Source organism: Macaca fascicularis, chromosome 7, assembly GCF_037993035.2.
Source record: "Macaca fascicularis isolate 582-1 chromosome 7, T2T-MFA8v1.1".
In the NCBI taxonomy this organism is placed as follows: Eukaryota; Metazoa; Chordata; class Mammalia; order Primates; family Cercopithecidae; genus Macaca; species Macaca fascicularis.
Window position 1 is genome coordinate 5,512,892 of NC_088381.1, and position 72,089 is coordinate 5,584,980.

Consider the following 72,089-nt stretch of genomic DNA (forward strand, 5'->3'; position numbering starts at 1 on the left):
GTCCGAGATTGTCAGACATCAATAACAAACAATAACTAGAAAATTATTCTTACATTTGACATTTAAATCTCAATATGCATATTTCTATATTAATAACAGTTCAAAGAAAAAATAAAAAATGTAATAAATATTTTGATTTGTTTTTTCTTGTTTATTTTTCTTTTCTTTTCTTTTTTTTTTTTTTTTGAGAGGGGTTCTCACTCTGTTGCCCAGGCTGGAGTGCAATGGCTCAATCTCGGCTCACTGCAACCTCCACCTCCTGGCTTCAAGCAATTCTCATGCCTCAGCCTCCTGGGTAGCTGGGGTTACAGGCACTCGCCACCATGCCTGGCTAATTTTTGTATTTTAGTGGAGATGGGGTTTCACCATGTTGGCCAGGCTTGTCTGGAACTCCTGACCTCAAGTGAACCTCCTGCCTTGGCCTCCCAAAGTGCTAAGATTACAGGCATGAGCCAACGTGCCCAGCCAATATTTTGATTTGTTAATGAAAATTTCTAGTTAAAAACTTTTGTGTGCCAGGCATGATGGCTTGTGCCTGTAATTGCAACACTTTGGGAGGCCAAGATGGGAGGGTCACTTACAGCCAGGAGTTTGAAACCAGCCTGGGCAACAAAGTGAGACTCCGTTTCTACAAAAATTAAAATTGAAATCCTCAGGCATGGTGGTGCACACCTGTAGTCCCAGCTACTCGGGAGGCTGAGGTGGGAGGATCACTTGAGCTGAGGAGTTGGAGGCTGCAGGGAGTCGTTATTGCACACCACTGCACTCCAGCCCAGGTGACAAAGAGAGACCTTGTCTCAAACAAATAAATAAACAAAAAACAAACTTCTGTGGTTTTGCAGGACATCAGCCAGATGACACAGTGAGAAACATCAGCATTTTTCCCCTGCAAAAATAAAAATCAGACAACTATCTGCAAATAAACATAGCCCGGGGAGGGCTCAAAAGTCCAATTAAGAAAGGGGAGCCATACATCTAACAATAAAAGGAAAATAACTGCGTACAAAATATTATTGGAGAGGTCTACAAACTTGAGCTGTCTGGAGACAGCTAGGAACAAGAAGAGGGAGGCTATCAATATCAGACAGACAGTGGGTACCACCTTGATCCTGAATGGTCTGCCCTACAGAAGAATCTGGCAGCCTTTTCTACTGAAGATCTTAATGGCCCAGTGGCAGCTGAAGACTCCCTGCATCTTTCACACAGAGGACTCCCTAGAGTTTATTAGCACAAACCCAGTGGCTTGCCCCACAGAGAATTCCAGGCATTTTGCTACCGAGCTAAACCAACGGCCATTGCTGCCACAGGAACCCTGGAGAGGAAAGCACTGCATATCATCCCCCTACAAAGAAGGAGAAACTGTTGTGCTGCCACAGAAATGGGGCTGTCACACCACCCAAACCCATGCAGGCCCTGTACCCTTGCACTGCATTCAATTTGTGTATGCCTGCACCCTGGACTTCACTCAGCTCTGCAACCATTCTATGTGTATCTGTGCATCGACCAATGGAGTTACTACCATGGATGGCTAGCCCACATTCCAGACCCCAGAGTCACTGCAGCTCTGTACATGCCCAAGTTCCAAACCCAGCTCCCTGCCTGCTACATGGTACCCACTCCTCTCACACCAATACCAATGCTGCAGCTGAGTGCCTGTGCTCCAAGCACTGGTGCCAACACTGCCCAGGACCCTGGAGTCAAAGTCCTCCATCCATGCCAATGCTTCAGGCCCCATCTCTGTGGCTGATCCATGGGTAATATGCATCCGACACCAGCAGCACCACCATTACAAGTGTGCTTGCAAGCCAGACCCAGTACCAAGAGACACACCCTTGGCCATGCTTCCATCATGGGAAAAAAAGAGTTTAGGAGGACTCCAGAATCACTTGCCACTGAATACCCCAACAATTCTTGCTGCCACTATGGACATCTGCAGCCTCAGCCATTGAGGACGTTTGCCATCTTTACTCATGCTGACCTCAGCTTATCATGCTGCATAGAAACTATACACCTGTGCCCTCACTGGAATGAGAACTAATGCACCCCACACAGCCGGTGCACTCACATCTCCTGTAGGTGTCTCACCCCACTGAAACCAGTCCTCAAAACCTAGAGGTAGTAACTGCACTATGAAATGAGAAGACATCAACTCTTTTTTCCATGGCTGATTTTACTCTGTATCCTTTCACTGGGACAAATTTTAACTATGAACATAACAGCTTTTCTGAGTTCTGTGAGTTCTTGTAGCAATCATTTAACCTGAGGGTGGTCTTGGGGACCCTTAAATACAGGTAGTTTTCTTGTACATGTGTCCTCAGATGAATACTTGGTGGGAACCTTCTGGAAATTTCTGGCTTTGTCTTCTGTGCAGCTGTCTCCTTTCTGATACTCTCCCACATGAGTTATAGTCCTCTTAGTCTCCTAAGACTAAGTTCCATATCCCCAAATCTGGTAGTCTGCCATCCTACACTTGGGTTACCCCTGCCTGCACCATGGTTTGGGAACTCAAGCAGTAAAAGAGGAAAATTATAGGGATTATAGCATTTGTTTCTTGTCGCTCAGGGAATCATAGTTATTCAGTGCCTGTTACAGGATATATTTTTGTCTGCTCAAAAAAGTTTGTCATTCTAACTCCCAGAATGTAATCTTATTTAGAGATCTATCTTTACAGAGTTAATCAAGATACAATGAGGGTAGGCTCTACTGCATTATGACTGATGTCCTTATAAAAAAGAAAAATTTGGATACAGAGACAGACACACATAGAAGAAAGATTATTTAAATAGACAGAGGAGAAGAAGACAACCATCTAAAAGCCAAGGAGAGAGATTGAGAACAAATGCTTCCCTCACAGGTGCCATCGACACTGCCAGGATCTAGATTTTAGACTTCTAGCATCTGCACCTGGGAGATAATACATGTATGATGTTTAAGGCACCCAATTTGTGTTCCTTTGTTATGGCAGCCCTAGCAAACTAATACAGTGCCTGAGGTCCAGTGTCTGAAACCATTATTTTATATTTTTCTCTGCTTATTTTCTTGTTTAACATGAGAGGGTCCTATTGTCCACACGTTTGTGCCTCCCAAAATTTGTATGTTGAAACATAATCAACATATGAATGTGATAGCATTGGGAGGTGGGGCCTTTGAGAGGTGACTAGGTCATGAGAGAAGAGCCCTCAGGACTAGTGCTTTTTAAAAAGAGGCCCCAGAGAGCTGCCTTGCCCCTTCCACCATGTGTGGACACAGCTAGATGGCACCTGTGGACCAGAAAGCTGGCCCTCATCAGTCACCCAGATGAAACTGGTAAGAAACATGATGGTATCAATAAAAGTTTATCAGAAAATAGTATGTCATTCTAGAGGAATATACCATCATTTTAGACTTCAAGTTATTAATAAAAATAATTTGCCAGTTACGATTAATAGCACACAATGACGGTTAGTCAGAAAAGAAAATACAATATCAGCAATAGAATACAAGTAGTTGTGGAAGCCTAAGGTGACTTTTACTAATCCTCTTTTCTATAAACACCTTAAAAGCTAGATAAAAATTTACACAGCATCAATTTAAATAAACCGAGGATGCCTGCTTCTGGCCAAGGTGGAGTAATGTGGGCAGAATTTACCCCTTCTTTTGTTACATTCTGGCTGTTATAGCAAAACATCATAAATCAGGAAACATAAATAGCAGAAATTTATTTCTCATAGTTATGAAGGCTGGGAAGTCCAAGATCAATGTGCTAGCAGATTGGGTGTCTGATGGAAGTTTGTAGACAGGCATGTTGAAAACACTTCTGGTTTGTCTGTTCAGCGAAGTGTAGGCATTGATGGCTCCAGTTCAGCTCTGCGTACCATTTCAGCATTTTCCATATTTACCAGTCCCTGGGATTTGATATTTGTCCATCTGTAGTGGTACTTCCATAAGATAGCAAGTAGCTACATATGACTATGTAACATTAAAATAAAATTATTTAAACTTAAATACAATAAAAATTTTGTTCTTCAGTCATACTTTCCACATTCCAAACTGTCACAGTATACATCATCACAGAAAGTTTGGTTGGACTGCACTGCTCTAGATTCTCAATAACGCCAAAGTAACTTGATATGAGTTACATTTTACAAGTATTACTCTGACTCTTCTGACAGAGCGGCAAGGAAGGGAGAAAGATAATAAAAGACAAGAGACTACTGTGATGATCCAAATTGGAGATGATAATAATTTCACACCTGAGTTGTGGCAATGAAGATGATTTTTAAAAAGTCAGATAAAGGATATATTTCTGATAAACAGCTAATGGACTTGCTGAGACTTTGCATGAAAACTCACGAGGATTCCAAAGTTTTTGTTTGAGCAAATAAAACAATGACGTTACCATTTAGTAAGATGGGAAAGAAGGTGGCAGGAGTAAATTTGAGACAATGAAGCAGATTATGAGTTAAGTTTAAAATGAGATGACAGAAAGGCAATTGGATACGACTCTGAGATTCAGGGATAAGACTTCCTTGGAGATTAGAAGTTGACAGTCATCAATTTATTGACTTGAGAAGAGTGACATAAGCAACATGGAAGACCAGGATGCTCCCAGTCCATACCACCCACAGATGTATTGAAAAAAAAAAAAAACTGAAACTGGCTAAAATAACTTGAGAGGAGTTCTGGAAAATAGACCAATGTCTTCAGTAACCAAGTAAATGTAAATGATCCATCTTCTATATTCTTTCTAATTTTTTTTGTTACTCATTAACCATCCCTACATACCATTCACCCTCTCACTATCCTTGCCAGCCTCTGATAACCATCTTTCTGCTCTCTGTCTCTATTAGTTCACTGTTTTGATTTGTAGATCTCACAAATAAGTGAGAACATGTGAAGTTTGTCTTACTGTGTCTGGTGTATTAGTCCATTTTCACACTGCTAAAAAGAACTACCTGAGATCAGGTAGTTTATAAAGAAAACAGGTTTAATTGACTCACAGTTCCACATGGCTGGGCAGGCGACTGGAAACTTACAATCACGGTGGAAAATGAAGGGGAAGCAAGGAACATCTTACATGGAGGCAGGAGAGAAAGGGAATGAGGGGGAAAGTCCTATATTTTTAAACTATCAGATCTCATGAGAACTCACTCACTATCACAAGAACAGCATGGAGGAAATCTGCCGTCATGATCCAATCACCTCCCACCAGGTCTGTCCCTCGACACATGAGCATTACAATTTGACGTGAGATTTGGGTGGGGACACAGAGCCAAACCATATCACCTGGCTTATTTCACTTACCATAGTGCCCTCCAATTCCATCCTTGTTGTTGCAAAACACAGGATTGCATTTTTTTAATGGTTGAATAGTACTCCATTGTGATAAGTACCACATTTTCTTTATTCATTTCTCTGTTGATGGACCCTTATGTTGCTTCCAAATCTTAGCTATTGTGAACAGTGCTGTAACAAACATGAGAGTAAAAATATCTCTTAGATATACTGGTTTCTTTTCTTTTAGGCATATACCTAAAAGTAGAATTGCTGGATCATATGGTAGCTCTGTTGTAAATTTTTCTGAGGAAACTCCAAACTGTTCTCCATAGTGGTTGTATAATTTACATTCCCACCAATAGTGTATGGGGGTTCCTTTTTCTCCATATCCTCTCCAGCATGTGTTAATGCCTGTCTTTTGAGTAAAAGCCATTCTAACTGGGGTGAGATAATATCTCATTGTAGTTTTCATTTACATTTCTCTGATGATCAATAATGTTGAGCATCTTTTCACATGCCTGTTGCTGATTTGTATGTCTTCTTTTGAAAAATGCCTATTCAAATATTTTCCCCATTTTTAATCAGATTATTAGATTTTTTCCTATAGAGTTATTAGAGCTCCTTACATGTTTTGGTCATTAATCCCTTGTCATATGGGTAGTTTGAAAATATTTTCTCCCATTCTGTGGTTGTCCCTTCACTTTGTAATTTGTTTCCTTTGTTGTACAGGAGTTTTTTTTAACTTGATGTGATCCCATTTTTTCCATTTTGTTTTGGTTGTCTGTGCTCGTGGGGTATTACTTAAGAAATATTTGCCCAGACCAATGTCCTGGATAGTTTCCCTAATGTTTTCTAGCAGTAGTTGCACAGTTTGATATATTAAAGTCTTTAATTGATTTTAATTTGATTTTTGTATATGGCAGGAGATAGGGGTCTAGTTTTATTCTTCTACATACGGATAGCCACTTTTCCTAGCACCATTTACTGAAGAAACTGTATTTTCCCCAGTGTGTGATCTTCGCACTTTTGTCAAAAATGAATTCACTGTAGGTGTTTACATTTGTTTCTGGGTTCTCTATTCTGTTCCATTGGTCTGTGTGTCTGTTTTTATACGAGTACCATGCTGTTTTGGTTACTATAGCTCTCTTTGTAATATAATTTGAAGTCAGGTAATGTGATTCCTCCACTGTTGTTCTTGTTGCTGAAATAACTGGCTATTTTGAGTCTTTTGTGGTTCCATATAAATTTTAAGAATTTTTTCCCATTTATGTGAAGAATGTCATTGGTATTTTGGTAAGAATTGCATTGAATTTTTAGATTGCTTTGGGTAGTATTGATATTTAACAATATGGATTCTGCCAGTCTATTAACATGGAATATATTTCCATTTCTTTGTTGTCCTCTTCAATTTCTTTCATCAGTATTTTATAGTTTTCACTGTAGATATCTTTCACTTCTTTGGTTAAGTTAATTCCTAGGTGTTCAACATTTTTATGGCTATTGTAAGTGGAATTACTTTTTAAAATTTCTTTCTCAGATTGTTCACTGTTGGTATATAGAAATGCTACTGATTTTTGTATGTTGATTTTTTAAAGATTATATTCTATATAATTCTATGTATATGAAATACAAAACCAGGCAAAACTAATCTATGGCGTAGGACTCAGGAGAGTGGTCAGTATAGGGGAGGGAATCATGGTAGAGGTCATGAGGAGCTCGGAGGGTGCCGTCATGCTCAGTTTCCTAATCTAGGTACAGGTTACAATGGTGTGTTTCAGGTTTTTATTATTATTATTATACTTTAAGTTCTAGGGTACATGTGCACAATGTGCAGGTTTGTTACATATGTATACATGTGCCATGTTGGTGTGCTGCACCCAATAACTCGTCATTTACATTAGGTATATTTCCTAATGCTATCCCTTCCCCCTCCCCCCTTCCCCCACCCCATGACAGGCCCCAGTGTGTGATATTCCGCTTCCTGTGTCCAAGTGTTCTCATTGTTCAATTTCCACCTATGAGTGAGAACATGTGGTGTTTGGTTTTTTGTCTTTGTGAAAGAGTTTGCTGAGAATTATGGTTTCCAGCTGCATTCATGTCCCTACAAAGGACAGGAACTCATCCTTTTTTATGGCTGCATAGTATTCCATGGTGTTTATGTGCCACATTTTCTTAATCCAGTCTGTCACTGATGGACATTTGGGTTGGTTCCAAGTCTTTGTTATTGTGAATAGTGCTGCAATAAACATACATGTGCATGTGTCTTTATAGCAGCACAATTTATAATCCTTTGGGTATATACCCAGTAATGGGATGGCTGGGTCAAATGGTATTTCTAGTTCTAGATCCTTGAGGAATCACCACACTGTCTTCCACAATGCTTGAACTAGTTTACAGTCCCATCAACAGTGTAAAAGTGTTCCTATTTCTCCACATCCTCTCTAGCACCTGTTGTTTCCTGACTTTTTAATGATTACCATTCTAACTGGTGTGAGATGGTATCCCATTGTGGTTTTGATTTGCATTTCTCTGATGGCCAGTGATGATGAGCATTTTTTAATGTGTCTGTTGGCTGCATAAATGTCTTCTTTTGAGAGGTGTCTGTTCATATCCTTCACCCACTTTTTGATGGGGTTGTTTGTTTTTTTCTTGTAAATTTGATTGAGTTCTTTATAGGTTCTGGATATTAGCCCTTTGTCACATGAGTAGATTGCAAAAATTTTCTCCCATTCTGTAGGTTTCCTGTTCACTCTGATGGTAGTTTCTTTTGACGTGCAGAAGCTCTTTAGTTTAATTAAATCCCATTTGTCAATTTTGGCTTTTGTTGCCATTGCTTTTGGTGTTTTACACATGAAGTCCTTGCCCATGCCTATGTCGTGAATGGTATTACCTAGGTTTTCTTCCAGGGTTTTTATGGTTTTAGGTCTAACATTTAAGTCTCTAATCCATCTTGAATTAATTTTCGTATAAGGAGTAAGGAAAGGATCCAGTTTCAGCTTTCTACTTATGGCTAGCCAATTTTCCCAGCACCATTTATTAAATAGGGAATTCTTTCCCCATTTCTTGTTGTTGTCAGGTTTGTCAAAGATCAGATGGCTGTAGATGTGTGGTAATATGTCTGAGGGCTCTGTTCTGTTCCATTGGTCTATATCTCTGTTTTGGTACCAGTACCATGCTGTTTTGGTTGCTGTAGCCTTGTAGTATAGTTTGAAGTCAGGTAGCGTGATGCCTCCAGCTTTGTTCTTTTGGCTTAGGATTGTCTTGGCAATGGGGGGTCTTTTTTGGTTCCATATGAACTTTAAAGCAGTTTTTTCCAATTCTGTGAAGAAAGTCATTGGTAGCTTAATGGGGATGGCATTGAATCTATAAATTACCTTGGGCAGTATGGCCATTTTCACAATATTGATTCTTCCTATCCATGAGCATGGTATGCTCTTCCATTTGTTTGTGTCCTCTTTTATTTCACTGAGCAGTGGTTTGTAGTTCTCCTTGAAGAGGTCCTTTACATCCCTTGTAAGTTGGATTCCTAGGTATTTTATTCTCTTTGAAGCTATGGTGAATGGGAGTTCATTTATGATTTGGCTCTCTGTTTGTTTGTTACTGGTGTATAAAAACGCTTGATTTTTGCACATTGATTTTGTATCCTGAGACTTTGCTGAAGTTGCTTATCAGCTTAAGGAGATTTTGGGCTGAGATGATGGGCTTTTCTAAATATACAATCATGTCATCTGCAAACAGGGACAATTTGACCTCTTCTTTTCCTAACTGAATACCCTTTATTTCTTTCTCTTGTCTGATCGCCTTAGCCAGAACTTCCAACACTATGTTGAATAGGAGTGGTGAGAGAGGGTATCCCTGTCTTGTGCCCGTTTTCAAAGGGAATGCTTCCAATTTTTGCCCATTCAGTATGATATTGACTGTGGGTTTGTCATAAATAGCTCTTATTATTTTGAGATACGTTCCATCAATACCGAATTAGCATGAAGGGCTGTTGAATTTTGTCAAAGGCCTTTTCTGCATCTGTTGAGATAATCATGTGGTTTTTTCTTTGGTTCTGTTTATATGCTGGATTACATTTATTGATTTGTGTATGTTGAACCAGCCTTGCATCCCAGGGATGAAGCCCACTTGATCATGGTGGATAAGCTTTTTGATATGTTGCTGGATTTAGTTTGCCAGTATTTTATTGAGGATTTTTGCATCGATGTTCATCAGGGATATTGGTCTAAAATTCTCTTTTTTTTGTTGTATCTCTTTCAGGCTTTGGTATCAGGATGATGCTGGCCTCACAAAATGAGTTAGGGAGGATTCCCTCTTTTTCTATTGATTGAAATAGTTTCAGAAAGAATGGTACCAGCTCCTCCTTGTACCTCTGGGTAGAATTAGGCTGTGAATCCATCTGGTCCTGGACTTTTTTTGGTTGGTAGGCTATTAATTATTGCCTCAATTTCAGAGCCTGCTATTGGTCTATTCAGGGATTCAACTTCTTCCTGGTTTAGTCTTGGGAGAGTGTAAGTGTCCAGGAAATTATCCATTTCTTCTAGGTTTTCTAGTTTATTTGCGTAGAGGTGTTTATAGTATTCTCTGATGGTAGTTTGTATTTCTGTGGGGTCAGTAGTGATATCCCCTTTATCATTTTTTATTGCGCCTATTTGATTCTTCTCTCTTTTCTTCTTTATTAGTCTTGCTAGTGGTCTATCAATTTTGTTGATCTTTTCAAAAAACCAGCTCCTGGATTCATTGATTTTTTTTGGGAGGGTTTTTTGTGTCTCTATCTCCTTCAGTTCTGCTCTGATCTTAGTTATTTCTTGCCTTCTGCTAGCTTTTAAATGTGTTTGCTCTTGCTTCTCTAGTTCTTTTAATTGTGATGTTAGGGTGTCAATTTTAGATCTTTCCTGCTTTCTCTTGTGGGAATTTAGTGCTATAAATTTCCCTCTACACACTGCTTTAAATGTGTCCCAGAGATTCTGGTATATCCTATCTTTGTTCTCATTGATTTCAAAGAACATCTTTATTTCTGCCTTCATTTCATTATGTACCCAGTAGTCATTCAGGATCAGGTTGTTCAGTTTCCATGTAGTTGAGTGGTCTTGATTGAGTTTCTTAGTCCTGAGTTCTAGTTTGATTGCACTGTGGTCTGAGAGACAGTTTGTTAAAATTTCTATTCTTTTACATTTGCTGAAGAGTGCTTTACTTCCAGCTATGTGGTCAATTTTGGAATAAGTGCGATGTGGTGCTGAGAAGAATGTATATTCTGTTGATTTGGGGTGGAGAGTTCTGTAGATGTCTATTAGGTCCACTTGGTGCAGAGTTGAGTTCAATTCCTGGATATCCTTGTTAACTTACTGTCTCGTTGATCTGTCTAATGTTGACAGTGGGGTGTTAAAGTCTCCCATTATTATTGTATGTGAGTTTAAGTCTCTTTGTAAGTCTCTAAGGACTTGCTTTATGAATCTAGGTGCTCCTGCATTGGGTGCATATATATTTAGTATAGTTAGCTCTTCTTGTTGAATTGATCCCTTTACCATTATGTAATGGCTTTCTTTGTCTCTTTTGATCTTTGTTGGTTTAAAGTCTGTTTTATCAGAGACTAGGATTGCAACCCCTGCCTTTTTTTGTTTTCCATTTGCTCGGTAGATCTTCCTCCATCCCTTTATTTTGAGCCTATGTGTGTCTCTGCAGGTGAGATGGGTCTCCTGAATATAGCAAACTGATGGGTCTTGACTCTATCCAATTTGCTAGTCTGTGTCTTTTAATTGGACCATTTATTCCATTTACATTTATGGTTAATATTGTTATGTGTGAACTTGATCCTGTCATTATGATATTAGCTGGTTATTTTGCTCACTAGTTGATGCAGTTCCTTCCTAGCATCGATGGTCTTTACATTTTGGCATGTTTTTGCAATGGCTGGTACCTGTTGTTCCTTTCCACGTTTAGTGCTTCCTTCAGGATCTCTTGTAGTAGGCCTGGTGGTGACAAAATCTCTAAGCATTTGCTTGTCTGTAAAGGATTTTATTTCTCCTTCACTTATGAAACTTATTTTGGCTGGATATGAAATTCTGGTTTGAAAATTCTTTTCTTTACAAATGTTGACTATTAGCCCTCACACTCTTCTGGCTTGTAGAGTTTCTGCTGAGAGATCTGTTGTTAGTCTGATGGGCTTCCCTTTGTGTGTAACCTGAGCTTTCTCTCTGGCTGCCCTTAACAGTTTTTCCTTCATTTCAACTTTGGTGACTCTGACTATTATGTGTCTTGGAGTTGCTCTTCTTAAGGAATATCTTTGTGGCGTTCTCTGTATTTCCTGAATTTGAATGTTGGCCTGCCTTGCTAGGTGGGGGAAGTTCTCCTGGATAATATCCTGCAGAGTGTTTTCCAACTTGGTTCCATTCTCCCCATCACTTTCAGGCACACCAATCAGATGTAGATTTGGTCTTTTCACATAATCCCATATTTCTTGGAGGGTTTGTTCATTTCTTTTTACTGTTTTTTCCCTAAACTTCTTTTCTCACTTCATTTCATTCATTTGATCTTCAATCACTGATAATCTTTCTTCCAGTTGATTGAGTTGGTTACTGAAGCTTGTGCATTTGTCACATAGTTCTTGTGTCATGGTTTTCATCGCTATCAGTTCATTTGTGGAATTCTCTGCATTGGTTATTCTAGTTATCCATTCTTCCATTCTTTTATCAAGGTTTTTAGTTTCTTTACACTGGGTACATAGTTCCTCCTTTAGCTCTGAGAAGTTTGATCGATTGAAGCCTTCTTCTCTCAACTCATCAAAGTCATTCTCCATCCAGCTTTGTTCCGTTGCTGGTGATGAGCTGCGTTCCTTTGGAGGCAATGACGCACTCTGATTTTTTGAATTTCTAGCTTTTCTGCCCTGCTTTTTCCCTATCTTTGTGGTTTTATCTGACTTTGGTCTTTGATGATGGTGATGTACTGATGGGGTTTTGGTGCGGGTGTCCTTTCTGTTTGTTAGTTTTCCTTCTAACAGTCAACCCTCAGCTGCAGGTCTGCTGGAGTTTGCTTGAGATCCACTCCAGACCCTGTTTGGCTGGGTATCAGCAGTGGAGGCTGCAGAAGATAAAATATTGCTGAATAGCAAGTGTTGCTGCGTGATTCTTACTCTGGAAGCTTTGTCTCACAGGTGTACCCAGCCGTGTGAAGTGTGAGGTGTCAGTCTGTGCACCTAGTGGGGGATGTCTCCTAGTTAGGCTACTCAGGGGTCAGGGACCCACTTGAGCAGGCAGTCTGTCTGTTCTCAGATCTCAACCTCCATGCTGGGAGAACCAATGCTCTCTTCAAAGCTGTCAGACAGGGACATTTACATCTGCAGAAGTTTCTGCTGCTTTTTGTTAAGCTATGCCCTGTCCCCAGAGGTGGAGTCTATACAGGCAGGCAGGCCTCCTTGAGCTGTGGTGGGCTCCAACCAGTTCGAGCTTCCTGGTGGCTTTGTTTACCTACTTAAGCCTCAGCAATGGTGGGAGCCCCTCCCCCAGCCTTGCTGCCACCTTGCAGTTAGATCTCAGACTGCTGTGCTAGCAATGAGGGAGGCTCTGTGGGCATGGGACCTTCCGGGCCAGGAGTGGGATAAAATCTCCTGGTGTGCTGTTTGCTAAGACCCTTGGTAAAGTGCAGTATTAGGGTGGGAATTACCCGATTTTTCCAGATGTTGTGTGTCTCAGTTTCCCTTGGCTAGGAAAGGGGAATTCCCTTCCCCCTTGCACTTCCCAGGTGAGGCAATGACTCACCCTGCTTCAGATCTCGCTGGTTGGGCTGTATCCACTGACCAGCACCAACTGTCTGACACACCCCAGTGAGATGAACCCGGTACCTCAGTTGAAAATGCAGAAATCACTCTTCTTCTGTGTTGCTCACGCTGGGAGCTGGAGGCTGGAGCTGTTCCTATTTGGCCATCTTGGGCGCCCCTCTCTAAGCTAATTTTTTAAAGATATTTTTATTTCAGGTTGGCCCCCAATTGGTAGAAATTCACAACTCTTCAGTTTTAGGTCTCTCTGCCTCCCATTTCAGAATCGTGCAGCAGAATTGCATTATTTTGAATACTGTAATGTATAATTTGTGATTATTCCAATTATTACAATAAAGATTGCTTTGCATGAATAAACTACAGTGTACAACCATGTGTGGATAAATGGATGAGATACTTAAGAACAGAAGTGTTAATAAACTAAGAGTGTAGGCTGGGTGCGGTGGCTCATGTCTGTAATCCCAGCAACTTGGGAGGACGAGGCAGGCGGATCACCTGAGCTTGGGAGTTCAAGACCAGCCCGATCAACATGGAGAAATCCTGTCTCTACTAAAAATACAAAATTAGCCAGGCATGGTGGTGCATGCCTATAATCCTAGCTACTTGGGAGGCTGAGGCAGAAGAATGGCTTGAACTGGGGCAGCAGAATTTGCAATGAGCCAGGATCCCACCCCTGGGCAACAAAAGCGAAACTCATTCTCAAAAAAAAAAAAAAAAGAGCAGAATACATTCTGACACATTCTACAATATGGATGAACCTTGAGGGCATTATGCTAAGTGAAACAAGCCAAACATAAAAAAGAAAAACAGCATGTGATTCCACATTACACAAGGTACCTAGAGTAGTCAGATTCACAGAGAAGGTAGAACAGTGGTTGCCAAGAGCTGCGTCAGAGAAGAATGGGCAAGTGTTGTGTAATGGGTACAGAGTTTCAGTTTTGGTGAGATGAAAAAGCTCAGGAGAGGGGTGATGGTGACTGTTTCACAACCAAGTGAGTGTAGTCAAAGCCACTGAACTATAACTTAAAAATGTTAAAATGGTAAATTTTACTTTACATACATTCAACTACACACACACAAAATGGAGCCACAAAGTTTCAAGTATCTTAATAGGACAAATCAAAACCAGTCTTTGGAATATACTATTTTCATTTTTCCTTTACTTTATGCCAAGATGTGTAAGTTACAAAACAAAAATGCATCTTTAACTGTATTCAGGTCTTGCAGTAAGTGTATGGCCTGTTGGAAGTCATATTCCTCCCAAACCATCAATCATTAAAGTGTGCAGTTCTAAAAATACAGATATAAAAATACCTTTTCCCGAATATTCATTTTTTATTTATATTTTCACCTTCCGATTTTGTGTATCACCTAAGAAGTGAGTATGCCTCATGGTTAAGAATGTGGGCTCTGGTGTTAGAAAGATTTATCACGAATGACCCGGAGTAACTCTGGGGCTTTACCACCTGACACTTATTCTCAGATTAATGGAAACACTTGCCTCTCTTATAAAAGGAGAAAGAGGGAAAAAAAGGATAAAAAGAAAGTAAGAGTCAGAAAACACAAGTTTCAGTCATAAATGATTTTATCTAGACAATTTAAAAAAATGAAGGGAGAGAGAAATCAAGGAAGTTGCTAAATCCACGTGCTTTACCTTTCCATTTATGCAGGCGATGATAAACTTATTAGGGCACGTGGAAAAGTAACTCCTTCTGTATTCCTTACTACACTTACCTTTGAGTGGTCCCAACAGGATGCTGGTCATGCTTGCAGTTCAGCTGAATTTTTATTTTTATTTTTATTTTTATTTTTTAACACTACTTGCTATTCTTTCTGGTTTCTTCCCAGCCTCTTTATGGGTGTGCGGTAAAATAATACTTAGATACCCACCGGCTTCCATTTACTTCCATCCCTGCCCTGCCAGACCCGCTGGGCAGGATCCCCCACCTCTCCGGCCCACAAACTGGAAGGTGCAGCGCCCAGGGCGCACAGCTCCCGGGTGGCCGTGGGACTCATGCACAAGAAGGCCATCCCCGCACTAAGCTGAGGCGTTTCTGGAAGGTACCCTCTGCCTAGGTGCCGGCAGTGGCCGCGGAACCCGCCCCGGGGGACAGAGCGCATCATCAAGGTGCTTTGGCCACGTTGAGGCCTCCCCGGCCTCCTTCCCACATGCCCTCACCCACGGGGACCTTCACTGGCCCCTGTGTTTACCTAAAACTTTTGCCACGCGCCATCTCCACTGTGTCCGTCAGCCGCTGACCGGAACCAGGTGCGCGGTGGGGGGCGGGGCGACCGGCAGGGGGCGTGGCGAAGGCTGCTGATTTCCTACCGCAAACACCACACCCGCTTCACCTAAAGCAGAAATTAAAGCCAGGAGGCACCACCCCTTGTGGGCCCCTGAAAACTACAAAACCAAGTTTGGAGACAGTTCAAAGGCGCTTGGGTTGGCCAGTGGCAATTTTTGTTTCCCGTCCCTCTGCACACGGGACAGCCCTCGCGCTGCCAGCGGCTCTGGCTGGGGGTGAGTCCGGAACCTGTGAGCCGCGGAACTCTGGGCTCGGAGCTCCAATTTCCGCTAGGCGCCTCCTTGCGGTGCGCTTTCCCAGCGGCTCTTTGGCCCCGCTTGCCGCTTGTGTGGGGAGTTGGAGACAGCCCTGGCCACGCGGGCCTGGCGCTGACAGACCCTGCAGCGGTGTCTGACGGGGGTCGGGGGTGGGCAAAGCCACCGGCTGCCCCAGCACATCCTCACATAAGTGCGCAGATCCCGGGCTCAGGTGCGACTGGGGTGGCACGTGGACGCAGGTTGCAGGCCCCTGGCAAATTGCTGAGCTGGGGGAAGGTAAGGGGAAATGTAATTCACTTTTCCCCACATTTCAGAGGACCTAGGCTACCAACAGTTTAAAAATTGTTAGAATTTTTACAGTATGGCTCTGTCCGTTGAATGTTATTGAAATCAACCGAACCTCAGTTATTAACGCCTAGAAGCTCCCCTTGAGGCTTGTTACGGCCCCCATCCCCCTACACACAAACTGTATTGGTTTCTCCTTCCGCCTTTGTGCTCCTAAAGCACTCAGTGTTTACCTGTCATCATACTTCATTGAAAGTACAAACTTGTCACTTGTCTGTCCACCCCAACTAAGCTTCTTGAGAGTTAGAACTTTCATGTCTCTTCCCAGCACAAGCGTTTTATGCGTATTTTGTTGAAGAACTTCAAATATGATCTATAAAATTATGACTCATTTATATTTCAAACTCCAACCTCTCCCTTGAGTTCCTGGCTCACAGCAACTACAGACTGAGCTTAGTTGGAATTCAGTAGCACACAACTGGGATATCCGCACTGTCCGGCTTTTAACAATTTTTAAAATTTTGGTACTGTCAGCATCGCAAATTCAGTGTCCAAAATAGAGTAGAATGTTGTTTCTACCCACCCATACTCTGCCATCCCCTGAAGTCCTTTCCCCATGGTCCACCTCAAGCCTTGCCTATCGCAGTAAATGGCAGTTCTCTCTTTCCAGTTGCTCACACATAAAACGAGGCTGCTATTTTGATGTCTTCATTTTTCTCTATTCTGTATCTAATTCCTTAGCAATCCTGTCAGTTCTACCTCCAAACTGTACTCAGCATATTCACTGCTCTAACTCCAGCTTAAATCACCATGATCCTTTGCCTGGAATGCTGCATCAACCTTCTAATCACTCTACTTTCCTCTCCCTCCTTCCTCCCTTTCTTCTTCCTTCGTGTAAATTATCATTTCATCCTTCTGCTTAAAATCTTCTCTTGTTTTCTTATTACACTTACAATGGCAAACTCTTACCTTGAGCCCTGCGGAATTTGGCTGCCATCAGTCTCTCCAGCTTCACCTTCTGCCTCCTTCACACTCCAGCCACGCTCACTTTTTTATTCCTCAGGCTTCCCAAGCTCAATTGCATCTTAGAGAATTTGTTCTTGCTGTTTCTTCTGCCTGGAATACGTGTTTCCCAATCTTTATAGGACTATCCTTACCTGTAGGTTTCATCTCAGATGTCACATCTAAGAGAGGTTTTCCTTGACCACTGTAGCCAAAGCAAATGTTGATCACGGAAGGAAAAAGGGAATGACTGAGTGGAGTGGTGTGTAGTGTAGCAGAGTTGATAATTTAAGGCTAATTCACTATGTATCTCCAAGCAAAGAGATTTGTAATGCTTTTCCTGCCTAAAATCTATACAGCTGATTCACAAATACTTGGTTGAAAGATTTTATAGATCAGTGTGGCTCATCAGCTTATATGTTGTTAGGGCCAGAATCTATACTTACACTTCATTCAAATTTGATTTTACCGAAGAATTGGGGTTTTCATTTTTCGTTTAATTAACAGAGCTGTGAAATTATTATCTGTAATTCTAAATCTCATTTAATTCCTCCCAATAGGATGTAAGACAGATTGGCATCAAAGTTCACTTCTTTAACAAAAGTGTTTTATGACTTTAATAAAATATTAGAGAATGGTAGACTCCATGGAAGCCCTTTACAAAAACTTGTGATAGGAAGTTTTGATGATGAGCAGACTTTGCAACAACTGGAATTGCAAAATGACCCAATTTTACAAAGCTTCCAAAATGCAGTTAGTGAAACAAAGATGAGGATATAAGTCTCCCAGAGAGTGAAGAACAGGAGTGTGAAGAGGATGGTTCAGAGACAGAGGCTGGTGGCCAGGAGGACCTAGAAGATTTAGAGGAGGAAGAGGAAGTGTCAGATATGGGTGGTGACAATCCTGAAGTGAGTGAGACAGCAAACTCAAGCAAGTGCGATCTGAGGAAAAGCCCAGTTTTCAGTGCTGAGGATTCTGATCTTGACTTTGGTATCAACAAATTGGAACAGCAGAGCAAGGTGCAAAACAAAGGACATGGAAAACCAAGAGAAAAGTCCATAGTAGAAGAGATATTCCTCCAACTCTCTGCAATGGAGGCCTATTTAGAACACAGACAACAAGAAGAGGAACAAAAAGATGATGATGATAAGGTGGAAGATACTGATCTTTTTAAAGATATTCATGATGATGAAGATGAAGGGGGACTCTCTGGAAGTAAGAAAGTTAAGGTAAAGTTATGAGAGAGGACAGAGCCCTTTCCTCCTCCTCTATTTAGCTTTTGTTCTGTTTTTCTAGGAGACATGTAATTGTAGTCAGAAGATGTAGAGCTAATAAATATTATGCTGTATCTTATCAGTTAAAATGAATCTATACTTCCATTCAGTTTATGTTGCAGTTGTTCCTGTAATAGTTTTATGGTAGTGTTTTTAGTTGCCAATTTCACCTAGTAACTATTTTTTGACTTGTAGTGTTATTAAGTTAGAAAGTAATGTAAACATACAGTACACATACAAATATATATGCATGTGTTAATGATGTATTTTTCTATTCCTAATTAATAGTTTTAAAAATATTTTTATCTTAGTCAGGTAAAAGTTCCAGAAATGTGAAGTACAAAGATTTTTTTGATCCAGTTGAAAATGATGAACACATAGCAAGTGATCATGATGATGCGCTGGGTTCAAACAAGATGATGAAATTGCTGAAGAAGCAGCAGAAGAACTAAGCATTTCTGAAATCTATTTTGAACCATCCTTTACAAGGTGAGCTGGAATTGCCCACTCATGTATTTGTACTTGTGGTTTGCACGTATGTTTGTTTTAAGAAGTTAGATTCTGTCCTATCAGATATTTTCAAGATAGCCAGAGGAAAGTCTGTGGATTTAAAGGGACATTAGAGATCAATTAATGAAGAAAAATATTACTGGCAGTAGCAATCAAACCTTTCTTACCAGGAACTTTGATTTGGTTTTGTGCCCCCAAAATCCTGTTATTTTTGTGAGATAGGAGGTTTGTATTATAGATCAATGAATGATTTATTTTCTATATATTACACACTTTTTGTTCTGTTTCTTACATAGCATTTCACTGAAATGATACCTTCTCTTCCTTAATACCTGGATGATTTTGGAAGTTCTGAGTATTTGATTGCATTAGGCATATAAAAGAAGAACTTTATTGAGGGAAAATATATTTCCTTTTGTTTTTCTATTGGAAAGCAGTATATTTCTTTTTATAAGAGTTTTTGTAGTGTTGGGATGAAGACGATGACCTGGAAGAAAGTGAAGACAGTAAACAATGTAAAGAAAGCTTGAAAAGAGTGACCTTTGCTTTGCTGGATGATGAGGCAACTGACAATGCAGGTGTTTTAAATGTAAAGAAAAATTCTGATGACGTTAAATCCTCTTTTGTAAAAAGACAGGAAAAGGTAATTAGGAATTTAAGGAATTTTTAATATGCTTGACATGATTGTGGAACTGACAGACTACTAACAAACCTTCCCTGTTTTCCATCTTTTTTGAGATGGACTCTTGCTCTGTCATCTAGGCTGGAGTGCAATGGTGCAATCACAGCTCACTTGTACCTCCTGGGTACAAGTGATTCTGCCTCAGCCTCCTGAGTGGCTGAGATTAGAGGTGCTTTCCAAAATGTCTGGCTAATTTTTCTATTTTTAGAAGACATGGGGTTTCACCATGTTGGCCAGGCTGGTCTCGAACTCCTGACCTCAGGTGATTCTCCTGCCTCAGCCTCCAAAAGTGCCGAGGTTACAGGCGTGAGCCACTGTGCCTCAGCGTTCCCTATTTTTCTTGTAACTATTAACCATCCATCCTTTGAAAACAAATATCTTGGCCAGGTGCAGTGGCTTACGCCTGTAATCCTAGCACTTTGGTAGTCTGAAATGGGAGGATCACTTGAGCTTATGAGTTCAAGACCAGGCTGTGCAACACAGTGAGACCTGGTCTCTAAAAAATATTCAAAAATTAGTGGGGCGTGGTGCTGTATGCCTGTCGTCCAGCTACTCGGGTGGCTGAGGCGGGAGGACCACTTGAGCCCGGGAGGTCGATGCAGCAGTGAGCTACGATCACATCACTGCTCTCCAGCCTGGGCGGTGGAGCAAGATCCTGTCTTCAAACAAACAAACAAACAGAAAACCGAAAATCCTGGGGCTACTCTCTAAAGCAAAAGCACATTATATAGAGATGCCGTATGGAAAGCATCTGATTTGCAAAAATCAGTGCCTGCATTACCCAGCCTATAGCTTTCAATGTGGGGACTGTGTGTAAAATGGTTGTTTCTTTTCTCTCTCCTTATGTCTTTATATGTATAGCATGTCTCTCCTGACAAAGCTGTCCTGAGAGCCTCTTGTAACTGTTTTCACTGCTCTGGAGGATACCGCCTGTGTCTTTAAGGTGCTCCACAGATTTTGGTGAGTGCAAAAAATAGCCGTAATTTTAATTAATACCATAACAAACATATCTTCCAAAGTATGTCTGATTTCAGACAAGTGAAATTTCATTTAATTTTAGTAGATGTAGTCTGGCTCCAATAATTTGGCTATATTATTTATCCAATCTTAAAATTGTATTATAATAAAAATGAGAATAGTGCCAGGCACAGTAGCTCACACTTGTAATCCTAGCACTTTGGGAGGCTGACGAAGGAGGATTCTTTGAGCCCAGGAGTTCGAGACCAGCCTGGGCAACGTGGTGAAACTCCGTCTCCACTAAAAATTTTAAAAATGAGCTGGGTTGGTAGCGTGAGCCTATATTCTCTGCTACTCGAGAGTCTGATCTGGGATGATCGCCTGAGTCCAGGAGTTCAAGGCTGCAGTGAGCTATTATTGGACTATGGCACTCCAGCCTGGGCAACAGAGCTGGAGAATACGCAAATAAGCCATACCAAGAATATCAAAAGAATTATTTTTAAAATCTTCGAACCTAAATTAAATTCATCATTGCCAGATTGTCCCTAGAGGATAAATTCTAAAGGCAAAAAAAAAACCAAAAAACAAAAAACCCCATAAAGTATTAATAAGTTAGTGTCCTTCCATCCCACTCCTCCCACCCTCCCCCCACAAAAAAGAAAGAAAGGTTTGGTTTTGCTTTGAAATTTTATTAGACCTTCAAGTGAAGTTTTCAGTAAATCACAAATAATTTATTGCCATTTCCACATATAAAGTAGAACTTTCAAGCTTTTTTCGTTTGAAACTGTTAGAATATGAAAACCCAAACCTGACAAAGGTAGCATTAACACACACACACACACTCTTATTCATGACTCATGACGCGACGTAGCCCAGTGGAAAAATTATGCCACACAACCACGTGAACCTTATTCTTTGGAATCACTCTTAGAAGATCTGGTATGATTCCTGGTTGCAAGACGTTAAGGACAAAATACACAGTTCCCTCCATATATGTTAGAAAGACATTTGATAAAATTCAGTATTTATTTCTAATTTTTTTTTACCCCTAGTGGATTATAAACACATCTAGCCAAAAGCTGCCATCATGCATGATGGGTGAAATTCTGCAAACATCCCTTAAAGATCAGGAAGAAGACAAAATGTCCAGTGTTACAGTTACCCCCATTAATTAACACTAACAGTTAATCGCCACGTAAGCCAGTGCAACTACAAAAGATAAAGATAAGAGATTAGGAAAACTACGGGGAGCCGTGGTTCACACCTGTAATCCCAGCACTTTGGGAGCTCAGGAGCTCACAGCACTTGAGCTCAGAAGTTTGAGACCAGCCTGGGCAACATGGTGAGACCTCATCTCTGTGAAAAAATACAAAATGAGCTGGCATATTACTTGCACCTGTGGTCCCAGCTACTTGGGAGTCTGAGGTGAGAGGGCTGCTTGAGCCTGGGAGGCAGAGGCTGCAATGAGCTGAGATGGCACAACTGTCCTCCAGCCTGGGCAACAGAGTGAGACTGTGTCTCAAAAAAAAAAAAAAAAAAAAGATTAGGGATACTAAAATGAAAACATTATTGTTTGGAGAGAAAACTGAATGGATAAACTGAATCGATATTGGGAACACAAGATAATTCTGTAAGGTAGCTGAAAAAGCTGGGATTTTATACACTGAAGTCATAATTGTTGTCTTTTGTAAGTTAGAGATAAGAAGAATTTGAGTTTAGAGTCAAAAGGGTCAGGCTCCATTAAATACTAATATTCTAATCAAAGAATTACTTGCCTGGGCATGGTGGCTCATGCCTGTAATCCCAGCACTTTGGGAGGCTGAGGCGGGCAGTTCACGAGGTCAGGAGATCAAGACCATCCTGGCTAACACGGTGAAACCCTGTCCCTACTAAAAATACAAAAAATTAGCCGGGCATGGTGGCGGGCACCTGTAGTCCCAGCTACTCAGGAGGCTGAGGTAGGAGAATGGTGTGAACCCAGGAGGCGGAGCTTGCAGTGAGCCTACATCGTGCCACTGCACTCCAGCCTGGGCGACAGAGTGAGAGACTCCATTTCAAAAAAAAAAAAGAATTACTTAACTTTAGGATGCTCTAATAATCAAAATTGATAGTGGCTTGTGAACAGATAGATCACTTGAATAGAATAGAGCTCAGATATAAACCCAAATGCTTCTGAGGGAGTTAAGTATATTATAAACATGACATTTTAAATCAATGAGGAAAAGAAATCATTTGCAGCTCACCCCACCATAGGCAGCAGAAATAGGAAGTCATTGGCAGAATAAAAAGACAGTAAGAACAGAATTGTGGAACAGTATATTTCTTGCTTCCCCACTTTTCAAAGTATTTTTTGCTTTTACACAAGTATAAGTGTAATATTATTTTCTAAGTGTATACTCATTCTTTTGTCTCTTTCTTAGATGAAATAAAAAAGTTATACCTTTAGAAAAAGAGTTGTTAGAATAAAGCCTCGGCAGCGTCAGGGGGCAGTGACAGCACAGAAGAGGCCAGAGAACAGCCTCCTGGAGGAGACCCTGCGCCGTGACCACGCTGTCCGGATGGGTACGGTGCGCTCTTCTACAGAGTGTTCAATTCTGTGCTTTTTCTATAGTTCCCTTTCATAGAAACATTTGGGGTGATGTTTCTTTTCCCTCAACTTTTTATTTTAAAAACTTGCAAACATAGAGAAGTTGATAAAATCATACAGTGAACATCTGTATGCTATTCAACTGGATTCACTAGTTAACATTTTGTCATATTTGTTTCTCTCTTCCGCGTATGAAAGATTGTATATGTGCCCTTTTAACCCCTGAATCATTTCAAAGTAAGTTGCCAGTATCAGAGCATTTCACTGTTAGGTACTTTTGTAGATATCTTCTAAGAACCAGGACATTCTCCTATATAATCACAATACCATTAATCTACCCCCAAAATTTAACATCAATACACTAATGATACCTACTGTATAGATTATTATCAGCTTTCTTGCAGTAATCTGTTTAGAAGACTTGCATCCTGTCACCGTCCACTGATTAAATTTTGAACTCTCACTTGAAACCCTGGTCATCTCACTGCCTTCTTTCTTATACCCATTAAGTCAAAATGAGCTCTCATTTTATTTCAGTGGAAAAGAGAACGGAAAAGAGGGGAAGAGTCCCTAGGTACCTGGGAGAAAGTGTGAGCACTTACTACCACACGTATTCTAGTTCTGTGGTTTTCAAACTCCAGGGAGCATCTCAAGGCTTATTAAAGCACCGATAGCTGTCCCTCTTGCCCACTTTCTGATTCGGGAGGTGTGGGGCTGGCCCAGGAATCTGCATGTCTAACAAGTTCCCACGTGTTGCTGATGCTGAGGTTCTGAGAACTACAATGCAAGAATTAGTGGTTTAGTGGACGTCTACCTAATGAATACATGTTTTATTTCCTTTAGCACCTGTGATTACAGAGGAAACACTTTTCACCTGGAAGATATCATTAAACAAGATAAGAGTTCAGGTCAGTAAGAATTAAATTTAACTTAATTGAAATATCACTGAAATGTTTAGAAATAATATGACAGGCCAGGCACAGTGGCTCATGCCTGTAATCCCAGTACTTTGGGAGGACAAGGCAGAAGGATCCCTTGAGGTCAGGAGTTTGAGACCAGCCTGTCCAAGATGGTAAAACTCCACCTCTACTAAAAATACAAAAATTAGCTGGGCATGGTGGTGCATGCCTGTAGTCCCAGCTACTCAGGAGGCTGAGCTAGGGGAATCGCTTGAACTCGGGAGATGGAGGTTGCAGTGAGCTGAGATGCACCACTGCACTCCAGCCTGGGCAACAGAGAAAGACTCCGTCTCTAAATAAATATGTAAATAAATAAATAAATAATAAAAATAAAAAAAGGAAGATGGGGCAGCTTTGCGTACTGCACGCCCTGAAAATGGGCTGATTTCCCTCGAGAGGCAGGGATTTAAGCTCTCTAGCCTACATGGGATACATACAGAAGAAAAAAGAAGAAAACAAAAAGAAATGTAAGTATAAATCAATGAAAATAACTCTTCTCCCTGATTATAAAGGAAATCACATTCTTTTTGTAATAATTTGGATGACAAAATATAAAGAAAAATATTTAATTTTGCCACTCAACACATTCTGGTTTGTTGCTTTTCACACTTTTTATGCCTAGAAACATTTTAACGAAGTAGAATCATAATATATGGTCTTTTGCCACTGACTATATTTTAAGCATGTTTCTATGGGAGAAATATATCCTAGCATCATCATTTTTAATAGCTGGATATATGTTAAGTGCATTGGTGCCACACCAGAGTGAATTTCCTTCCATATACTTTTTAATGGACTTGAGTAAGGATTTTTGCACCAAATTCATAGATGTAGAATTTCTAGAGGAAAATAATATGAAACAGTTTTAGGATTTTTAAAAGAAATTATCAAATTATCCTGCAGGAAAATTGGTTGAGTTTACACTCCCACAAACAGGGACGGAGCTCCAGGTTCCCCCTGCCATTTGTCATTTCTACTGGTCTTTAAGCAGAACCTTTCATTGTTTTCATTACATTTCTTTGATTTCTAGTGCTTTTGAATCTTTTTCATATGCTCATTGGCCATTTTTCTTCTAGTGGGAAGTGCCGGTTTCTCCATTGCCCATTTCCTGCTGGAAATCATTCATTTTTTTTTCTGAGTAATTTTAAAGATTTCTTTATAGGCTAAGGATATAAACCTTTTATCTGTCATTGAGGTTACAAAGACTTTCTCCCAGTAAGTAATTTGTCATTTCACTTTATTTATTTATGTTTTGCTAGCAAAGAACCAAAGTCAAATTTCACTTAATTATTATCCTGCTGAATGAAAATATTTTAACTTAGTGATTTTAGTGTAAATAGGAGCAGGACAGAATGTAATATCTAGATCTCATTCTGTCACCCCAACTGGAGTGCAATGGCATGATCATAGCGACTGCAGCCTCAAACTCCTTGGCTCAAGTGATTTTCCCGCCTCAGCCTCCCAAGTAGCTCTAGGACTACAGGTGTGTGTCGCCATGCCCAGCTAATTTTTAAAATTTTTGCAGAGATGGAATTCGCTATGCTGCGCAGGCTGGTCTTGAATTCCTGACTTACCCCACCTTGGCTTGCCAATGTGCTGGGAATACAGGAGTGAACTACTGCTCCCAGCCAAGAGCTTACTTTTGTTTGCTAGGAGTGTTCTTGGTATTTTTTTGTATTTGAGACTTTCATGCTAGTGCCGAAGTATTACACTCACTATCTGAGGTTTACAGGACTTTTGTTTTAATATTGAACAGAGGGAACTGTTTAGTTTTGCATCTTTGCAGGTGTACAAAATGTGCCTACCAGGACTCTGCTTTGTATCCATTGGAAAGCAAGAAGTAATACAGTAAAACTGAAAATGGTAGAACTCTAGAAAAAAGCTTAGTTTGGTCTGGGATAAGCAGCACACAGGTAATGGAGCAAATCATGAAAAAGTCAACCCTTGATCCCAGGTAGCAAGCACTACACAGTGACAGAACACAACTCTTGGTTTTCATGATTGCAAGTCATAGCCAAGTATCAAGTGAGAAATGCAGTTTCATTTTCAGGGCTTAGAGAGACCAGGTGATTCTAGAAAAATAGGATTTACTGATTAACCTCATGAGAGTGGGAGTTATTTATGTCTTTTTTCTCTCCCGCATCGCTTAGCATTTAGCTTTACTTTAGAGGGTCCTGTATTTGTTTTAAACTTGTAAAGACCTTTGAGTGCTTATTAAATGGAAAGCTTTCTTTGTGTGTGTGTGTGTGTGTGTGTGTCTGTGTGTGTGTGTGTGTAGGTATGTATGCGTGTATGTAAGTATATATGTATTTAGAGAAAAAGTGTCGTTCTGTAGCCCAGGCTGAAGTGCAGTGGCATGATTTTTGCTCACTGCAACCTCCGCCTCCCAGGTTCAAGGGATTGTCCTACCTAGCCACCTAAGTAGCTGGGATTACAGGCACCTGCCACCATGCCCAGTTAGTTGTGTATTTTTAATGGAGACAGGGTTTCATCATGTTGGTCAAGCTGACCTTGAACTCCTGAACTCAGGTGATCCACCCGCCCCAGCCTCCCAAAGTGCTGGGATTACAGGCATGAGCCGCCACACCTGGCTCTAAAGCTTTGTGTTTTTAAAGATGTTAGACAGGTTTCTTGTTTTTTGTTTGTTTGTTTGTTTAATAAAACCTTAACAATAATGTAGGAGAATAAGAGAAAGTTTTTCCAAAAAAGAGAAATCATTGTGATTATATTATCTTATTGGAATATAGGATAATATAGTCTTTATCAATCATCAAGCACACTATAAATTTCCATTTTAATAGGATTTGTACCTCAATTGAGGTTATACAGTTTTAAAGTTTTTAAAGTGAAAGCCAGTCCCGCCCCTGTCCTGGAGTGGGCGGGGACAGCGGTTGCATGGGCGGCTTTCCTTGTGACACCACAGGTCCTTCATGACACGCTGCTGTCTGGGCACGCCTCATTTCCCTTTCATCTTATTGACCAATGAGCTTGAAGCATTGAGGCCACGCCCCTATTCTGCATTCTACTGTGGCCCTGGTTACGCCTCCTCTGTCTCAGTCACACAGCTACGTGGCAGGTGACTGGAGGTGTATAGTTGTCCTCGCCTGGACTGTGCTGATGTGGCCCCAAACCCACCGCCCTACCCGTCCCATGATGTCCGAAGAAACCCTACAGAAAAAATTGGCTAAGGCCAAGGAAAAGGTAAAATGTACCAGGTTGCGGCACCCCCAACTCAGCCCCAGGCTCCCTCTGACAGCCAAACTGCTGCCAGAGTCTGTGCCACTCCGGAGGCACACCTGGCTGCCCCTCCCCCAGTGCCTGTGGGCTCCCCACACCCAAATCTTGTGAGCCAGTCAACCCCCCAGGGTGACTTTGAGCTGGTGACTTCTGGGGCTTCCCACTCCGTAGTCCACTCTTACCTCCTGCTACCCGAAACCCGACCTCCCTGGGGTCTTTGGGCTCAAGTCTCCAAGCACCTGGGTGCCCCAGAACCTGCCCTCCACCAGTTGCCCCAGAGTCACTTTGGGCAGGTGACTCCTGCGGCTCCCTGCTCCATACTCGGCCCTCACCTCCCACCGCCCCAAGCCTGACCTCCCTGGGCTCTCTGGGCTTGCGTCTCTAAGGACCTGGGTCCGAATCCTGTGACCCCCCTCCCCAATCTCAAAGTGGCAACTTGGGCATTGCACTCCTGTGTCCCCCCCACCACTCCACCGAGGAGTGGAATGTAGTGATGTCGCAGTCCCTCTAGAACTGTCATTACTGCAATGAGACCGGTCTCTGGACTTAGGACGCAGTCCCCTAAGTGTTCTTGCCAATTTCAGGTTCCTCTGGTTGCAGCACAGGTTTCCAGCTGGAAGGGGAATGGGGACCGTGGGGCCTAGGAGAGAGAGGTTTCAGGCTGCCTTACTTCCTTAATACAGACACTGACAGTGTGAAAAGCCGACAAGTCCCCCATGAGCTCAACACGTTAACAGTGTCTCTGGGTGGCAATGGGAGAACAGGTTTGGTTTAGTTTTCTCCCAGGCTTCTACTCTCCAGAGAGATTTTAACATTGTTTCTGAGTTCTCTACCTCAGACTTGAATTCTCCTTTGTTCTGGGACCAGAGTGCCCCTCAGTCAGTGGTTTCTGGAGTGAGATCTGCCTATCTTCTGTGGAACAGATCTTGGGAAACTGAACTTGACAGCTTGAATCTTCCTCATCTCATCTCCACCTGGGGTACTTTGAGTGCCACAGGATAAATATGGGGCATCTTTCTGAAGCATCAGTTTCCCTTGATTCTACCGAGAGACAAAACATTAATGTACTTAGGGGTGACTGTCACATAGATGTATAAGAGTATACAAGACTTCTCTCTAAAATGAGGGTTGGGTTGTCCTCTTTCTGTTAAGTTCCCAGATTTCACAGAAAGGCTGCCTTCTGCCATGAGGATACATTAATATAAATTTTGAGAGGTAGTGGTGCCCTTCCTCACACTAACAGACATGTGAGGATGTATGACTCTAAACCACACAGTGTACAGTTCCTGCCTACTTAATATTTGCTTTTCTACCTCTGCCTCTGGTTTTGGTCCCTGGCAGCTGCTGATTCTTGGTAAAACCCCAGAGGTTGGAGTCAGAAGACTGAGTTTAAGTTCCATTATTGCCTTCTTTTCAGCCATGGTATCAATCCCTCTCAGTCACTAAGTGATTGTGACAACACTTCCTACAGTTGTTGGTGGCATTAAATCAGATGGTCTATAATGGTATTTTGTATAAACGGTAAAGCAGGATGTGACTGTTGGAGCTTGTAGTTCTCATGAGTATCACTGCTCTTCCTTTCCACAGTTGAGAGACTATCATCCCCAGACCAGCCCTAGTGTTGGTGCAGGAGCAACTGACACCAAAAAGAAGAAAATAAATAACGGCACTAACCCCGAGACAACCACTTCTGGTGGTTGCCACTCACCTGAGGATGTGAGTCTTCGCTGGCCAGGCTCCTGGGGACAGAGGGCCCAAGGGGTGGTGGAGGGTAATTGAGATTGTGGAAGAACTGCCAGGTACTGGTTAAGAATTCTGGGTTTGAATCCTCTCCATCTGCTGGGGATATGATTTAGGGCAAATTGCTTGAGCTCTTTGGGCCTCTCTTTTCACATCTGTAAAATAGGAGTGGTCTTGTTTTACCTACATTTGTGAAGTTTAAATGAGATTTATCATTGTTGTTTTTATGTTAATCCCTAGTCCAGGGCCTGCTGTAAACTCTCCTTCTCGGGCTTGCATTTCCTGAGGTAGAGATAGAGAGTATCAGAGGTGTCTGTCAGCTCTGAGAGTCTGAGAGTTAAAGGCCCACTAGAATGGAAACCTCAGGGCCAAGGGCTCCTGTCTGCCTTTTCCGTCCTATACTCCCGCTGTGAAGAACCGTCCCTGGCCCGTATGTGCTCAGTCAATGTTTGTTGAATGAATGCACCTTTCTAAATCACAAGCTGGCAGAAAAGTGGGCTTTTCTCACACTCCATCTCTGAAGGTTTCTGACTGTCTTTTCTAGAGAATCCAGTTTCAGACTTTGAGCTCTGTGGCTGTCGACAAAACCCAACAAAGACCCAAATCCTTTTTCTTTGGGAGTTGAGGACAGTTTACCAGTTCGTGTTCCCATTGGGTCTAAGAACTTTGCCTTGAAAATCCATCCCAGGCCGGGCGCGGTGGCTCAAGCCTGTAATCCCAGCACTTTGGGAGGCCGAGACGGGCGGATCACGAGATCAGGAGATCGAGACCATCCTGGCTAACACAGTGAAACCCCGTCTCTACTAAAAATACAAAAAAAACTTAGCCCGGCGTGGTGGCAGGCGCCTGTAGTCCCAGCTACTCGGGAGGCTGAGGCAGGAGAATGGCGTGAACCCGGGAGGCGGAGCTTGCAGTGAGCTGAGATCCGGCCACTGCACTCCAGCCTGGGTGACAGAGCGAGACTCCGTCTCAAAAAAAAAAAAGAAGAAAATCCATCCCTGGCCCCTGCCTACTGCTTCCTGGCCTGGGGAATAGAGTCGAGGGGCCACATTCAGTCACCTTCCTTTGACTGAAACAACAGAACCAAGCTCAGCTGGAAGAAGTAACGTGATTTCTTTGTTTGCTCATGACATGGCTGCTGGGTTTGGGGGACGCTCAGATATAGAGGCCCCAGTCTCGTCTCGCCCACTCCCAGCCTGGGGAAGAAGGCTCAGCTCCCAGATCCCACCCCGTCCCCACAGGGTTCCTGATAACCTGGTCCCATGGGTGGGCCTGTCCTGGGGCAGTGGTGCCATTCTGGGGGCATGTCTCTTGCTGTGCCATCTCTGCCTCCCCCTAGTAAGAGCTCTGTCTTCCTCTTTCTATAGGAAAAGAAGGCAAGCCACCAACATCAGGAAGCCCTAAGGAGGGAGCTAGAGGTGAGTGGACGGTGTGAAGTTCCCCTCCTGTCCTCTGGAGAAGGTTTCTTTGCTTCTCTTTCAGCATTTGCTTGTCTTTTCTCCCAAAGGCCCAGGTTCATACCATACGAATCCTTACATGTGAGAAAACTGAGCTTCAGACGGCACTCTATTACAGCCAGCGTGCTGTCCAGCAGTTGGAAGGTGGGAATCTGGCACCCGGTCATCCTTCAACCTGGCACTTTGACAGGCCTTTATGGGGAGACCTTTGGGCCACATCTGAATGTCTCTCATTCCAGGAGAGTCCAGGGATCTGGTGAGCCGCCTGCATGATTCATGGAAGTTTGCCGGAGAGTTAGAGCGGGCTCTCTCTGCTGTTGCTACACAGAAGAAGAAAGCGGACAGGGTGAGTCCAACTACTTACCCTGTCCCCTGGGAGCCCGGCTTCACAGATGGAGGAGTGAGCCTAAAAGTCCCTTCTGCAAGATGGAGTGTCCTGCCCAGAAGGCAGCATGGCCATTTCTTGCTGCTTTTGTGTGTGGTTGTTAGAGGCCAACTGGTGCTGGGTCGGCTGCTGTGGGTGAGTTGGGGGGTGCTGTGGGGAGTGAGCACTGGACATAGAGCTCGCAGGCCAAGTGCCCGCCCTTCCCATACTTGACTTGTTTTACTCTGGCTCATGCCTGTAATGCCAGCAATTTGGGAGGCCGAGGTGGGTGGATCATCTGAGGTCAGGAGTTCAAGACTAGACTGACCGACATGGAGAAACCCCATCTCTACTAAAAATACAAAATTAGCCGGGTGTGGTGGCACATGCCTGTAATCCCAGCTACTTGGGAGGCTAAGGCAGGAGAATCACTTGAACCCGGGAGGCGGAGGTTGTGGTGAGCCTAGATTGCGCCATTGCACTCCAACAAGAGCCAAACTCTGCCTCAAAAAAAAAAAAAAAGAAAAGAAAAGAAAAAGAAAGAAACAAAGACAGAAAAACAAATGAGACTGTGGGCTTGGAAGTGCCTTGAGAGCATGTGAGGTGTGACTGGGAGTGGGGAGTGATGTGTGGAGTGGTCACGGTGGCTGTTGTTCCTGGTCGGCCAGCCGCTCCTCTACCTGCTCTATCCTGACTTCACCTTTGTCTATTTGCAGTACATCGAGGAGTTAACAAAGGAGAGGGACGCCCTGAGTCTGGAACTGTACAGGAACACGTAGGTTGGGGGACGGTGGGATGGGAGGTCTGGGGGCTCTTAGCGTGGGGGATGTGCTGGGAGGTGGGGGTACAGGTGAGCATGGTGAGAGGCTCATACAGGTTTTCATGTGTGCACAGGGAAGCTCTAGTGCCGGCTGTGCCATTGACTCATGGGGTAGCCTCAGGCAACTCATGTCTTCTCTCTGGCCTGCCACCTGTGATTTTTAATTCCTGGGGTCCCATCCAATGCCACGGTTCTGTGGTTGTGGGGTGAAAGTAGAGGGTTGATCACCAAAGCGGTCCTTTCTGTTCTTCGTTCATTGCTTTATCTACCGCCTCTGGTCGTAGCATAACCGATGATGAGCTGAAGGAGAAAAATGCCGAACTACAAGAAAAACTTCGACTTGTAGAATCTGAAAAGTCTGAGATCCAGCTCAACGTAAAGGAGCTAGAAAGGAAGCTGGAGAGGGCCAAGCTCCTGCTGCCACAGGCAAGCGGCTGCAGCCCCGGGGGTTGTGGGATCCCTGTCCGGCTGGGACCATGGTCTAGGGATCAAGCAGGATATGGGGAGTCTCCAGCCAAAAGCTAGAATATTTGGGTCCTTGTTCTGGTCCTGCCATAGAATCCTCTAGAGTGTGCTAAAAATCTACAAATTGAGGCCCTGCCTGGGAAATCAGAATCTCAGAGTAGGGCTTGACAAAATATTTTATAGGATCATAGATAAAAAAACATTGTTTTATAGATTACATTTATATGGGTAGCTCATGAGTCTGTTTCCTTCTGAGGTTCAAACCAACACTTTCACTGTTCCAGCAGCAGCTGCAGGAGGACGCTGACCACCTGGGTAAGGAGCTGCAGAGTGTGTCCGCGAAGCTCCAAGCCCAGGTGGAAGAGAACGAGTTGTGGAACCGCCTGTACCAGCAACAGGAGGAGAAGATGTGGAGGCAGGAGGAGAAGATACGGGAGCAGGAAGAGAAGATACGGGAGCAGGAGGAGAAGATGCGGAGGCAGGAGGAGATGATGCGGAGGCAGGAGGAGATGATGCGGGAGAAGGAGGAGAAGATGCGGGATAAGGAGGAGAACATGCGTGAGCAGGAGGAGAAGATACGGGAGCAGGAGGAGAAGATGCAGAGGCAGGAGGAGAAGATGCGGAGGCAGGAGGAGATGATGCGGGAGAAGGAGCAGAAGATGCGGGAGCAGGAGGAGAAGATGTGGGAGCAGGAGGAGAAGATGTGGAGGCAGGAGGAGAAGATGCACGAGCAGGAGCAGAAGATGTGGAGGCAGGAGGAGAAAATGCATGATCAGGAGGAGAAGATGCAGTGGCAGGAGGAGATGATATGGGAGAAGGAGGAAAAGATACGGGAGCAGGAGGAGAAGATGTGGAGGCAGGAGGAGAAGATGCGGCAGCAGGAGGAGAAGATGTGGAGGCAGGAGGAGAAGATGCAGGAGAAGGAGGAGAAGATGGGGAGGCAGGAGGAGAAGATGCGGGAGCAGGAAACGAGGCTGTGGCAGCAGGAGGAGAAGATGCAGAAGCAGGAGGTGAGGCTGCAGGAGCTGGAGGAGAGGCTGGGGGAGCTGGGGCGGAAGGCCGAGCTTTGGGGGAGCAGGCGGAGGTGGGTGCAAACCCTGGAGATCATACAGAACGACCTCACCACAACTTAGCAGATGGTGGTTGGCTCCCTCTGCTTTTCCACCAGTCTGTGGCCTACAGCTTCAATGGTGGGAAGAAGGGTGTGAGATTTGAGGCTGGGGAGGGAGGCATGGGCCTCTAGGCAAGGGAGGCAGTCACTTAGACCTGGAGGAAGGGGCTAGGAGCCAGGGGCTTGGGCAGGCGACAGAGCCCCACAGTGCCCTCGCTACCCCGTTTATGGTCCCAGAATCTGGAAGCCAGCCACTGCCTACCCTGACACCTATCCTGCAGGTGGAGCTGAAGAGCCAAGAGGCTCAGAGTCTGCAGCAGCAGCGAGACCATTCCCTGGGTCCCCTGCAGCAGTACGTGGCCGCCTATCAGCAGCTGGCCTCTGAGAAGGAGGCTCTGCCCAGCTGCAGCAGCAGGAAGCTCAGGGCAAAGCGGTGGCCGAGATGGCCCCCCGATAGTTGCAGGAGACCCAGTTGAGGGAGTTGATGAGGGCCGGGCCCGGAGCGGGGTGACCTAGCAGCCTCCGTGCCTTCTCACTCTCTTTCCTGGCCCCTTAGGAGCACCTGGAAGCTGCCATCCAGCAGAACAAGCAGCTACACACCGAGCTGAGCCTCATGGCTCTCCCTGGGGAAGGTATGGGAGACCACTTAGAGGAAGAGGAGAGAGCCCCAGGAAGAGGGGGGGACTGTTAGCAGCGTAGGATTGAGGAGTTGCAGGAGACTTTTAGAACAGCTGGTCATTATGCCGACCAGGTATCTGCGCTATGTTCGGCATAGATATGGCGACCTCCTGGGAGTGGGGGAACACCAGGGTTGCCTATGAATGGGGGAACTGGCCCAGGGCAGAAATGGAGCATGTCAGAACTCCTGTGTTGATTGGTAGTGGGACGGCACCTGGGCAACGTAGGGAGCCGTTGGCTCTTCAAAAAAATAAAAGTAAAGAACAGCTGCTGATTTCCCTCTGGGGAGGGGCTGGCCAGGGTTGCACAGTGAGGGTGGGGGCAGAGGTGGGTCCATTGTTACGTCCCTTGTTGGGTTGTCTGAGGAGCCCTCTGGCCACTCCCCACAGGAGATGCACTGGACAGGGAGGAGGTGGAGGAGGAGGAGGCACCTCAGCCCATGCCAAGCATCCCAGAGGAACTGGAGAGCCGGGAGGCCATGGTGAGCCTGACTCTGCCTACCCCAGCTTTGCCGTCTCCCTTGGCGGCCCCTCCCAGACCCCCTTACGCTCTTGGTTTCCCGCCTTCTGATTTCTCCGGACCCTCTAAGTCACGCAGCATCTCTGCGGGGGTGGGTGTGAGGGGGGTGTGGGCACGGGTGTGGCAACTGAGCACCTTTCCCTCCAGGTGGAGCTGGTGTTTCCGCTTGTGAGCGACCGTAACCAGGGACGTGGTGGATTGCGGGCAGCTGCCCAGAACCCTGCGGAAGAGTCTGCACCAGGGACCCCGGTCCCTCAGGAGCTCGGGGCTGCCAACAAGCAGGGTGGTGAGTAGAGCCCTTGGGCGAGGGGGGCAGGCAGGAGCAGGGGAGGGCTCGCACGGTGCTCAGTTTCCTGCCTTTCTCCCTCCAAAGATCTCTACAGCAAGCCCTGCCTGCCATTCTTCTACCGCGCACATGACAAGAAGGCAAAAATAATAAACATCTAAAAGCCGGCAGCGAGGCCTGGAGAAGAGTCAGCTGCCGTGTGACTGTTTACAATATAGTCAGAACACAAACCTGAAAAAAAAAAAAAAAAGAAAAAAAATTTATTTATTTTAAATAGTGGCAAAATACTGGCCAGGCACGGTGGCTCACACCTGTAATCCCAGCAATTTGGGAGGCTGAGATGAATGGACCACCTGAGGTCAGGAGATCAAGACCAGCCTGGCCAATACAAAAATTAGCCGGGCATGGTGGTGCATGCCTGTAATCCCAGCTACTTGGGAGGCTGAGGCGGGAGAATCGCTTGAACCCGGGAGGTAGAGGTTGCAGTGAGCTGAGATCGTGCCACTGCACTCAAGCCTGGGTGACACAGCGAGACTCCGTCTCCAAAAAAAAAAAAAAAAAAAAAGTTTCTTGCTTATCTTCCTTACATGTGTGTTTCTATTGTTTTTGGGTTTTTGTTTTTTTTTTCCTTGTTCTTTCTCATTTAGTCTTGTCTTACGGCGTTCCTAGTAAACTTTTATCTGCCTCCAGAGAGTATTGACTTTGACTTTATGGCACACAATTGGAGTAAGCGCAGATCACCTTCATCTAGTTTGGGACTAAGCTGGTTCAAAGCAGGCTTTAGTCTTTGTGATGGCTGGTCTACTTTTTATTCATTTGGACTCCTAGGGGTGACCCTTCCAGGGTCCCCACCAAGGTCCCATCTCCTTACTGGGACCCAAATTCTCATTAGGTCAGTTCAACCCTGTGAGTGCCAAACATTCAGCTAGGCTCTCCAGCCTCTTAACCACCACTTCAGACTCAGTTTCTTAACCTCTTAGCCCTCTGTTGTTTACCAGTCACCAAATGTGGGAAAAGCAGTACAGACTGTCAGGGTCACCTCCTAGGCCTGGTCACTCAAGTCCTGGCTGAGGTCTCCAATTACCTTCAAACAGTTGTTTTTGGTGGGGGGCACATTTTTGTCCGGGTTTTTAAACTGCTCTTGTAGGGAGGCTAATCTATAACAAGCTACTCTGCCTTCAGTGAAAACCTTCATGTCTTTTTTTTTTTTTTTTTTCTGAGATTCAGTCCCGCTGTTGCCCAGGCTCTAGTGCAGTGGCAGGATCTCGGCTCACTGTAACCTCTGCCTCCTGGGTTCAAGCAATTCTCCTGCCGCAGCCTCCTGAGTAGCTGGCATTACAGGCGTATGTCACCATATCTGGCTAATTTTTATATTTTTAATAGAGACAGGACTTCACCATGTTTTCCAGGCTGGTCTCGAGCTCCTGACTCAGGTGATCTACCCGCCTTGGCCTCCCAAAGTTCTGGGATTACAGGCGTGAGCCACTGCGTCCGGCCCATCTGTCTTTTAAAAAATGTTTTTAATTTGAAGTATAATTTACATTCAGTAAAATGCACAGATCTGCTTTACATTTTGATGAGTTTTAACAAATGCATTACCCATATAACCCACCTCCTTTGAAGATATAGAACATTCCTATCATCCAGAAAGTTCTCCTGTGCTTTAACCCTGTCCGGCACTCCCCCAGCAGCTGATGAACCTGCTGTCGACATTGGTACAGGATTCTGGCCTCCCCAAAAGAGCTGCTTTGACAAACCTGCTTGCCTTATCCAGCACTAAGTCCCTGTCTGCTCTCTCAAAATTTCCATCTTTAAACTGGTTGTACCTATAACCCTCCCTGGTCAAGTCAGTAGATAAACCCTGAAAATAAACACCCCTTCCTGGCCCAGCAGCCCACAGCCTAATCTTTCCTGTATCCCCAACTATCAGACATGTCACTCGCCTGCTGGTTCACCCTCACTAGGGTGGCAGTTGTACAGGAGCAGCTGGGCTGACCTGTTAAGCAAGAAGCCAATAGCTGGACAGTGACACTCAGACCCCAGCCTGGGAGAGCCTGGCTGAAAGCCCCATTCTTTCTGGTCTGACTGTGGAGAGAGGGGGCGGAGCATCCACAACTCTACTACCCTCCGCATCCTTCAGCTGTGCTTCCTCCTGGGAGACGGAGCTGTTCGTTTATTTGGCCAAAACTTTCTTGAGGGCTGTAGGTGTGTGGGGGCCACTGTGCTAGAGAGAGAGGCTGGTGTGTCAGAAGGCAGCCACCTGGCCAGAGGAGGGTCAACCCCCTTGGTGTCCTCCTTCCCCTGGCTGGACACAGCGCCCTGCACTCTCCACATGTGACTGCTCCCCTCAGAGCCGCTTCCAGGGGAGGGGTTCTAACCCTGTGGGTGGGGACACTGTGTTAGTTTACAGTGGGCCATGGCTCCCTCTGACATCTCCAACTCAGAGGCAGTGGAGAGAAGATGAGAAATTCCCTGCACCTCCTCCCTCAGCACCCACCTCTGCACACATCCACATATGGAGACCCTGACGGTGGTCCCTGGGAATGCCGCCATCTGCGCCTCCTTTCCATGCCTGCAGCAGCCATGCCCACTCTCCAGACCCTCACCCTCCTGGCTCAGTAGAGGCTGCACTGCCCTGGGGTCCTGCCCCTACACCTGGGCCTCTGTACCCATCAGTTCCCCCAGTCTGGTTCTTATTTCCCCCAACAAGTAGGGAGCCTATAAGGTCACCTGCTGAGCAAGCTGGGGGAGAGAGTAGGGCCGGGCTGGGAGGATGAGGAGGAGAAGCTTATGGTCCTGTTGGAGACTCAGCGGAGCAGAGTCTATGCAGGCCCACTGGCTGCCTAGCCAGTGCTGATCCTGCTCTCACACTCGTTTCTTCTTTAACAAAACCATGACCTCATTAAATATTGGAAACCTATAAACCTCATGGACCCTCCTCCAGCCTCCCCGCCATGCATTGGTGAGTCTAAGTCAACTCTAGTCATTTCATTCCTCTGGACACTGATTGCCTGGGGCTTAGGCATGAGCTGCTTCTTCACCTGAGCCTGAGCCACACGTGTCCTGAGCCTGCACCTACCAACTGATGCACTGGGCCAGGGAGAGCTCCGTATCGATGGAGATGAGCTGTGAGGAGCTGGTGGCTGGGTGGATCACGTTGTTGTAACGGGTTTTGTTCAGAGGGTCATCCATCAGCTTCTGCTCGGCATGGACCATGCAGCAGTCCCCTGGCTAAACACACAGACATGCTGGGCCCTTGAGCAGCTGTCCCCCACTGCAGCTGACAGCTATGAAGCAGGAGCCGAGAGGGCCAGGGAGCACAGGCACCCCGAGGGCCAGCTGAAGCAGTGAAGGCGGTGGCGGGCCTGGCTCTCCCTGGGGACTTCAAATGACATTCATGACAGAGCTCAGCTACCTCCTCCCATGCCACACCTCTTCCTCCTCCTCCTCCTCCCTCAATCAATGAACAGCATCCCACGCTCCACACATCTGATACAAAACTGGGTGTCTCTTCCAGACTCCTCCCTTGGTTCATTCAAGTGGCCACCAAGTCCTGTCTGTCCTCCCATCTCCACGGCTACAGCCATGTCCCTGCCTCCCCTGCCCTGTCCACCTTCTGTTCTCTCCACCCGCACTCTGTCCCCGCCATCCATGTGCCATACAGTGGCAGACTGGTCTTTCTACAGCACACTGGACTAGCGCCCTTCCCTGCCCACAGCTCTCAGAGCTGGAGGTGCAGTTGAGACTCATGGTTTGACATTCAGAGCTCTTTTTCCCTCGGCACTGGCTTATCCAGAGCGCTCACAGTGTGGGGCAGTTATGAATTTACCGTTTATGAAGAACTTGCCACATACTATTAGTGGTTTTTGAATCATGTCAGAATCACCCAGATGCCTGTGTAAATGTAAGTTCCCAGGCTTCATTCTCGGAGATTCCGGTCCTGTGAGCCTAGGGTGGGGCCCGGAAATCTCTATGGGGTGGTGCAGGCTGCCCCAGGAACACACCTAAGAAACACTGCAACTCCCCACACACTTCCAAGTCCCCAAATACGTAGGCAGGTATCTCATCTCCATAGAACAGATAGGGAAACTGAGGTCCAGAGTGGGGAAAGAAATGGCACAGGGTCACCCAGCAAGTAGTAGCAGAGCCACGACACACCCACTGCCTGCGGACACCATCTCTGATGACAGCTCCCCCTCCCTACAGGAACCTTGCCCACCCCCACCCCTACCTCCTGCTGCCCCTATGGTGGGTCTCTGTCCAAGGAAGATGTAGCCCTGGTCCTCTAGGCTGACTGGGGCTCAGAGGAAATGCTTGGCCCAGAGTGTAGGAGCTAGAAGGGTTCTTGGAATTCAGGTGAGGAAATTGAGGCCCAAAGAAGGGAGTCCTCAGATTTAAACTCTGTCTGGAGAAGGTCTGGGTCCCCTTCCTGAGTGGTAGGTTTGGCTTCACCAGCCTGGCCCTCAGTCAAGCTGGCTGTCCAGGCCCGCCACACCTTGGGGTGGGTGACCAGAGGCGGCGGTGCCATAAAACACGTTTCCTGGGAGATCCACCCCCAAAGCTCAAATATTCCAGGGCTGGTGATTTGGGCACGCCCCCTTCCCTCTCAGCCCAGTTTCCCCATCTCTACAATAGCTGTGTTGGAGGAGACTTCTCTCTGAGACTGAGCTGCAGATGTTCTCCCGGGTGCCTACACCGCCCAGGTTGCTGGCTCCTCTGTGCCCACTCTTCAAGACAGTCAGCTCTTAGGTGAGGAAGGAGCCTCAGCCCTATCAGAAATGGAGGCCGGTGCACCCCCAGCCTCCCAGACTGCTAGGGATGACCTGGGCTGCCTGCAAAGCCAGTAGCACTGCTGCCCAGGCCACAGACACCCACCAGGGAAGGTGGCCCTGGCCCTTACAGCAGCTCTGAGAAGAGGCAGCCCCCAGTCCAAACCTCGCTGAGTCACCCACACCTTCCCTCAGCTCAAAGAGGCTTTTAGGACATGCATCATCTCAAGTTCATACCCATGGGGTTGCTGAAAGAAAGGACAGTGTGGGGTGAGCTGGCGCAAGGGAGGGCTGCTCTCTGCAGACTTTGCAGGGAGGGCACTTAGGAAAAAGGACAAATATGGGAGGGTGACTAGCTCAGGGTTAAAGGGAGCGGATAGGGCTAGAGTGGGCTGGCCTCGTTGTCCTCCTTGGGCCTCCCAGCCTGGGCTCAGATGATTCAAGGGAGCAAGCACCTCCCTCTCCCAGCCAGGGAGTTCTCGCCATGTTTTGGAATCGGTACCATTCCCTTGTGGGCTGGAGGGCAGCCCCCACCTCCAGACCTGGCTGGAACTGCTGCCTCAATTCTGGATCCAAAAGGGCCCCTGGCAGCTTTTCCGTCTCCCTCCCAGTCCAGGCCCCCCTCTTCCCAGTGAGGGCCCCAACAGCAAATCTGACAACTGGAGGAACAAGGCAGGAAGGGCAGGGTCTGAGGGAGTGACCACCTTCAAAGGGCCGCTCGGCCACCTTCTCTCCAGGACTCTCAGGCTTGCTTTCATATCGCTCCCTCGACATCCTTTTGCTATAATCTGGCTTGTAGACAGACAGATGGTCTTTAAAAACAACAACACTGTTGACGTGGAGCAGACTTCCCCTTTGGGATGGTTTGGAGAAGTTAGGGTTGAGGGCATCCTCTCTTCGGCAAACTGCGGCAGTGATAGGTGAGATATAGAAAGTAAATAAAGGCTGGGCGTGGTGACTCACGCCTGTAATCCCAGCACTTTGAGAGGCCAAGGTAGGCAGATCACCTGAGGTCAGGCATTCAAGACCAGCCTGGCTAACATGGCGAAAACCCATCTTTACTAAAAATACAAAAATTAGCCAGGCATAGTGGCGCACGCCTGTAGTTCCAGCTACTCAGGAGGCTGAGGCAGGGGAATCATTTGAACCCGGGAGGCTGAGATTGCAGTGAATGGAGATCTCACCACTGCATTCCAGCCGGGGTGACAGAGTGAGACTCCATCTCAATAAATAAAAATTTAAAATTACCTAAATAAAAAAAAATACCCAGTCTGAAAAATAAGTTAATCTTTATCTCCATGAATGAAAAGCAGAAAAGAATACAAAGTGGTTGGAGGCTGAAGAGCCTGGACCCTGCTGGGCTTTGGAAACCAAAACAGTGACAGGTCCTTTGGGATAAAGGAATCAAATGACTCCTAGCTGGAAGCTGGGGGGTTGGGGGGACCCCAGTACTTGAAAGGATGCTGGTCGGGCGCGGTGGCTCATGCCTGTAATCCCAGCACTTTGGGAGGCTGAGGTGGGTGGATCACCTGAGCTCAAGAGTTGGAGACCAGCCTGGCCAACATGCTGAAACCTCGTCTCTAAAATACATAAAAATTAGCCGGGTGTGGTGGTGGGCACCTGTAATCCCCGCTATTTGGGAGGCTGAGGCAGGAGAATCCCTTGAACCCGGGAGGCGGAGGTTGCAGTGAGTTGAGATCACACCACTACACTCCAGCCTGGGCGACAAGACTCCATCTGAAACAAACAAACACACACAAGCGTGCTGGAGGGTGGGGAGTCCGCTGCTGATCTGTGGTCTGTGTCCCTGGCTTTATGGGATGTATACCTCCCCAGTATCCCCAGGACAGGAGCTTGCAAATGCCGTAAAACCTGGAGGCCACTGCAAAACTGTCGACATCAGACTAGCAAAGGTGATAGGATGAAATAGGTTTTTTAAAAAGTTTGACAAGTTTTTTTTAATAAAAAAAGAAGAGCGATCTAATCATCTATAGAGAATAATATAATATTGGTACAAAACTGGAACAAGGATATACAAGGACAGTTCATGGTAGAACAGTCTCAATGACGAGTCTTTGTCACAGGGAGAGGGCACAGGGCAGTGCTTAGTGCTCGGCCTCTGGAGCCAGGCAATCCGGATTTGTACTCCTGCTGCCACTGCTTACCTTCCCTGTGACCTTAGGGAAAATGACTTGCCTTCACTGTGCCTTAACTCCCTCATAGATAAAGGGGGAAATAACCTCTACAAGAAGCCTTCTAGGATGAAATGAAATAATTCAAGGAAAGTAACTTAACAATGTCCAGAACATAGAAAACCAAATAGATGCTAGCTGTTACTAACTTTTATGAACATGAATTCCAAAATTTTAAATACAATAATACCAAGTCAAATGCAGCAATGTACACACACACACAATGCATCGTGGTGAATTAGGTTTTATTACAATAATGCAGGGACAGAGTCAACATCAGATAATGCACTATTAGCAAGCCAGCTTCCTTTTTTTTAAAGACAAGGTGTCACTGTCACCGAGGTTGGGTTGCAGTGTCAACATCTTGGCTCACTGCAACCTCCACCTCGCCAGCTCAAACAATCCTCCCCACAGCCTTCCAAAGTGCTGAGTTTACAGCTGTGCGCCCCCACACCCAGCCCTATCTTCCTTAATGTAAAGCAATTATCATACTTAATAGTAAAATTTTAGAAGCACTTTTCATCAAAGTTAGGATGTAGACAAGGGTACTTTCTATCACTGTCTCTATTGAACATGGCACTGGAGGTCCTAGGTAATGCATTAGGCTAATACATATGAAATTGCCATTTTTTTAGCTTATGGAGTGCAGTGGCATGCATTGGCACAACATCAGAAATGTATGTAATTCAACCGACAATAGAAATAAATCGACCGAGCGAGATGGCTCATGCCTGTAATCCCGGCACTTTGGGAGGCCGAGGCAGGCAGATCACCTGAGGTCAGGAGTTGGAGACCAGCCTGGCCAAAATGATGAAACCCCATCTCTACTAAAAAAAAAAATACAAAAATTAGACAGGTGTGGTGGCGGGTGCCTGTAATCTCAGCTATTCAGGAGGCTGAGGCAGGAGAATCTCAAACTTGGGAGATGGAGATTGCAGTGACCCAAGATTGTTCCACTGCACTCCAGCCTGGGCAACAGAACGAGGCTCTGTCTCACACACACACACACACACACACACACACACACACACACACAGACACACACAAGAAAGGAAAAGAAAGAAAGAGATGAAGGAAATAAAATTTTTAAATTGGAAAGAAAAATCTACCTGTATTTTCAGACCATATGATTGTCTATGCAGAAAATCCAGAAGAGTATACAGATAAGTTATTAAGACCAGTAAGAGAGTTAGCAAGGTTTTTGAATTCAAGATCCACTTAAAAAACTATTAGCGTTCCCATACATCAGTAATAACAAATTAGAAAATGTAATAGAAAAAGAGATTCTATTCGCAATAGCAACAAAACCCTGACAATGTATCTAGCAAAATATACACAAGGCCTTTCATGAAGAGTATTGCCATAGCCTGAATGTGTCTCCCAAAATTCAAGTGTTAAAACTTAATTCCCAAGATGACAGTATTAAGAAGTGGGGCCTTTGAGAAGTGATGAAGACATAAGGGCAAGCCCTCATGCATGAGATTAGTGCCTTATAAAAGGGCTTGAGGGGGGTGGTAAATCTGTCCCTTCTGCCTCATGGGAACATAGCATTTGTCTGCTCCAGAGGAAGCAGCATTCAAGGTACCATCTTGGAAGCAGAGACCAGGCCCTCACTAGACACAGTGTCTGCTGGAGTCTTGATCTTGTTCTTCCCAACCTCCAGAATTGAGAAAATAAACTTCTGCTCTGTGTGAATCACCCAGTCTCAGGTGTTTTGTTATAGCACTACAAAGGGACTAATATAAATATAAAACTTTCCCAGGGACTTAAAGGAAGAACTGACTAAATTGAAATATATGCCATATGTATTATGAATCGTAGGACTCAATGCTATAAACATACTACTCAATGAATTAATCTATATATTCAAGAAATTCCCACACAAATCCAAATAGAATTTGTGTGTGTGTGTGTGTGTGTGTGTGTGTGTGTGTGTGTGTGTGTGTGTGGAACTCGACAGGCTGATCCTAAAATTCATATAGTCATTGAGGGGCCAAGAATAGTGTAGCAGGGCTGGCGGACCTGGTGGCTCACACCTGTAATCCCAGTACTTTGGGAAGTCAAGACGGGAGGATGGCTTGAACCCAGCAGTTCAAGACCAGCCTAGGCAACATAGCAAGACGTTGTCTCAAAATACTAAAAATAAGTAAATAAGTAAATAAAAAGAAGGTTAAGTATGCACTTTTTTTTTTTTTTTTTGAGACGGAGTCTCGCTCTGTCGCCCGTGCTGGAGTGCAGTGGCCAGATCTCAGCTCACTGCAAGCTCCGCCTCCCGGGTTCACACCATTCTCCTGCCTCAGCCTCCTGAGTAGCTGGGACTACAGGCGGCGCCACCTCGCCTGGCTAATTTTTTGTATTTTTAGTAGAGACGGGGTTTCACCGTGTTAGCCAGGATGGTCTCGATCTCCTGACCTCGTGATCCACCCGTCTCGGCCTCCCAAAGTGCTGGGATTACAGGCTTGAGCCACCGCGCCCGGCCAAGTATGCACATTTTTTTGTGAATTTCTCAATTTTATAGTTTTTTTTTTTTTTTGAGACAGGGTCTTGCTCTGTCACCCAGGCTGGAGTGCAGTGGTGCCATCTTGGTTCACTGCAACCTCTGTGTAGGCTCAAGCAATCCTCCCACGTCACTCTCCGGAGTAGCCGGGACCACAGGTATGTGCCACCACACCTGACTCATTTTTGTATTGTTTTGTAGAGATGGGGATTTTCCATGTTTCCCAGGTTGCTCTCAAACTCATACACCTGCCTTGGCCTCCGTAAGAGAGATCACAGGCATGGGCCACTGTGCCCGGTCTAGTGCTTTCTTTTTTTTCTTAACCAAAAAAACGACGAAGCCTCAGGAGCAAAAGTTGATCCACAAGTAAATTTTATTGGTAATGTTTTTGTGTGGACCTTACGCAGAGGGAAAATTAGTCTGCATCATGGTGTATCCAGACTAAATGACTGATATTAAAATGAAATTATCTTTAGGATTTGCAATCTTCGAGAAAACTCTTTCATGTTTATGTTTTTGGGTTACAAATTGTCTTCATTTACATTTCAGAACAGTGAGTCACAGAGGGATTAAGTAACTTCCTCAAGATCTCACAAGTCTTTGATTTGAACCCAATCTTTTAACTCTGCGGAACTCAGAGTCACTCTTACTTGGAAAAACTTTTTAACTGATGTGGATCCTCTAATATGGGCTTCCTATTATTCATTCTCTATGAGTCCTAAAGTTTTGCAAGCAGGCAGAATTCATTTTGCCAATTATGGGATTTTTCCCTCAGTTGCAGTCAAGGTTCATAAAACTATAACCATTTATCTTTAATTAGAAAATTTTTTTTGAGACAAGGTTTTGCTCTGTTGCTCAGACGGTAATCCAGTGGCACAGTAATAGCTCATTGTGCTTTGAACTCCTGGGCTCAAGGGATCCTCCGCCTCAGCCTCCCAAGTATCTGGGACTACAAGTGCATACCATCACCTCTGGCTAATTTTGTTAAAAGATTTTGTAGAGATAGGGTCTTGCTGTGTTGCCCAGGCTGGCCTCAAACTCCTGGCCTCAAGCAATCCTTCCTCCTTGGTCTCCCAAAGTGCCGAGATTCCAGGTGCCAGCCACTGCACCTGGCCAAAACTATAACTTTGAGACCATAGACAGGGGTGAGGGAAGGAATTTGGCAGGAATGGGGATGTGTATTATCTGTGGCATAAGGAAACTTTACAGAACTAGGGTCAAAAGTATACTTTCTAGTTCTTTCCTGTGGCTTTTCACTTTGATGTAGTCCTTATCAAGCAACTGAGGTTTTATATACGTCCTCTGATTCTTAGAACATGAAGGTGTAGTATTCAAGTTTGGTCCTTTGAAACCATAAATTTTGTGAAAAAAAATAAGAAAATTGAAAAATTTCCTCAGCAAATACATATTGATCATCTGTTATATAGTCATGAGAAGTGGTTCTGTTGAACATGTTTATTTGATCAGATTCCAATCCTAAACCAGGCATAGAATGGAAACCATGAAGATAGGATGAAATAACTTCTGAATGTTTGAAAAAGTGTACTTAAAAATAAATACCAGGTTTTTTTGTTGTTGTTGTTTGCTTTTTTTTTTTTTTTTTTTTTTTTGAGACAGGGTCTCACTCTGTCACCCAGGCTGGAGTGTGGTGGTGCAATCTCACCTCATTGCAAACTTGACCTCCCCGGCTCAGGTGATCTCCCAACCTCAGCCTCCCAAGTAGCTGGGACTACAGGCGCATGTCACCATGACCAGCTAATGTTTTGTATTTTTTGTAGAGACACGGTTTCACCATGTTGCCCAGGCTGGTCTAGAACTCCTGGCCTTAAGCCATCCTCCCCACCTCAGTCTCCCAAAGTGCTAGGATTACAGGCATGAGTCACCATGCCTGGCTGAAAATACCAGGTTTTTAAGTATCAGCACTACCTCTTCAGTCTTTTCTATAACTATGTTGTCCTCAATGGTATTTTTTATTTAATTAGAGCAGTGCTGTTCAGTAGAACTTTCTTTGAGGATGGAAATCTTTTATGTCCCTGCTGTGTGGCACAGAGCCACTAGTGACATGTGGCTTTTGAGCACTTGACACATCTTGTGCAGCATAGGAACTGCATTTTTAAGGAACTGATACGCCACACGTGGCTACTGTATGGGCCAGGGTCAGACTGGATGATCTGTAAGGGCTCTGCTTCATCAGTGTCATTTTTTAACTGACAGAAACCTTTAGTCTTTTTTTTTAAAGCAATGTGTTTATTTAAAAGAATTCATAAAATACAAGTAAATAAATTAACTGATTACCTGAGCATATATCCTTCCAGACTTATTTTTTTCTGCATATATATTTTGGGAAATTGAATATCTGCCATTTTTTTAATCTGAGATACAGTCTACCTCTAAAAAGATATGATTATAACATTCTCACTTTTGTTGCCATTCGATCAGGTTATAGAAAAACAGTTAAAGGACAGAGGATGGTTGAGAGATTATATGAAGAGAAAATGTGATTGAGTGTGGTAGACTTGGGCCTACCCGAATGTCAAGAGAATGAGTGTTTTCCAATAAGAAAATTCCATTCTAGGATCCTAAAAGGAAGGTCTGATCTGGAGAAAGCAAGCTACATAGTACTAAGCCATTAAGGAGACATGGAGCCAGGACTTGCTACCTTAGTCATAGTCTCATCATGCCCTCTTGGGAACCCAGCCTTGTTGATTAGCCTCTCTGCTTTCTCTCCTTATAGTTCAACCTGTTTGTTCCAATCAGTTCTTTTCCAGCCCACTTATTATGCATTTACTATCACAGTCTAACAGCCTCTCTCTCTCTCTCTATATATATATACACACACACACATATATGTAATGTATATATATTAGATATATATGTGTATATACACATGCATATATATATATATATATGTATCTTTATTTTTGGTCTGTGGTCATCTATTGAAATCTTTCTGTCTTACTGAATTCTACAAACATGTAAAGCAGAGCTTGTGATCCTGTCTCCTCCTCTGACGCCATTCTCCCATTCTTTAGTGTTTAGGCTACATTCTTTAGAGTTTTTCGTGTGACCCCAATATACATTACCAACCTCATTTTCCAGCATCTTCCTTTAATTTTCTCTGTACTTCTCACTGATTCCCAGAGCTCATACCTTTATTTTTCTGCCCCTGTTGTTTGCTCCTTATTTCTCTTTTAAAAACAATTGCTTTATTGAAATATAACTCACATATCATACCATTCACCCATTTAAAGTGTACAGTTCAGTGATTTTTTATTATATTTGCAGCATTGTGCAATCATTATCACATTCAATTTTAAAACATTTTCTTTGCCCCACAAAGAAACCCAATCCCCTTAGCCATCACTCCCCATTTCCCCTTCCCCCAGCACATAGCAAAGTGATCATCTACCTATTTGCTCTCTGTAAGATTTGCCTATTCTGGACATTTTGTATAAATAGAAACATGCAATATGTGGCCTTTTGTATCTGGCTCCTCTCACTTCGCTTCATGTTTTCAAGGTGCATTCATGTTGCAGAGTGGATCTGCACTCATTCCTTTTTATTGCCAAATTGTATGATTTACAGGTGTTCCTCAACTGTGTCCTGATAAACCCATCTTAAGTGAAAATATCATAAGTTGAAAATGGATTTACTACCTTGATAAATCTATCCTAAAGTCAAAGAATCTCATGGTGAACCATCGTAAGTTGGAGACCATCTGAATTACATTTCTGTTATCCATTCATTGGCTGACAGACATTAGGTTGTTTCCACTGTTTGCTCCTTATTTCTCATACCTGAAATGTCCTTATTCCTGCCCTTCTTATCCCATGTTTAACTCATTTAAGACTCAGCTCAAAAGTCACCTCCACAAAACCTTCCTTGATACCTCTTTCCTCTTCAACTCACTTGAACATTTTGCATTTAATTTTTCTTTTTCTTTTTTTTTTTTTTTAGACAGAGTCTCACTCTGTCGCCCAGGCTGGAGTGCAGTGTATATATATGATTTTTGTTGCTGTTTGTTTTTGTTTTGAGACACAGTCTTCCTCTGTCTCCCAGGCTGGAGTGCTGTGGCACAATCATGGCTCACTGCAACCTCTGCCTCCCAGGTGCAAGTATTTCCCCTACCTCAGCCTCCTGAGTAGCTGGGATTATAAGTGTGCACCACCACGCCCAGCTAATTTTTGTATTTTTAGTAGAGATGGGGTTTCACCACATTGGTCAGGCTGGTCTCAAACTCCTGACCTCATGATCCACTCACCTTGACCTCCCAAAGTCCTGGAATTACAGGTGTGAGACACCATCCCTGACTTTTTCATTTTTTTTTTTTTTTAGTAGAGAGTTTCGCCATGTTGACCAGTCTGGTCTCGAACTCCTGGCCTCAAGCCATCCTCACACCTCAGCCTCCCAAAGTGCTGGGATTATAGGCATGAGCCACTGTGCTTGGCCTGCATTTACTTTTAATTATGAAGTATTTTGAACTCAGAACAAAGGGAATGCTCAATACATAAGCACCCACCACAAAGTATTAACATTTTGTCATATTTGCTTCTGATCTTACTTTTTATAGAAACTGAAGGTCTTAATACATTTCTTTCCCTTCGTTCCCAGAAGTGTGACAATTATCCTTTTTTTTTTTTTTTTGAGATGGAGTCTCGCTCTGTCGCCCAGGCTGGAGTGCAGCAGCCAGATCTCAGCTCACTGCAAGCTCCGCCTCCCGGGTTCACGCCATTCTCCTGCCTCAGCCTCCCGAGTAGCGAGTAGCTGGGACTACAGGCGCCCACCACCTCGCCCGGCTAGTTTTTTGTATTTTTTAGTAGAGACGGGGTTTCACCGGGTTAGCCAGGATGGTCTCGATCTCCTGACCTTGTGATCCGCCCGTCTCGGCCTCCCAAAGTGCTGGGATTACAGGCTTGAGCCACCGCGCCCGGCTGACAATTATCCTTAAAGCTGAAATATATCATTCCCATGCATGTGTTTTATACTTTCCTAGTACAGGTTAGCTGTGTCCTCTGCTCGGGGGCTCATCAAGTTGAATCAAGGGACTCACGATCCTCGTCCATGTTCATTCAGGTTATTGGCAGAATTTAGTTCCTTGTGATTGTAGGAATGAGGGCCCATTTTCTCAACGACTGCTGGCCAGGGGTTGCTCTCAGCTACTTAAAGGCTCATGTCCCAGCCCATGACACTCTCACAACACGGTAGCTGACTTCTTCAAAAGCATCGGGAGAATCCTGCTCTAGTCTGCCACATAACCTAGTCACAGGAGCGGCTATCCCATTATTTTCACAGATCTTGGTCACATTCTAGGGGAGGGAACTCCTCTGGCTGTGTACACCAGGAGGCAGGAATTTTTCCCTTCCTTCCTTCTTCCTTCCTTCCTTCCTTCCTTCGTTCCTTCGTTCCTTCCTTCCTTCCCTCCTTCCTTCCTTCGTTCCTTCCTTCCTTCCCTCCTTCCTTCCTTTTCTTTCTTTTGTCTTTCATCCCTAAAAGAGGCAGAAATTTTGAGAGGCAGGAATATTTTCCCTAACAGAGATAGGTTTGTTTAGAGTAATGTCCTACTTAAAAACAAATAAACAAACAAACAAACAGAACCCCCCATAAAGTCTTTTTTCCCTAAAGGAGGCAGGGATTTTGAGAGCCATCAGAATTCCACCTGCCACAGCCCAGAAATCGGCATTTTTCCCAAGTCTGCAGCCATGGTGTTTCTGATGGCTCACACTGCTTTATTACATTTTTAAAGAGTATTTTATTGAAAAGCATTAGGGTTATGGTTTAAAAAGTCTTTTCCCTAACAGAGAGGGTTTGTTTAGAGTAATGTTCTACTTTTGACTGAAAAGCTGAGATTCACTGTTATGTAAAGTCATTTTATAGCCTTATTAATTTGGGTGCCTTTAAAAATGGTATCAAGCAGTGTTTCTCAAAGTGTGTTCTGTTAGCCACCTATATTGGAGAGTTGGAAGGAGACAGTCTCTACTTTGAATTTATGGGGAAAAAATCTAAAATACTTTTTATGATGAAGGACCTAATAAAATGTGCATGTATATATTGAAATTTGCTGTCATTGACCTCTGTGCCTACAAAATCCAGTCCTGGGGACAGGCATTCTTACTGTTTGCTGAGGGACGATGATTTACAGATTCCAGAATATCTCAGTGTGAATTCTGGTGAGAATCACTGCACTGAAAAGAATGGCAGTATTGCAGTTATACATGGGGGTTTTGGTACTTTATCTTTCTATAGTGACTCTGAATTTAAAGTTATGCAATGTCTTCTTTTTTGAAAGGATATTATTGACACTGGCAAAACAATGTAAACTTTGCTTTCCTTGGTCAGACAGTACAATCCAAGGATGGTCAAGGTCACCAGGTATGTATGACATTTTGACATATAATATTTTTCTCATTTGAAAGAGGATTAAGTGATTGCTTCTTTGTAAGGATAAATGTTTTCAACTATCATTTTATCTTTAAAAAATAATTTAAAATTATGTAAGACTTAAGATATAATCCTTTTAAATAATTGTGTCATGTGTTAATAAAACTTATAATTACGGTCACTTCTTTGCCTAATATTAACATTTGTTTTTTCAGCATGCTGGAAAAAAAAAAAAAAACTCAGTTTGTCCTGAGTAGCATGGCAGAGGATTTTTGGGCCCCCCATACAAAATTAAGAATCAGGATTCCAAAGGGGGTGAGGAAGTGATAGGAAGGGGTGGGCCCTGAAGATCTGGACCTCCTGGAATTGAGTGATGGATGCTGTGTCGTCTTTGTGTCTATGGTGAAATTTTATAATGCCTGCTTCCCGTTCTTACTAAGTCAGCCTCACCTCCTCGCCTTACCTGTGCTGTTTGACCTTTGCTTTTATAGTTCTACCTGGGTTTATTTCTCATTTTAGTTCCATCTCTCCACAACTCTGGAGTGGCACTGTTATTCCCACTTTACACACAAGGATACTGAGGCATAGGGAATTGCCCAAAGGCACAGAGCTAGTCAGCTATAAAGATGAGATTTGAATCCAGGGAAACTGACTCAGAGTTTATGCTTTTAGTACTTTAAGTTTTAATAGAATGATATCAAACAAACATTTAAGAATATGTTTCTTTCTTTTAAAATATCATTAAAAATTTAAGTCTCTGATCAATCTGCAGTTTTTATGTAGGGGTCAGGTAGTGATCTAACTTTTATTTTTTTCCTAAGTGATTGACAGGTTTTTATAAACCCCTTTAATCACAGTATGTGTCGAGCATCTTTGAATCAGAGTAAGCCTTTAGTGAGCCATGTGTCTGTAGTTTGACTGTATGCGCTTTTCTAATATCCAGTTCAAGTGTTTCTAATATCCAGTTCAAATGTTTCTCAGTGAGTTTTTCTTTTAAATAGATTTGGGAGAGGCACTATGGGAGTCTGAGTGATGTGTTATAGGACACTAAGTAGTATCCTAAGAAATGGCAAAAACCAAAATCACTTTTGCAGCAATCTGATAGAAACTTACCAGTGCACTTGCTTATTTTTCTACCTGCTCTTTAGGGTTTTCAATGTCAACCTACCGTGGCATAGACTTTAATCCTCTGGGTACTCTTTTGTTGTTCTTTCCTGGTATATGCTGTGGAATTGAGATAGACTGGTTCGTGACAGAGAGATTTTGTGTTGCCACAGGTAGGACATGCTCAAAAAATCCTTGGGTCATTTGTTGACGCAAGTTATCTATTCACCATAGTTTTGTAGCACTGATCTTGCATACATTTCATGTATCTTCCATGAACTCCACATCAGTGCTACTTAAAGGATACTCAGAGAGAAATTCAACACTAAGGAATAAGATTGTCAGGGACAGTTGAGTTTTGGAGAGTCACAAATCTTGGAATCTCTAAGATTTGTAATGTCTCCCTGCTGAGAATTAGTTGTGGCTTCCTTGGAGGTGATATCGCCTCTGTTGAGAATAAGTGGCCTACTGTGATCACACCACTGCACCACCGCTGCACTCCAGGCTGGGCGACAGAGCAAGACCCTGTCTCAAAAAAAAAAAAAAAAAAAAAAAAAAAAAAAAAAAAAAAGAGAGAGAGAGAGAGAAGAGAGAATGCATGGCCTAGATGATGTCTAAGGTTCTTCCCACCCAGTTCCTGTTTTCTTGTTCTAGGCAGAGCAGTAAAGTAAGAAAGACATGGAGAGGGGAGTTTAGTCCGGCATTTCACTGCCACTTAACCTGAGAAACTCTTCCATATTTAATCTCTCTGAACGTATTTACTCATCTTTAAAGGGCAATGATTGTTAACATCTTTTTCTCAGGGGAACTATGTGAGTCAAGGAGATAATATATTTGAAAATCTTTTTAACTGCAAACACTGATTCACTGTTGGCTACAATGTGATCTCATTGTAGTGAGCAGCTGGCTAACTGCTTAATTGTGCCTTTAGAATGTAGGGAAGACAGTAAGATTTTTAGCATATTATATACGCAGTTGGTTCTGGAACTGTAAACATACTCTTTTTTAACGGAATTATGAGTCACATAAAATTCACTGTTTTGAAGTTGTACAATCCAGTGGTTTTTGGTATATTCAGAGTTGTGCATCTACTACCACTGTTTCATTTTAGAACTTTTCATCAAACCCAAAAGAAACCCTGTACCCATTAGCAGTCAGTCTCCCTTCTCCCAGCCTCTGGCAACTACTAATCTACTTTCTACAGAAAGTCCATACAGATTTGTGTATTGTGGGCATTCCGTATAAATGGACTCATGCAATATCCTGCCTTCTTTCACTCACCATAGTGTTTTCAAGGTTCATCCAGGTTGGAGCGTGTATCAGTACTTCATCCCTTGTTTTGACTGAATAATATTTCATTGTATGACTATATCCCATTTTGTTTATCCATCTGTTGGTGAACATTTGGGTTTCTACCTGTTGGCTCTTATAAACAATGTTGATTTGAATGTCTGTGTACAAGTTTGAATACCCGTTTTCAAGAGTATATAATTGCTAGGTCATATGGTAACTCTATGTTTAACATTTTGAGGAATTGCCAGACTGTTTAACAAGGTATATGTACTATTTTACACCAGTAATGTCTGAGGGTTCCCATATCTCCACATCCTTGACAACACTTGCTACTGTCTTTTTTATTATAGCCATCCTAGTGGCTGTGATGTGGTATCTCGTTGTGGTTTTGATTTGTGTTTCTCTGATGACTAATGATGGTGAACATGTTTTTATCTGCTTATTGGCCATTTGCATGTATCTTCTTAGGAGTGGTTACTCATTTATAGTATGGAAAATGCTTCATATGCAACTCTAGAGATGCCTTAGAGATGGAGCATTATTAAACATTCAGATCTGTAGGCCTACAAGGTGCTGAGTCCTCCTGAACTCCTCATACGGATTGCACTGAGTTTAGTGTTACCTTTTCTGGAGCATTCCTGAGTTCAGGTAGAGGGAAGGGTTTTGGCTGTGATTGGCTCGTTATGTTCTTTCTAAATGGAAAAGGAATTGAAGTGTCTCCTCCATCCATTTACTGGAAGAGTCATGAGAGACATGATTAGATGATCCCTGGGAGCCTACGGCTTAGGTCAGTGGTTTGCTACTTAGGCTGCACATTGGAATCACCTGAGAGGTAAAAACAAAAACCAGGACAACCTATGCCTGCGTCTCATCTCCAGCAATTCTGATGTGATTGGTCGGGGCTGTGGCCTGGGTAGCCTGCGTCTCATCTCCAGCAATTCTGAGGTGATTGATCAGGGCTGTGGCCTGGGTAGCCTGGGTTGTGTTTTTTAACGGTACCAGGTGATTCTGATGTGCCATCCACGTTGAGAATCATTTTAGGCCCTTTCCAACTCTTTAAACACATGTATTTATCTAGGAAGGTATGAAAGCATAAGTTTTCTTGAGACTGCCTTTAACATCTATAAAGACTTTCAAAGCAGCTTCCAAAACTTTTTTTAATGGCTGAATATTATTCAACAGGCAGCCTTTGGGTTATAAAATTAGCTTTTGGTAGAATTGACTTATACCACCTGCAGCTTTTGCTCTCAAAAATAAATACTGGTTCTTTTGGCACATTAGTTGTTTTAGCCTAAAGTTCCTCTTTGTAAGCCAGTTATTAAGTTGTGATGCAGCCAGGGCGAAGTGGCACACACCTGTAGTCCCAGCTACTCGGAAGGCTGAGGTGGGGGGATCGCTAGAGCCCAAGAAGTCAAGGCTGCAGTGAGCTGTGATTACAGCACCGCACGGCAGCCTGGGCCACAGAGCGAGACTCGTCTCTTTAAAAACAGAGAATGCTGTGACGAAAGATGATGCTCGCCTCTCCCACACCCTTTTACAGTTTAGGGATTGTATTTCCAAGGCTTCTGGACTCAGAACCCTTATCTTTTCATCTTTGCTCATTGACACTCTATTCCCCATTCATCCTCCTGATTAGCTCCCCTTCGATGGACACATGGGTAGTCAGGGCGCAGGTCTCAGAACTGTCCTTCAGGCTCCAGGTGATCAACCAACGCCCTTGTCTTCAGTGTCAACTCATTGCTGCCCCTTCCTAGTAATCCCCACAATTTAGCTCTCCATCTCATAGACTGTCCTTGGGTGTGTTAACAGTGACCATGGCACACTCAGCATGGATGAAATGCAACAGTGTTTAGAAACATTAATCTTCTCTTTGTAATGCCCTGTAGTCTCTCTGTATATGTCACATTTTTTAACTAACAGCTTGCTGGTGAAAAGGACCCCACCAAGTCTTGGCTATAGGCCAGACAGTAAGGGAATTACTTTTTTTTGTCACTCATTTAACCATCTTTAACTTAAAAGAGTTTTATGTGAAATGGCTTATAATTGCTTAGAGACTATTTGTAGGGAGGCGCATTTCCCAGTATTAGATTGAAAAGTGATGTGTTCTGTATCTAAATGATGACTTATGATTCTTTTCAGTTGTTGGATTTGAAATTCAGATGACTTTGTTGTAGGATATGCCCTTGACTCTAATGAAGACTTCAGGGATTTGAATGTAATTGCTTCTTTTTCTCACTCATTTTTCAAAACCCGCTTAAAAATTTAGGAAAGAGAATTGTTTTCTCCTTCCAGCAACTCATAATTTGAACAGACTGATGGTTTCCATTAGTCACGTAAAGCTGTAGTCTAGTACTGACGTCCTTAGAACTGGAACCTGGCCAGGCCAGGGTGACACTTCTTGTTGGCTGAAATAGTTGAACAGCTTTAACATATAATAACTTTTGCATTATTATTTCAGATGATAAATCTGGTCATAAGAAAGAAATAAATGAACTGGGCATGCTGATTTACACCTGTAATCCCAGCACTTTGGGAGGCTGAGGGGGGCGAATCACGAGGTAAGGAGATCGAGACCATTCTGGCTAACACAGTGAAACCCCGTCTCTACTGAAAAATACAAAAATTTAGCCGGGAGTGTTGGCGGGTGCCTGTAGTCCCAGCTACTTCGGAGACTGAAGCAGGAGAATGATGTGATCCCGGGACGCAGAGGCTGCAGTGAGCCAAGATTGCGCCACTGCACTCCAGCCTGGGTGACAGAGCAAGACTGTGTCTCAAAAACACAAAGAAACAAAACAAAACCCAAAAATCTACATATTAAGACAAGAAACAAATTAAACTAATGGTACAGACTACTGCTTTCTTTTCAGAAGATACCCTCCCCAAAAGTTACTGGTCTAAAATACAGTAGTACTATCTCTGTTTAGTAAGGACCCTGGCAACATAACAGTGTTCTTATATGTAAAATGCTGTTCTTGCCTTTCATTTCAGAATATACTTTTTAAATGTGAATGTCTGGCTTTTCATTTTATAGCATGTTTGTGTCATTAGTGAAACTGGAAAAGCAAAATACAAAACAAGCCTCAGTTGAGAGTTCAAGTTGAGTCTGGAAACATCTGGAGTCCTATGGACATCGCCAGTAAAATTATCAATGTTCTAATTCTGTGGCCATCTGCTTAGTAGAGCTTTTTGCATGTATCTTCTAAGAATTGTACGTTTTGTACTTTAGAAATGTCAGTTGCTGCATTCCTAAAGTGTTTATTTGCACTATGAGCCTATAGACTGTCAGTTCCCTTTGGGTGGATTGTGGTTTAACTTGTAAATGAAATAAATCACTTAACCCACACCACTGTTGAGTGAAACATTGAAATCATATCCATAAGAAATAAGGAGAAGATATATTAGTTTTATAATTGGTATTTTAATTATTATATATGCAGGAAAGAACATAGGTGATTGAATATTATTAATTTTACCACTGTGTGTTTAGAAAAGTAAGAAGCAGACAATTTTCACATCAAAGACAGCATCTGAGAAGTTTTGTTCTGTCTAATAAGCCTATGTCCCCAAAATATTTTAGTAGTGTTTCAGTAGTGTCATCTGTAGTTTTCAAGTTGTTCATATTGTTACTGGTGAATCTTTGTCAGCAGTTCCTTTGAAATGCAAATCAACAAATTCCCAAAAATTACTGCTTTTTGAATTCTTCAATGTAAAAATCCTTAAAATAATGTCTGTCTCTTTAAAAGAAACTATGCAGTTATCATTTCTCTACAAATTAACCTAGTATAGTTTTCTGTTGGTTCCATTTTCCTTGTTTGTTAAATTTTTAGTAACTATTCTAATTGCAATCTCAATGATTATGTGGTAGAACGGGTTGTTGGAGCTACAAAAATTCCTAGCTACTTCAGAGACATCACATTTCAGACACATGGGACACTTTATATTACATTTTACTATGCTGTAATAACACGGCTTTCTTTTGGAATTCTGTTCAGTTTTTCAGATTGTAATCTCAGCTACATTTCAACAGATTGTTCTCAGATATGTCCTATTACCTTCTTTGTGTAATACGTGCTTTATTGACCAAGAACAATGACAACACCACCTTTCGTTTTCTGGGAGCAGGAGAAAAGTTTTAAGCCAAAACTCTTAATTGCTTATCTGCTCCATGTGAGGTTTGAACTGGCAACCTTGTGAGTCTAGCTTACACACATTCCTTAAAAAGTTTGCCTTAGGCCCAGCACAGTGGCTCATACCTGTAGTCCCAGTGCTAGCTGACAAAGTGCTAGCGGCCCTCACTCTCTGCGCTTCCTCGGCCTCAGCATCCACTCTGGAGGCTCTTGAGGAGCCCTTCAACCCGCCACAGGAGGCCCTCTCTGGGCTGGCTGAGGCCGGAGACCCCTCCCTCTGCTTGCCCGGAGGTGTGGAGGGAGAGGCGTGGGCGGGAACCGGGGCTGCGGGCTGTGGTCACGGGCCAGTGTGAGTTCTCGCAGGTGCTGGCGCGGGCTCCGTGGGACCCGCACACGGAGCTGCCGGGTCCCCCTGCAGTGCTGGCCTGCTGGGACTGCACTCAAATTCTCGCGGGGTTTGGCTGCCTCCTGGCGGGGCAGGGCTCGGGACCTGCAGCCTGCAGTGTCTGAGCTCCTCCGCCTGAGGTGGGCTCCCGCGTGGGCCCGAGACTCTGCAAGGGGTGCCGCCCCCTGCTCGGTGGCACCCGGTCCCATCGACAGCCCAAGGGCTGAAGAGTGCTGGCTGCCGCTGGGGACTGGCGGGCAGCTCTGCCTGCAGCCCTGTTGCAGGATCCACTCAGTGAAGCCAGCTGGCTTCCTGAACTGGGTGGGGACTTGGAGAACTTTTATACCTAGCCAGAGGGTCATATGTGCCCCAATCAGCACTCTGTGTCTAGCTCAGGGTTTGTGAATACACCAATGGGTACTCTGTATCTAGCTAACCTAGTGGAGACTCGGAGGACTAGCACTCTGAGACTCTGTGGCTAGCTCAAGGTTTGTAAAGGCACGAATTGGTACTCTGTATCTAGCTAACTCTGTATCTAGCTGACTAGCACTCTGTGACTCTGTGTCTGGCTCAAGGATTGTAAGCCTACCAATCAGCACTCTGTCAAAATGGACCAATCAGCTCTCTTTAAAATGGACCCATCAGCTCTCTGTAAAATGGACCAGTCAGGAGGATGTGGGTGGGGCCAGATAAGGGAATAAAAGCAGGCTGCCCGAGGCAATCCCAGGAAATTCTCTTGGGTCTCTTTCTGTAATGTGGAATCCTTGTTATTTCACTCTTTGCAATAATACGTTTTGCTGCTGCTGACTCTTTGGGTGCACGCCAGCTTTAAGAGCTGTAACACTCACTAGGCAGATCTACAGCTTAGCTCCTGACAGGGAGACCACCAACCCACCAGAAGGAAGAAGCTCCAAACACATCTGAAAGTCTGAAGAAACAAGCTCCGGACACCCCATTTTTCAGAACTGTAACACTCACCACGAGGGTCTGTGGCTTCATTCTTGAAGTAAGTGAGACCAAGAACCCACAAGTTCCAGACACATTTTGCTGTAGGCCAGGCACAGTGGCTCATACCTGTAGTCCTAGCAGTTTTGGGAGGCCAGGGTGGGGGGTCCCTTGAGTTCAGGAGTTTAAGACCAACCTGGGCAACTTGCTGAAACATGGTGGTTGGTCCAAGGGAAGGGGGAATTTTTCAAACCTGAGCTGTCCAAGCTCAGCATGGAGTGGAGTGGGCTGCTGAGTCAGGCTAGCAGAGGCAGCCAGGAACCATGCAAATCTGCAATCCCTTCTGCCAGGTCTGTCCCAGCAAGTGTCACTAAAAGGCAGCCCTGTGTGCTTCTGTCACTGTGGCAGCCTTGACAAGGAAGGGAGGAGACCCAGTGCTGAACTCCAAGCAGAGATGGGGCTTTTCTCTCTGCATATATTACCTCCCTTCCCAGCCTGCATTTGTAATAACACTGATTTATATTTGTATTATCAGACAAAAATGGTTGTAAGCAACTGTTACATACAATGTTAGCTCCTATTTAGATTTCTAACTGAACAATGTCTAAAGAGGTACTTAAACTGTCATAAAACACAGATGATCTTATGAACAACTGCTTAGCCGGAAGAAAAAACTTCAAATTGCAAGAGGAGTCCCTCCAAATACAGAAAGGACCAGTATTTTAAGAGAGATGTTAACTAAAATGTGGCAATGTAGGAGCAGAGCAGGAAGAACTTTTAAGTCCAAAACTTACAACAAGTCAATTTCATAATGAGTTTCCTTGGTTCTTCCACAACAAGCTTTGGCATCTGTTTTCTCTACAATGGAGGTAACAACAGTAGCTATTTCAGAGCAGGAAAAGTCTTTGAGCAGTGCTGGAATATGATCTTGGCTATATAAAGTTTCGCCATTTGTATATTGTAACAAACGTACAGTGTATTTTTTAATCGGTAGTCAATAACAGATTTCTTTTGGAAAAGTAGCAGCCTCCTGTCCAGGGAACACCTGCAGTTCCCACTGAGTGAACATTGGTGTCTGCTAACCTTTGCCTCTATTTCTCTCAATAATATACTGTCAAGCTGTTCCTTGATTTAGCAGTTTTATTTACTTTCTTTTTCTTTTCCCCTTTCCGTTTTCGAGAGAGAGTCCCTCTCTGTCACCCAGTCTGGAGTGCAGCAGCACCATCATAGCTCACTGCTACCTGGATGCCCAGGCTCAAGCAATCCTCCTACATCAGCTTTCAGAGTAGCTGAGACTACCTGCGCAGCCCACCGGGCCAGCTAATCTTTGTGGTTTTTGTTTGGTTTTTCCATTCTGGGTTTCACCTGGTGCGGTGGCTCATGCCTGCAATCCCAGCACCCCGGGAGGCCGAGGCGGGCGGATCACCCGAGGTCAGGAGTTTGAGATCAACCTGACCAACATGGCGAAACCCCATCTCCTCCAAAAAATAAAAAAATAAAAAATTTGCCACCAAGCATGGTGGCTCACACCTGCAATCCCAGCCACTTGGGAGACTGAGGCAGGAGGATCACTTAAACACGGGAGGTGGAGGTTGCAGTGAGCCAAGATCATCCCACTGCACTCCAGCCTGGGCAACAAGACTGAAACTATGTCTCAAAAAAAAAAAACAAAACAAACAAACAGGTTTCGCCATGTTGCCCAGGCTGGCCTGGAACTCCCAGTCTCAAGTGATCCGCCACACTTGGCAGTCTAAAGTCCTGGGATTACAGTGTGAAGGTTAATTTTATGTGCCAACTTGTCTGGGCCACAGGTGCTCAGATTAAAAATTGTTTCTAGGTGTGTTTGTGAGTGTTTCCAGATGACATTAGCCTTTGAGTCAGTGGATTCAGTAACGTAGATGGCCCCGTGGAGATGGGCATCATCCAACCTGGTCAGGGCTTGAGTAGAACAAAAGGAGGAAGGGAGAATTCGCCCCTTTCTTTCTGCCTCTGTGCGTGTCCTGGGACATCTCATCTCATCTTCTCCTCCCCTGGGACTGGGATGGACACCATCAGCTCTCCTGGTTCTCAGGCCTTCTGACTTGGACAGAATTAAATCACCAGTTTTCCTGAGTCTTCCAGTTTCCAGATGACAGCTTCTTGCCTTCATAATCATGTAAGCCACGACCCCATAATAAATCTCCATTTTTTAAATTATACTTTAAGTTCTAGGGTACATATGCACAACGTGCAGGTTTGTTACATATGTATGCATGTGCCATGTTGCTGTGATGCACCCGTTAACTTGTCATTTACATTAGGTATATTTCCTAATGCTACCCCTCCCCCCTCCACCCACCCCACAGCAGGCCCCAGTGTGTGATGTTCCCCGTCGTGTGTCCAGGTGTTCTCATTCTTCAGTTCCCACCTATGAGTGAGACCATGATAGGTGTTTGGTTTTCTATCCTTGCAATAGTTTGCTCAGAATGATGGTTTCCAGCTTCATCCATGTCCCTACAAAGGACACGAACTCATCCTTTTTTATGGCTGCATAGTATTCCATGGTTTGTATGTGCCACGTTTTCTTAATCCAATCTATCATTGATGGACATTTGGGTTGGTTCCAAGTCTTTGCTATTGTGAATATTGCCGCATAAATCTCTTTTTAAGAAAATGTGGCACATATACACCATGGAATACTATGAAGCTATAAAAAGGAACAAAATCATGTCCTTTTCAGCAACATGGATGCAGTCGGAGGCCATGATCCTAAGGAAACTAACACAGAGACAGAAAACCAAATACTGCGTGTTCTCACTTATAAGTGGGAGCTAATCATTAAGTCCTAATTCTTAGAACCGGTAAATGTTACCTTATTTGGAAAAAGCATCTTTTCGGGTATGATTAAGTTAAGGATCTTGAGGAGAGATTATCCTGGTTTGTCTCAGTGGGCATTAAATCCTGGCACATGCTTCCTTAGGGAGATAAAGGAGATTTAACTTCAGACAGAAGAGAAGGAGGCCCTGTGACCATGGAGGCAGAGCCCGGAGTGCTGGAGCTGCAAGACAATGAATGCCAGCAGCCACCAGAAGCTGGGAAAGTCAAAGGATGGATTTTGCCCTAAGCCTCTGAGAGCACTGGCTCTGCCGATACCTAGATTTCAGCCCAGTGATACTGATTTTGGACTTCTGTTACCCAAAACTGTGAGTAAATAAATTTCTATTGTTTTGAGTCACTAAATTTTTGGTAATTTGCTGTAACAGCCACAGGAAACTAATATACATGCCCAGCTGGGTCCAGCTGTGTCCTGTGACTCCTGCTTTCCTGGCACAGGCAGGTTGCTCCATGCCTGCTGGTCATCCTCCTGGGTGCTGGACGCTGAAGGCTGCTCCGTGCCTGCTGGCCACCCTCCTTGGAACTGGACCCTGCAGGTTCCTCCGTGCCTGCTGGCCATCCTCCTGGGTGCTGGACGCTGCAGGCTGCTCCATGCCCGTTGGCCATTCCCTTTGGTGCTGGACAGCGCTCACATTGTGAAATGCACTGGCCGTGTGGAAAACACCTGCAAATGTTGCCAGGAGAGGGGTTAGTTCTTTCGATGGCAACCCTTGTTATTGTTTATGCCTTCACCTCTGTGCCTCCAAGATCCCTTCTCTCTGCCTTCATCGATGCCAGGAAGGCAGTCACATTTTGCCTTGCTTTGCCTCTCAGCAAGTGGCATGTCTCCATGTCACTTTAAGCATCAAGCACACAGAGCCCAATAAGATGCTGAGAAGTGTCTACCTGCTGTTACAAGGTGGTGGAGACATTCTGAGCCAGTAAATCCAGGGCTCAGGAAAACACCTACAGAAAACCTAAAGTTCAAAATGCTGAAGTAAAAAATGGGTGATGACAACAAAGGGAATCACAAGCCCCTTCTTTTAAAAATGTTAGGGTGATAGTCCGGGCGCGGTGCCTCAGTCCTGTAATCCCAGCACTTTGGGAGGCCAAGGCAGGTGGATCCAGAGGTCAGGAGATCAAGACCATCCTGATGAACATGGTGAAACTCCGTCTTACTAAAAATACAAAAGAATTAGCACGGCGTGGCGGCAGGTGCCTGTAGTTCCAGTTACTCGGGAGGCTGAGGCAGGAGAATGGCATGAACCTGGGTGGCGGAGCTTGCTGTGAGCGGAGATCATGCCACTGCACTCCAGCCTGGGCGACAGAGCGAGACTCCGCCGCCCCCCCCAAAAAAAGAAATGCTGATAAGGCAAAACATAAAATTTGCCGTATTAACCATTTGTAAGTATACAGTGCAGTAGTGTTAAGTATATACATGTTGTTGAATAACGAGTTGCTAGAACTTGCTGCTCTTGGAGAACTGAAACTATACCCACTACACAACTCCCCATTTCTCTATCCCCTGGCTTCTGGAAACAAGCATTCGATTTTCTGTTTCTATGAGTTTGACTAATGTCAAACTTAATGTAAGAGAAATCATACACTATTTGGTTTTGTGTGACTGGCTCATTTTAATTAGTATAATGTTTTCAAGCTTCATCTATGTTGTAGCATGTGATAGGACTTCTTTCTTTTTTAGGCTGATAATATTCTAATATTCCATGGCATGGATAGACCACATTTATTTATTTATGTATTTATTTATTTATTTAGATAATCTCACTCTGTTGCCCAGGCTGGAGTGCAGTGGCATGATCATGGCTCACCGCAGTCTGAACCTCCCATTCTCAAGCGATCCTGCTGCGTCAGCCTCCTGAGTAGCTGGGACTACAGGCACATGACACCATCCCTGGATATTCATTTTTCTGTGGAACTGGTTGAGAACAGAGAAGTAACAGTAAAGAAACTGTCTGAGAATAATCTGGTGACAGCAGAAGAGAATATGAGACACATTGTCCTCACAGAGCCTTGAAGAGTGTGACAGTAGTTGAGGGCCACACTGTTGTCTTATAGTGAAGTGAGGAGAACATACACTGGTTTGGTAGTCCTGGGGATGGAACGAGGAATGAAATATGAACCTCATTGGCAGCAGAATCAAAATGTCTTGGGTCTTGTAGTCAACAATTAAATGAGGAGGAGGAATTATTGACTGACTTAGGAAGAAGTAAAAACCGAGAAATACCAATAAAATACAAAGCTTGCAATTTTAGTCAGGGTAAAGATTAAGCATTGTGTGATTGTAGACAGATTATTGAGCAGTTTTGTTCCATGTATTTTATACTGTATCTTCTAGGTATGACGCTATTTCTTTATGTCTTGACATAGCCAAACATTTTTTAAACTAACAGCTTTATTGTCATACGGTTTTTATATGATAAGCCTCCCTTTCAGGTGTACAGTTCAGTGGTTTTTAGTATATTTGGAGTTATGCAAACATTACCACTACCCAATTTCCAAACATTTTCATCTCCCTGGAAAGAAACCCCATACACATTAGCAGTCACTCCCTATACCCATCTCCCACACTGTTGATCCCGGAAACCTCTGATCTAATTTCTATCTCTGTAGATTTGCCTATCCTGGACATTTCATATAAATGGAATCATACAAAATGTGCCATTTTCTGACTGGCTTTTCTTTACAGAGATTATAAATCAAATGCCAGAAGAGCCTAAGCTTAGGATAGTGTTTGTTGTACAACTTTGACAACTCAATTTTTTTTAAAGTTGAAAATCTGACTGTGTCTGTATATGTAGCTTATTATCCTTAGGTGAACCTTACTTTGATTATTAAGAATTTTTTCCCTAGTATTATTGAACTGTTTCAATATTCAGCAGGAACCCTTCAGAGACAAAGAGCAGTAGGAATTTGGAACACATATTGACAAAATGAATGTAACTTAATACAGTAGTAGAGTCGACCACTTTTAGGTGTCGATGCTGCTGAAAGTGTATATTGAGGAAAAGTTTACTTATCCTACTTTTTGTGGAGGTGCTAGAAGTACTTCTGTCTTGTGTTATATTTCAAGAAACCTTTGCAGAGGTATTATGTGGTTGTACAAATGTACTTTCTTTCGACCAGAAAATGCAAAAACTTCCTTTCTTCCCACTTTCTGAGACTCTGCAACCTTAAAGAAAGAGTGGGATACTTTAAAGGAAAGGTGGTGGTGGCTGGGTAATGGGTAGCAATGTCTACTGTATACTTCCTTTCCCAAAACAAGTCCCTGTCTGCCGTCAGCATTTCCAAAATGTGAAGACCAAGCGTGGTGTTAACTCATTAACTAATGACTGGACTTTGAGTGGTTGTGGAAGCAAAATCTCAGTGAGTGCCTGGATGTTCTAATTCTGTTAAATCAGTAAGTGTACATTCTTTACAATACTCTCTTAGCCCAGTGGCAGATTTAAGGAGTGGAAGATAGATTTCTGTGTTTCAGAAATCAAACACACAAAGAGTAAAAATTTTTAATCCCATGATTCTTTGCCCAAGTTTAATTTTTTGGAGCGTTTTTCTTTAGATTTTCTTTCCTTTCCATTAAACTGTTACTTCGAAAGGTATCAGGGTTTGGGCAAAGCAAGTGGGAAAGACACTGGCTTGGATTCTCCAGGATAAGGGAGTGAGGAGGACTTCTTTCCCTCATTTTATTATTGAATAATGTCACGATAACAATTATTAAGGTGAATGAATGGTCTACAGTAGAAGTTTTTAGATGCCTTCTCTACAGAGTAATTTGATTTAGTCAGTGCAAGGATGCCTTTGCTTAGCTGGAATGGAAGATGTGCAGGCTGGAGTGGTCTTGGCAACTCTTCCAGGGGGAAATGCAGCATTTGGAAGGGTAGGAAGGAGAAGGAATCTCAGGCAAGGGAAAGGTGGGCAGAGACCCGGTGGACAGAACAGGTTGTGGTGGACTTCATGTCCACATAGACCTAATCAGTGGTGTTAGCTTTTGTGTCTTCAAAATTACCACAGTTTGTGTTCTAAAACTGTCATCCCCTTGATTTTATTTTAGGCATGCTATCTGTGTATTTTGAAATTTAAAATAACAGTAAAGGAGAAATGAAATTATTTTGTTTGAGAAAAAGTTATGGTTAAAACATCTTGATCTAAATAATTTTCTACGGGGAGATTTGGTACATCCCCAGAAGCTGTCTTGGGTTCAGAAAACAGTCTTCAGACCTAGAAAGGACTTGAGAAGTCCCAGAGAGGAGCTGCATGGTCTGAACCATTTGATTCTCACAACAGAATAAGTAAAAACAGTTTTAACCATGAAACCATGCAGATGTTCATATTCTGGATAGGGTAAGGTCAATGCCATTGTCAGAGGAAAAACTTTTGGCCATCACAGGATGGGAAAGAAAGTTGAGTTGTAAAGAATACTCCAGGCCGGGCGCGGTGGCTCAAGCCTGTAATCCCAGCACTTTGGGAGGCCGAGACGGGTGGATCATGAGGTCAGGAGATCGAGACCATCCTGGCTAACACAGTGAAACCCCGTCTCTACTAAAAAATACAAAAAAACTAGCCGGGCGAGGTGGCGGGCGCCTGTAATCCCAGCTACTCGGGAGGCTGAGGCAGGAGAATGGCCTGAACCCGGGAGGCGGAGCTTGCAGTGAGCTGAGATCCAGCCACTGCACTCCACCAAGGGGGACAGAGTGAGACTCCGTCTCAAAAAAAAAAAAAAAAAAAAAAAAAAGAATACTCCAATGCCATTTAAGGGAACATGTTCTTCTGCCCCTATTCTTTGGAACATTTAGGGCTAATTTCTTAGTTTTTGACATCACAAAAATTTCAAACTATTTTGTTCCAGGAGCCATTTCAAACAATTGACTACAATTTCAGAGCAATTACATGAGAGTAATACCAATAGAATTTTTAAGTTACCCATAGTCCTGTATCTCTAACAATTATGTTCATGCTTGCATGTTCTCTTTTCATCTTTACTGTGTGCATACTTTCTTAGTAATGACGTGTAGACATTTTTTAAGCAGGAATAATTCTCGAGATAATTTTGTATGTTTTCTTTTTTCTTTTTAAGGTGTGTATTGGGTGGAGGAGCATTATGCATGAAACTTCTCACAAAACAGGTGATTATTTTCTTATAATACCCAATTTTCACCCTCAATAGAGTGTTTTGATTATGTAAGTTAGATTGTAAGTAGAAGGTTCTCTTAAAGAAATTTTAGTGTTTTTTTTTCATAACTCCTACTTTCAAGGATGAAAAAGGTAAACCAGAAAAATGAGATTGTACTTGGTGCTGAATCTATGCCAGGATAGGCATTAAGAGTGACCATTATTTAAGGTTCTAATTTGCTCGTGTTGGGCACTTAGAAAATTGGTTTGTTGCTTTTTGTGAGATACTAGAAATGTTCCAATTTTACTTTTCCCCCTTGACTCCAGACTTTAAACACCGATCTGCTGCTGTTGAGGCATATGCCATTTTGTTAGGCCTTCTCAAGTGGGAATCAGGAATGCTGCTGTGTTCTAGAGATGTTTTGTTCTTCCTATAGGGATGAAGCAGTGCCTACTCGATAATTGGTCATTGTTCAAAGAAATGCCTCCTGACTCAAAGGCAAAGCCAGAGTGCAGCTTGGAGCAAAGAGTACTTCTCTTAAGAATTTTACATAAACCATAAGATATATTTTGTATTACTTTGTGAGCCTTCTTCCTGTCTTGATTTAATTCTTTTTGAGATAATTCATTTCATTCATTTGGTTTGTTTTCTTCTTGTTGCAAAGACGATCTATAGAAAATACAGAAGTATAGGAAAATTGAAGATACTAACTGATAATCACTTAATGATTTAGTACCTGCTTGTTTAGTCTTTGTTATATTTACTGTAGGCAAACATGGCTACAGTTGTAAATTTATTATTGGTATGTATACCTAGTAAGTTAAAAGTTATATGTACTTTGAAGTTTTGCAAAATTGAGTTCATATTATGGAATTAATTCCTGATGAACTTTTACGTGCTAGGCACTAGTCTTTTTATTTATGGATTGATTTTTACTTTTTTTCCCCCTCTGTGCCTATGCTTACCAAGTCTTTTTAATTTTTACTTTTTATTAATTCTTTCAATCCTCTTAATAACTTAAAAAGAGGGTATTACTAATATTTGCATCTTGTAGATGAGGTAACTGAAGGTAGGTAACTTATTCAAGGTCACAGGCAGCAGAGCAAAGATTAAAACCAGACAGTCTGGCTGCCCAAGGCCCAACCGAGAGGAGCTGAGAGCACGCCATGGGACAGAAGGATGTTGTTCAGGCCGGTTTTCTGTTCAGTTAACATGAAATGCAGGCTGTAACCTTAATTCTAGGACATTACCGAGAAAGCCTTCCAAAGCCATAGCTTTTTTACCATGACCATGACTTTTAGCAATAATTTTTGGTTTAAAGGCAACATGGTGCTCTAAGAAGCTTCTGTTCACTTTTACAGAGGGACTGATTGTTGAGCTAAATAGAAATGCTGGAGCACACAGCCTTCAGGGCAGCTTCGGACCTATTTCTGTGGTCAGGAAAGACACCTGTCTTTCCTTGCTGCCCACAGCCTCCAGTTATTCACCTTCAGAATTTCCTAGTCTGTGATCACATTCAGATGAGAGATCTGTTTTGTTTTTTTCCAGGGTAGGAGGAAGGGAGTCACCAACAATACTAAGCAGTCTAGTCTCCTGTGTATAAATGAGGAAGTTTGGGGAGGCAAATTTGAAAACCTTGTGTAATCCTGAGATTTTTCTAGAGAATCTAAGAGAATGTCAGCATTATGCATGGTGGTAAAGTGGGCTTATGTTAGTTGTATCCACAGCTCTCATCAAAAGCAGACACCGACACTTTTTGAGGGAAGTTTTCTCTAACTGAAGCCTATAGGTTGCCAAAGATTAAAAGCAGGCAACTATGAATTCAGATAAATCATAACATTCAAGTAGTCAACCCAACATGTTTGATAATTGTTAAAAATAATGAATAACATATTTCCCAAAGACTGTAGTTTTTGGAATTATCAGATACAGAACACAAACTTCAAATATTAAAATTGTGGGAAAATAGTTACATGTGAAATCTAATATATATATATAAATATATACAAATTCATTCATAAAATTAAGCAAGCAGTAAGACCACCAGAAATGATGAGGAAGACCTGAAAGGAAAATGGATGAAATAGAACTTACAGAAATAAAATACATAGCTGGGTATGGTGACACACACACCTGAAATCCCAGCACTTTTTGGGAGGCTGAGGTGGGAGGATGGCATGAACCCAGGAGTTGGAGACAAGCCTGGGCAACATGCTAAGAACTCATTTCTACAAAAAATACCCCACCACCACCACCAAAAAAAAAAATTAGCTGGGTGTTGGGCACCTGCCTATAATCCCAGCTACTCAGGAGGCTGAGGCGGGAGGATCACTTGAGCCCAGGAGGCCAAGGCTGCAGGTTCGTACCACTGCACTCTAGCCTGGGTGACAGAGTGAGACACTCTCTCTGAATACAATAAAATTAAAAATGTAATTGTTGAAATAAGAGACTCAGTGGATGGATTAGACATGAGAAGAAATAATTAATTGGTTAGATGATTCTCTGAAAAAAGTAAGTCAGTATGTTACACAGGGAGACATGAGGATAGTTGATAGGGCAGAAGTTGGTGGGCTTGGCAGGGACAGGGAGATCAGAATGAGGTCTAAAATATGTGTTAGTGAAATCCGTGGAGGACGTATTAAAATAATATTAGAAAGTGAGAGAAATAGAAGTTCCTTGTTTTGTTTTGTTTGTTTGTTTTGAGATAGAGTCTTGCACTGTAGCCTAGGCTAGAGTGCAGTGGAATGACCTTGGCTCACTACAAGCTCTGCCTCCTGGGTTCACGCCATTCTCCTGCCTCATCCTCCCAAGTAGCTGGGACTACAGGCACCCACTACCATGCCCGGCTAATTGTTTGTACTTTTAGTAGAGATGGGTTTTCACCGTGTTAGCCAGGATGGTCTCAATCTCCTGACCTCCTGATCCGCCTGCCTCAGGCTCCCAAAGTGCTGGAATTACAGGCATGAGACACCGCCCCTGGCCCAAAAGCTTTGGTTTTTACAGATATTAAACATGTCTTTTGTTTAAGAAAAAAAAAATCTTAACAATAACATAGAAGAATAAGAGAAACATTTTTCCAAACGAGAGAAACCATTGTGATTATTTTATCTTATTGGAATGTTGAATAATATAGTCTGCTTCATTAACCATCAAGCATGCTATGGATTTTCCATTTTTATATGATCTGTATCTCAGTTAACGTAATACTGGTAATTTTTGTGCTGTATGAAAAATATAGGCCAAAATCATAGACCTTGAATAGAAGCTGGGTCATGAAGATAACTCTGGAGGAACAGATACATACACAAAAACTGAAAAACACACATATAAAGTACACACACATATATTTTTTAAAGTTTTAAAGCTTTTAAAGCAAAAGCCAGCCCCTCCCCTCTCCCAGAGTGGGTGGCCTCTCCCCGTCTTAGACTGGGTGGGGACAGCGGTTGCATGGGCAGATTTCCCTGTGAGCCACAGGTCCCTCTGGCCATGTTGCTGTCTGGCCACACCCCCTTTCCCTTTCATCTTTCTCATTGACCAATGGGCTTGGAGCATTAAGGCCACACCCCTATTCCGCATTCTACTGGGGCCCTTGTTACGCCTCCTCTGGCTCAGTCGCACAGCAACCTGGTTGGTGACTGGAGGTGTTGATCAGTGCTCGCTGGGATTTTGCTGATGTGGCCCCAACCCCGCCTCCCTCCCCACCCTGCCATGGCAGGAGAAATTCGAGAGAGCAAATTGGCAGCAGCCAAGAAAAAGGTAAAAACACACTAGGTCATGGCCCCCCAACCCAGTCACAGATGCCCTCCGACGACAAGACTCCTGCCAGAGTCCATACCACTTCTGAGGCACACCAGACTGGGTCCCCCACCCCAGTGCCTCTGGGCTACCCCCACCAAAGTTTTGTCAGTCAGCCCCACCCTTTCAGCAAGCAGCCCTGTCCCTGCCCTCGGCAGTCACCCCAGGGTGACTTTGGGCAGGTGACTCCTGAGGCTCCCCACTCCATTAATGGGCCCTCATCTCCTGCTGCCCCAAGCTTGACCTCCCTTGGCTCTTTGGGCTCCCGTGTCCAAGAACCTGGGTCCCCCAGCCCCAGGCCCCACCCTTGCCAGTCATCCCTGGGTGACTTTGGGACTACGGGACTTTGGGACGCTGGTGACTCCTGGGGCTCCCTGCTGCAGACTCTGCCCTCCACTCCTGCTACCTCAAGGTCACCCTCCCTGGGCTCTTTGCACTGGCGTCTCTAAGGACCTGGGTCCCAACCCTGTGTTTCCCTCCTCCATTGTGGAGCAGTGACTCGGACACACTACTGATGTGGTCCCTCCCCCCGACCTGGAGGAGTAGAATGTGGTGATGTCACAATCCACCTAGAAACTGTCATTACTGGAAGACCGGCCTTTGATCTTATGACCCAGTCCCCTAAGCATTCTCACCCCATTTCTGGTTCCTCTGGTCATAGCGCAAATTTCCAGCTGCAAGGGGAATGGAGACTATGGGACCTAGGAGGAAGAGGTTCCAGGCTGCCTCACTCCCTTAACATCGACATTGACAGTGGGAAAAGCCTACACTTCCCCCGTGAGCGCAAAACATTGACAGTATCTCTGGGTGGCAATGGGAGAATTGGTTTTGTTTTGGTTTTCTCCCAGCTTTCTACTTTCCAGAGAGATTTTAACAATTTTTTCTGAGTTCTCCACCTCATATTCTATTTCTCCATGGTTCTGGGACCAGACTGCCCTTCAGTCAGTGGTCTCTGAAGTGAGATTTGCTCATCTTCTGAGGAATAGATCTCGGGAAACTGAACTTGACAGCTTGAATCTTCCTCATATTACCTCATCCTGCAGTACTTTGAGTGCCACAGGATAAATATGGGACATCTTTCTGAAGCATCAGGTTCCCTTGATTCTCTTGAGATCAAGAGAAAAGACATTAATGTACTTAGGGATGACAGTCACATAGGTTTCTAAGAGTATACCAGACTTCTCTCTGAAATGAGGTTTGGGTTGTCCTCTTTCTGATAAATTCCCCGATTTAACAGAAAGGCTGCCTTCTGCCATGAGGACACATTGATATAAAAGTTTGAGAGGTGGCCAGGCGCGGGGGCTCAAGCCTGTAATCCTTGCACTTTGGGAGGCCGAGACGGGCGGATCACGAGGTCAGGAGATCGAGACCATCCTGGCTAACACGGTGAAACCCCGTCTCTACTAAGAAATACAAAAAACTAGCCGGGCGAGGTGGCGGGCGCCTGCTGTAGTCCCAGCTACTAGGGAGGCAGGAGAATGGCGTAAACCCGGGAGGCGGAGCTTGCAGTGAGCTGAGATCCGGCCACTGCACTACAGCCTGGGTGACAGAGCGAGACTCCATCTCAAAAAAAAAAAAAAAAAAAAGTTTGAGAGGTACTGGTGCACTTCTTCACACTAACAGATGTGTGAGGATGTATGACTAAACCACATGGCAACCAGTTCCTGCCTACTTAATGTTTAGTTTTCTACCTCTGCCTCTGGTTTTGGTCCCTGGCAGCTGCTGATCCTTGGCAAAACCCCAGAGCTTGGAGTCAGAAGACTGAGTTTTAAAGTTCCAGTATCGCCTTTTTCTTTTCTTCTTCTTTTTTTTTTCCCTATCCATATCAATCCCTCTCAGTCACTAAATGATTGTGACAACACCTTGTACAGTTGTTGGTGTCATTAAATCAGATGGTGTATAGAGTATTTTGTAAAAACTGTAAGGAGGATGTGGCTGTAGGGGCTGATGGTTCCCATGAGTATTACTGCTCTTCTTTCCCACAGTTAAAAGAATACTGGCAGAGAAACAGCCCTGGTGGTCCAGCAGGAGCGAAGAAGAATGGGAAAACAAATGGCAGTGTCCCTGAGACAGCCACTTCTGGTGGTTGTCACTCACCTG

At 43.9% G+C, this 72,089-nt stretch overlaps 2 protein-coding genes across 3 annotated transcripts in view; both read left to right on the forward strand.

The window, feature by feature from the left end:
- Nucleotides 1–17,123: 17,123 nt before the first annotated feature.
- Nucleotides 17,124–35,205, forward strand: LOC102119261 (uncharacterized). The gene is given in 17 exon segments (XM_073998433.1): nt 17,124–17,139; nt 17,446–17,640; nt 17,643–18,106; nt 18,463–18,562; nt 18,565–18,640; nt 22,747–22,862; nt 23,731–23,795; nt 28,671–28,799; nt 30,191–30,241; nt 30,331–30,424; nt 30,520–30,626; nt 31,361–31,419; nt 31,749–31,890; nt 32,214–32,939; nt 33,597–33,672; nt 34,108–34,199; nt 34,385–35,205. Coding segments are annotated over 17 exon segments (2,655 nt in total). The 3' UTR covers nt 34,532–35,205.
- A 34,661-nt stretch (nt 35,206–69,866) lies between these two features.
- LOC102122331 (golgin subfamily A member 8S-like) overlaps nt 69,867–72,089 on the forward strand; it is a 12,128-nt gene continuing 9,905 nt past the window's right edge. The window contains exons 1-2 of one of the 2 annotated variants that reach the window (XM_045395183.2): nt 69,867–69,950; nt 71,975–72,089. The exon at nt 71,975–72,089 is cut by the window's right edge and continues 5 nt beyond it. In XM_045395183.2, the coding sequence (XP_045251118.2) occupies nt 69,867–69,950; nt 71,975–72,089 (199 nt within the window). The remainder of the gene's footprint in view (nt 69,951–71,974) is intronic. The other variant, XM_065547649.1, reaches the window with a different exon arrangement.